This window comes from Ipomoea nil, unplaced genomic scaffold (genome assembly GCF_001879475.1).
Source record: "Ipomoea nil cultivar Tokyo-kokei standard unplaced genomic scaffold, Asagao_1.1 scaffold0803, whole genome shotgun sequence".
NCBI lineage: Eukaryota > Viridiplantae > Streptophyta > Magnoliopsida > Solanales > Convolvulaceae > Ipomoea > Ipomoea nil.
This window is the reverse complement of record NW_017617231.1, coordinates 13996-86084: the sequence shown is the minus strand read 5'-3', so window position 1 is coordinate 86084 and position 72089 is coordinate 13996. Positions and strand designations below refer to the sequence as shown.

At 33.6% G+C, this 72089-nt stretch overlaps 5 protein-coding genes and 2 non-coding genes across 9 annotated transcripts; 4 read left to right on the top strand and 3 right to left on the bottom strand.

The window, feature by feature from the left end:
• Positions 1-2016: 2016 nt before the first annotated feature.
• On the bottom strand, positions 2017-18536 carry LOC109177186 (DNA-(apurinic or apyrimidinic site) lyase, chloroplastic-like). Its single transcript, XM_019326496.1, has 14 exons — positions 18404-18536; positions 17876-18066; positions 9017-9174; positions 8719-8878; positions 8549-8628; positions 8246-8325; positions 7839-8084; positions 7441-7736; positions 6331-6441; positions 4143-4280; positions 3989-4036; positions 3578-3658; positions 2999-3158; positions 2017-2514 (listed from the first exon to the last, which is right to left on the bottom strand). The coding sequence occupies exons 1-14, from the start codon at positions 18534-18536 to the stop codon at positions 2393-2395; spliced, it is 2004 nt and encodes a 667-aa protein (XP_019182041.1). The 3' UTR covers positions 2017-2392.
• TRNAE-CUC lies at positions 12894-12966 on the top strand. Its single transcript has one exon. It is a non-coding gene; the product is annotated as a tRNA-Glu (tRNA).
• TRNAE-CUC lies at positions 16563-16635 on the top strand. The gene has a single exon. It is a non-coding gene; the product is annotated as a tRNA-Glu (tRNA).
• Positions 18537-19374: 838 nt separating the features above from the next.
• Positions 19375-28836, bottom strand: LOC109177193 (eukaryotic peptide chain release factor GTP-binding subunit ERF3A-like). Of its 2 annotated transcripts, XM_019326503.1 has the most exons (19): positions 28529-28836; positions 28085-28126; positions 27804-27878; positions 26690-26755; positions 25982-26077; positions 25408-25519; positions 24527-24572; positions 24298-24369; positions 24008-24070; positions 23744-23898; positions 23594-23658; positions 22071-22221; positions 21682-21787; positions 21438-21573; positions 20547-20611; positions 20259-20423; positions 19903-19975; positions 19750-19821; positions 19375-19617 (listed from the first exon to the last, which is right to left on the bottom strand). In XM_019326503.1, exons 1-18 carry the CDS (start codon positions 28530-28532, stop codon positions 19775-19777), a joined length of 1539 nt encoding a protein of 512 aa, XP_019182048.1. In that variant the 5' UTR covers positions 28533-28836; the 3' UTR covers positions 19375-19617; positions 19750-19774. The 2 variants fall into 2 exon arrangements, with proteins under 2 accessions (XP_019182048.1, XP_019182049.1); XM_019326504.1 differs by lacking the exon at positions 26690-26755.
• Positions 28837-38178: 9342 nt separating this feature from the next.
• On the top strand, positions 38179-38824 carry LOC109177194 (putative lipid-transfer protein DIR1). The gene has a single exon (XM_019326505.1). The coding sequence runs from the start codon at positions 38260-38262 to the stop codon at positions 38605-38607; it is 348 nt and encodes a 115-aa protein (XP_019182050.1). The 5' UTR covers positions 38179-38259; the 3' UTR covers positions 38608-38824.
• Positions 38825-42559: 3735 nt separating this feature from the next.
• LOC109177185 (mediator of RNA polymerase II transcription subunit 32) lies at positions 42560-43238 on the top strand. Its single transcript, XM_019326495.1, has 2 exons — positions 42560-43129; positions 43212-43238. The coding sequence occupies exons 1-2, from the start codon at positions 42560-42562 to the stop codon at positions 43236-43238; spliced, it is 597 nt and encodes a 198-aa protein (XP_019182040.1).
• A 1945-nt stretch (positions 43239-45183) lies between these two features.
• On the bottom strand, positions 45184-56546 carry LOC109177192 (eukaryotic peptide chain release factor GTP-binding subunit ERF3A-like). Of its 2 annotated transcripts, none has more exons than XM_019326501.1 (20): positions 56420-56546; positions 56194-56303; positions 55738-55779; positions 55442-55519; positions 53791-53856; positions 52019-52114; positions 51589-51700; positions 50636-50681; positions 50477-50548; positions 50195-50257; positions 49936-50090; positions 49788-49852; positions 48294-48444; positions 47942-48047; positions 47691-47826; positions 47455-47519; positions 47174-47338; positions 46844-46916; positions 46670-46747; positions 45184-45483 (listed from the first exon to the last, which is right to left on the bottom strand). In XM_019326501.1, the coding sequence occupies exons 2-19, from the start codon at positions 56195-56197 to the stop codon at positions 46689-46691; spliced, it is 1554 nt and encodes a 517-aa protein (XP_019182046.1). In that variant the 5' UTR covers positions 56198-56303; positions 56420-56546; the 3' UTR covers positions 45184-45483; positions 46670-46688. The 2 variants fall into 2 exon arrangements, with proteins under 2 accessions (XP_019182046.1, XP_019182047.1); XM_019326502.1 differs by having other exon boundaries at positions 55442-55516; positions 56420-56545.
• Positions 56547-72089: the final 15543 nt, after the last annotated feature.

Below are 72089 nucleotides of genomic sequence, written 5' to 3'. Positions count from 1 at the left end.
CTTTCTCTTCCCATCTTCCATGAAAAACAAAATCCTTGGTCCAACCAAGAATTTTGTTTTTCTCAAATTTGAGGAATTCATTTTCCAATGGAAAATGAATTCCATGAACCAAACATTAGAAAACAACATTTTCCTTCACTTTAAGGAAAATGTTGGAAAACATTTTCCATGAACCAAACATCCCCTAAGGAAGGAGATCAAAAGGGGAAAACGTAGGAACAGAGGAAAAAAAATGAATTTCAAGATACGTATTTTATTAGAATTGTTCTTAACGTACCACACAATAAGCCTTTCCTATATGCTACACTTGATAAGGGAATTTTAGGAGCTACAAAAATATTACACTTTTCTTTATAATTTTTTTTTTTTTTTGAGATGGATAAATATATATTTTTCAGGAGAACATTTGTTGTTGATGGTAACAATATTTTGCTATGGGTCTAAATAAGAAATTTAGTCATTTAAACTCAAAAATCGTGAAGACAAAGAAAAACATAAAAAACAAATATGAGTAAAAGTTTGTTCATTTTGTGCATTATTAGAAACTGAGAATAATATGAGATGTTGAGTTGGCATTTAAAAAAGGAAAGAAGAATATTTATCCTTATGCCACATTGGATTGTAATTTAAACAATTGCAAAGATGGTTTCACTCTAATATTGATTTTCAGGTTATATAGCAAATGTGAGGTGGAAAAGAGAAAAAGGGAAAAGAGAAAGAAAAAGATTCTTGCATGAGAATTGTTGTTGTTGTTTTTGTTTTTTTTTTTTTTTTTTTTTTTTTTTTTTGGGTCTCCTAATGTGGACTCATCAAAAGTTTGTTGTTTTTTGTTTTTTGTTTTTTTTTTTGTTTTTTTTTGTTTTTTTGTTTTTTTGTTTTGATTTAAATAAACAAAAGTTAGTGTGTGTTAAGTGCACCAGTAGCGCTCAGTGAACGCGTGTACAATACATGCACCACTAGTTGGCGACAAACTAATTGCCCTCATTTATTGTATTTTTTTTGGCTTTTTTTTTTTCTTGTTTTTTTTTTCCTTCATCCTTCTCTCCTACTTAGCTCCTCAAAACTTGTGAAAAAAATATAGTAATGAGGTTACCTCTAATAAAGTACTGAAATAGTGGAACGATAATATTGCTGTTATGGAAATTGGAAACACCAATTTTGTCGTAGTGCAATGCCACTGAACAAGATTTGTAGAGTTACAAAACTTTTGATTGGAAGGAAGGAATTAATGAGAAAATAGAGTAAATTACACTTTTAGTTCTTGATTATATGGGGCGTGTTAATTTTGGTACGTGACTTTTAAAATTAACAATTTAGTCCTTTAACTATGTTTTTTTAGCAGATTTGGTCCTTCCGGCTAAATTATCGATGGAAATTGGCCGAAAAAACGTTTGCCATTTTAATTTGTTTAATTCGGAGGGCAAATCAGTCCTTCCATATTCTACCTTCTTCTTCTCCGTTCTTCTTCTTCGAAAATATACGCCGACGGTGGGATAGATGAATTAGACGTTAAATACTGAATTAATTTCCTCTCAGAGTGGCCCTTTGAAGTTGAAAGTGGCCTTCTGAGTTTTGACCACACCAAACTAAAATGTTTCTAACGGAAAGAAAACTGTGTTCCCCACAAACAAAGCATTTGAGCAAATCAGAAAACTCATCTAACCCACTCCAAGGTTGGCGATCAAGGTTCCAAACGGTACCCATTTCAGCAAGCCCGATTTCCCCAGACCCCGTCCATTTAATCGTGCTAAGAACGGAGAAGATGAAGGTAGAAGATGGAAGGACCGATTTGTCCTCGAATTAAACAAATTAAAATGGCAAACGTTTTTCCGGTGAATTTTTATCGACGATTTGACCGGGAAGACCAAATCTGCTAAAAAAAAAGCATAGTTAAAGGTCTAAATTGTTAGTTTTAAAAGTCACGTATCAAAATTAACACGCCTATTATAGTCATAGGACCATAAGTGTAATTTGCTCGGAAAAAATATATTGTAATTTCATAAGAAAAGAATAAAGTAGGAATAAGCTACCAAACAGGCCATTAGTGATAAGTTCTCTAGTGAGACTGGGAGAATGCAGGCGTACAATGGCAAAGTGGTTGGTTGTCTGAAAAGTTGAAAAATTAGGGTTAATATTATTAAAATATATTAATATTAACCCATAATATTGGTACATATTTGGTGGTGTGTTGAAGTAGCCAGTGCAAGATCATAGTTCTTCATGGGATGCCTGCTACAAAGTACAAACTGCATATTGTACACACACACACACACAAAAAAAAAAAAACATGGCTTCCCATTTGCTTCCTTCTAAAAGTCCAATATCATTTCTGGATTTGTACCCATCAAGACTCAGGAGAATCGGATTTGACTTGAACTTCAGGATCCCACATCTAAGGCGTTAGCACTAGTCCAATTGGACTATGATCACTGCCGGCAACATCTGGGACAATGTATGAGTCATAAACCTTGTCCGCAATGGATTCTGATACGAGGAAATAGTCGAGCCTCCATCCTGATATAAAGGAACAAATTGTAATTGTTCAAACATCATACTAAAAAGATGAAAGGCAACAGATCATAATGAGATTAACAGAATTATCAATCATTGGCTTCAAATTTATCATTTATATAATCTATTTTGCAATTTGCTAGTCATTAATCAAACATACTCTTCTTTTTCACTTCCTTCTTACGAGTAGGTCATATAAAAATAATAAAATGCACTGTTATATGAGTCCATTGATTATGTTTGAAACTGTCAATTCTTTTTTCATCACGTCAACATTTCCTGAAGTGATTAAGTAAACTTTTTGAATGACTTATAAATTGCAAACCATTGTTATGCACTTTATTTTTTGGACAGTTTCTGGTAAGACACTCCAAGACAGAAAGGGGTGGAGTTTTTTTTTTTTTTTTTTTTTTTTTTTTTTTTTTTTAATAATGAAATTAATATATAAAACAAAGTAAATGAGACTCTAGAAGGGAAGGTGTCAAACCTTTATTAGTTTTACGTCCTCCATGCCTGTATCCCCAATAAGTATATCCAACAACACCTGGATGCTGTTTCCGAAACGTGTCTACAAGTCCCCTCTTTAAGAAGTTTGTTTCAAATGATTGTCTTTCCTCATCTGTAAAACCTGCACTTCTTTTGTTTCCCTTAAGAAACAAAAGTCAGAAATGATTGTACAGAGAACATTTAAAAAAAAGTGTCCCAGAAACACAAAGACAGAATTACAGAAAACTGCAGATGGACCAAGTTAAAAACTGTCAAAAAGAACTATCAAGTTAGAAGCTTATATTGATTTTTGTTTGGGAGCACCTAATGGGCTAGGGATTGAACCTATGACTTCCTACCTAAAGTGACAAGCATATGTTGCTTGACCACAAATAATAATGAGTTTGCTAACTTCTAGACTATAATCTTTATATTTTCAGTTATTAGTCAAAAGGTCACTAAATAACATAAACCTACTTCTCAGGGAAACGAATATTTCCACCCAGAGAATGTTCTTGGTATAGTTGGACACTACAAGTTGCACTCTGAAGAGAATCAAATTATCAAAGGAATTACTTACTGCAGGATTGTAGATGTCTATCTCTTCATGAGCACAGTTCAGATCACCCGTTAGAATAACAGGTTTTGACTTTTCTAATTCCTGTAAAGCATCAGAAGCAAACCAGCGTATCATAAAGCCTCAGAAAAAGAATGCTTGAGCATAAACGCATAATTTTCCATTACTGAAATAGTAAAAGAAAATTGGCACAGAATGGAACAAGAGATCAATACTATCATCCACACTTCTGAACAAGAAAGCTAAGAGAAGGGCAAAGGGAAGAGAAACAAGTAAAAGCAACATATAGGTATAGAAAAATCTAGCTAGTACCAAATTACAATTTATACTGAAAATTCGGTTCCAATAGAAACAGCCCATAATGTTACAAAATAAATATAGTTAAAAATATTGCATAAATAAATGGACCCTTACTTTAACATAATCGCTGAGAGAAGGGTCCCACTGTGTGGTTCTATATGACTGCCAAAGAACAACATGTATTTCAAATTTTCTAGTGACAAGATAGACAAAGAAAAAAAAGAAGAAGAAGAAGAAGAGAGAGTGATATATCAATGCAATAGATTACCAATCGTCTTAGGCCATCACCAGAATTAGGAACATATGCACTCAATAGATAAAAATCATCAAATTCCACCGTAACAAGCCTCCCTTCTGAATCATGATCTATGATGCCTAGACCATATTTTACAGAAAGTGGTTTAATCTGTCAACAAAAAGCACAAAGAAAAGTGCAATAAGTTCTTGGCCAGCAAAGTTATAGAACCAACAGGCATAATTTACTTATAAATGGGTCCATCACCAAAAAAGTATCATGCCTGCATTATAACGAGTAACAAGGAGGATGTTTGAGTCTTTGAGAAATTTCATTCAAGCTCAAAAGCAAATATTTCAATAACAGTCTTTCCTACTTTGTTGCACTTGCTTATGTGAGACATGAAAGAAGATTAGATGATGACATCTCTCCTTTGGGATAGTTGCAAATTGCACACTTGTTTCTACTCAGTCATCAATTAAGAGCATATCATTAAAAATACATATGTATATCAGGATGTCGCTTGGGAGCCCTTGTCTCTTTGCTTAGTATCTTGGAATATATTTCAAGTGAGTCTGCTAATGTTGGATCTGAAGGTCCTTATACTTCTGTACCAACTACCAGCATATAGCCACCCTTTATATACTGAATGTCCAGAAATCTGACATTAACTTCAACCATTTGAAAGTAAACACTTATTTTTTGGTATGGTATTGGACACCAAAATACAAGTAGGAGCATCTGAAATGACATGAGGAAGAAGTCCTTCAAACAAGCCTCTGCTTAGAGCATAGAAAATCAAGGAAAGCTTTGCTTTAGCTTATTGAGATTTAAGAACTATATTATTTCAGTGCCATATAAAGCTCTGCAGATATAAGTTTCCTATAGAGAAGGGTCATATAATTCTACTGGAGAATGGTGCTTTACACAAAATTGTAACACACTACAATATTTGATCAAAACATAATAATAAGATAAATAAAGGAGAGTATGACCAATTAGCGGGCATAAAACGAAAATTTTAACTTTGGCCTAGAAACTTGGATCAGTATCCATTCAAGAATATCATATAATTTCCGGAAATACTATTTCACCTATTAACTATATCCAATAGATAATGATGGGTGCAATTCGGATACTGCCAAAATTCTATTTGCAAGTATCCATAAAAAGTAAGAATAGATTGGTTGAGATTTGAGAATATGGTAAATCCAGTTCCACTTCACCCAAAAAATCTCAACATGAATGGAAATGGAATTTAGATTCAAGACAGTCAAATCAAAGGGTCTGATCTGATCTACCCAACATTATACTTGTGTATTAGTAAATAGTAAAGACCTTTTCCCCTTATTGCGGTAGACACCTATGCCTTCTAGGCTTCTAGTCCTTCTGTCGACCAAAGATACACCTCAACTTGCAAGTCTTTGTTCACCTCCAACATTCAACCCCAAGTGCGAACACTTTCTAACTACTGAGTTTTTTTCTAGCAACTATTTTTCAGAATGCATTGAAGTTGGTTTTAGTTGTTTCAATCTGAACCAATGCAATCATATCAACAAATCAGACCAGTTTTGGACTTTCGGGTCATATTTTTTTAGAACAATTTTTTTTTGATGCATCAGTTTCAACAAAACCAAGCACTTAGACATTCCAATTTAGGTCCAAGTTTGAGAAGTGAATGGAAATTATTATAGTTAATGCAACACGATGCTCAAACCTAGAAGAGTACATGCCTCCTAATTAAGGTGCTCCTTATCACCCTATAGGGAGAGAGAGAGAGAGAGAGAGAGAGAGAGAGAGAGAGAGAGAGAGAGAGAGAGAGAGAGAGAGAGAGAGAGAGAGGGAGGTGGGATGGGAGGGAGGGGGGGGGGGGGGGTAAATTTTGCCATAATATATTAAAGAATGAGGAAAATCTATATCCACTCTTTGATGATGGTAATTATGTGATTACATGAGTGAACTTGTAGGTAGGCTTGTATGTACATCTAAAAATAGGACTGAAGTAGATAGAATGTACCATAGACAACTTTTGTGTAGGGAGAATCCTTGAAGTGGGGAAATAAAGTTGGGAATAAGACTTCCAGATATCAAATTTATGGTCAATTCTTAACTAAAGAATTATATAAAAGAATACGGAAGCAATTTAATTACATGCAAAGATGTAAAATCTACGTTCTGAAGAAATTAATGAGTGCAAAAGATTGGAAAAAGCAAAACTTACCCGAGAAATGATAGCAGTACCAGAATATCCAAGCTTAGAGACACTGCATGTCCAAAAGCTATTATCATATCCATCTACAAGACTCTCTTTAATTACCTGAACATCTTTTTCCTGTATTCAAGTATTTAAAGTGAAACTGCTCAGAATTTTGCAATTACTTGGAGAGAGTGAGAGACAAAGAACTTCTACCTAATTTTTTGTAAAATCCACAAGATATGATAGTGCACAACATCCCATACTTTCAAATAAAATAATGGGCAGTTGCTAAAGCCCCAATAGTTATTTGTCAATGTATTAATGTTTCAACATGAAACTCTACTCTTTAACTCCAAAAATAACAACTCAAGGTACATTGGTCCCACCCAATAAAAGCTTCAATGAACACAAACTCAGCCCACAACTCTAATAAAACTCCAACTATCCACCCCCTTGCCCATGAGTACATAGGAATAGCAATAGTACTGAATATATAGGAGATAACCAGGAGAAACCAGAAATGATACAGATACGGCGCTTGAATTTCATATTAAAACACTTTACTTAAATATGTTTCCATTACAAAGACTCTTACTCCCATCCAATTTCAAAATAAGCATCCTACACAAGACTCCAAACTTGGGAAACAAACACTATATTATATCATAGATTCATAGGTGCCCCCTGCCCCCAGGTCACAGCCCAGAAGGGGGTACTAAAGCTTCTGACAGATACTGATTTGTTACAAGGTACTACAAGAACTGAATTTCAAGTTAGCATTAAGAAGATGATAGATTAGGGACAGCAACCTTTGGTCGATAGGAGTATATTGATTATTCACAAAATAATATGTACAATGATAATCAGCTTAGAAAAATATTCTACGCTTCTAGCTCTCAAATTACAATCAAGAAAGAGGATTGGCAATTACTCCGTATAATTTTATGTTTTGAATTAAATAAGTAACAACTAACAAGAGTATCTGTATAACCGCATTGTAGCTTAGAACACATTTATTCTGGCCCAACTGCACCAAAATAGGAGTTCCCATGATAGAGCATCTTTTAGAAAAAAAAATAAAAAAGCATAGAAGTATGGCAATGTTATCTAATACTAGGGTGAAGTAGAACTAGCCTGCAATTTAGTCTCCTGCAAACACAAAACATCAAAGTCTTCTCTTTGTGCAAGTTGCTTTATGCAAAGGCTCTCCAACTTCAGCAAACCTCTCAAGCCATTTACATTCCATGACATTAACTTCAAAGCTTTATGACTACCAGTAAGAGGAGGAGGCCTCATAGTTTTGGGATTGTATGCAATCCACCCATCCTGTGGCTTCTTGTGAGCAAAAATTGTCCAAGGTTCATCATGGTTTACAGAAAGATTAACACTCTCAGAAATGACTTTCCTTTTAGCTTGTACCTTCCTCTTACCTAGATGTTTGAGACATCATATTAATTATCTGAGTCAACCAATAGGTGAATGCACAACAAAGCAAAGTACAATAGATCAACAACAGGGTAAACTAAAAGCACCTCCCACCACATTGGACTCCACCAAGAGTTCTTGATCCTTTATTTGTTGCTCATCTTTAATATCAATAGGATCTTGCTCTACTCTTTTCTTAGTTCTTTTAATTTGAGAAACTTCTGAAGCAACATTTATACTTAGGACATCTTTAGTTGAGACTCTTTTGGAGTTCCTCTTTGAAGTGTTTTCAGCAATATCTGAAAGCTTCTCTTCAGGATATACCTGATCTTCCACTGCCAGGGATCCATTACCTGGATTCCAAGCAGTTAATTAGCAGTCAATCTTATATATATTGTCTTTCTAGCAACATAGAGATGATGACGGGAAATTAAATGCACCCAAGAGCAACTGAATTTATAATTTTTTTTTAAAAGGTGCTGGTTCATGGACTATATTCATGATTGAAGGATACCATTTTTCGTGTCATTCAGGAAACTCTTGAAGGCCAAGACAAGCTCATGCTTGGAACCTCTAGCAGGAATTCCAGCACTCCTACACATTCCAAAGTTAGATGATAGTCTCAAATATGATTGCATACTGCTATAAATGGTTAGGCAGCCCCAAAAAGCCAAAACCTATTTGATTTCCCCCCAATGATGTCAAAGGTAACATTTCTAAAATATGAAACTAAAAAATTAATATAAGTAAATAAATGAATATACAGACATAGGAACTTCCAGTGGAAAGCATAGTATATTCATATAATAGCATTTACCTAAGCTTTAATCTGAGTTGTTGAACAGTCATTTTCTTTACACTTTCAATATCATCTTCAAAACCACTTTCACAACTCTCCTACATTTAAAAGAAGCATTGCGTAAGAACAGAACAAGACTTGGCAAAACCACACAGAAGCTTCAGGCTTGATCAAGAAAAACTTCTAACCTTGGCAGTGGCTTTCCCAGGCCGAGATGATCCAATGCTCGGAACTTCACTCGGTTTCGCAGCAGCGGAGGAACTCGAAAGCCGTCTATTCGAAGCCATTGCTCTCAATTTTACAGAAAACAGCCCCTTAATTTCCCGTTTCTTTGAAACAACTGCAATACTATAGCATCAAGAGCCCCAAAAAAAAAAAACAAAAAAAACTACAATTTACAACATAAAACAAAAATTAAAGGAAAAAATTGGCAAATTTGTGAGCAATTCCTGTAATGTATGCACAAATATAAGGCTAGGGTCATACTTTCTGAGACTGAGAGAATAGTAGCACCCTATCTTCAATACTTGTAGCATTTGCCTATGAGGAAGGAGCAGCAATGTTGTAGATGAACCGCCAAAAGCGAGGGAATGAGAGGCAAACGGGAAATAATATGCTTGTAAAATAAGTTTATTTCTAAATTTCTAAATGCATAATTATAATTACAAAAAAATATAGGTATTTTTTTTTTTCATTGATTTTATGATTGTTCATTTAAAATGATGAATAATTAGAAGTGCATTTTGAAATTCTTATGGTGATAGAGAGGAGAATCATGTCTTCCGTGCACTCAAAATATTTTTAAATGCACAATTATAATTACATAAAATTACAAATGATGGGGTGTAAACCCCGTGAGTCGGCTCGACCCGAAGATCGGCACAAGTGGAAGGTCGGCCTAAACTAGTCGTTAACCCATATTAATCTCTTATTTATTATCCTATTTACCTACCTCATCCTAACCCCCAAAATTATTACCCCCTTTATTTATCCAATTTATTATTCCTAATTCCTCTATTAAATCCCCTTGACCACTATAAATTAGCTACCCACATTAGAACCCATAACTCCCACATAAACACATACTTATTAACCTAATAAATCCTTGTTAATGGCCCAACGGCCATAATCTTAAACTTGTTGCTATAAAAGGAGGAAATGAGCAAGAGGTAGGGGGCATCCATTCTTACATACTAAAAGGCCACATATCACTCTTCCACACACACTCTCTCAAGAAGACTCTATCTATTCATCTATACACATGAACAGACTCATCACTCTTCCAAGGGGAGAAGACTCTGTCATCCATCATCTTAACAAGAAGGCCTCATCATACGCACTCTTTCAACAAAGAAGATCAAGAAGAATACTCCCTCTCTATATACAAAGTATAGCTCTTTCCCTACACCATATTTCCATACGACATGTACAAAATAGCTCTACAATATGTACAAAGACACCTACAAAATACATAGTGAATCTTGGCTTGGCACTGCCCAAAAAGGCCCGTGATTTTCACCGTTCGGTTTCCACGTACAAAAGCATTATGTTTGTTCTACTTATTTTTCTATATGCGCATGTGAACGGTGAACCCACCAACCACGGTTGTGTTGGACCTCCGAGGGCCCAAAAACCCAAAAACCAACAACAAATGTTTGAATATTTTGTCATTTTCATTGATTTTCAACATTTGATCATTTTTAGATGTATGGACTAAATTTGTATGCACGTCTACACTTGGAAAGTCATTCCTACAAAAACCAAGCCCTATATATAATACCAAGGATCTTGTGATCTAATGGTACCAAGTTGAACTCCACATGAGAGGTTTTGGGTTTGAGCCTCAGTGGATGTGCTATTGACTCTTTCTAGGTAAAATAGAGGGATTTTTTTTTTATAAAAAAAAAATGACTTCCCTTTTTTTTTTTGAAAAGCCATTTTCCGTTTGCAGCAGTGGAGCAACCAATCAACCGCCACCACTACAGTTAATTTTAAATATTTAAAAGAGTTAATAACCAAAATGGTCCCTCGACTATACCGTAATTACCAATTTAGTCCTCGATTACCATTCTTACCCAATTAAGTCCTCAACTATGTAATCTTTACCCAATTTAATCATCCGTTAATTTATCTGTTAGTTGATGGTTAAAATTAAGGATAAAAATGTAATTTCAGCTTTCTCTCTCATCTAATTGTGCGAAAGAGCTGAAGGTGTTAAGCTCTTGAACTCTCCTTCAACACCGTTCTTCCTCCTCCTTTTAGGTTTAGGCGAGAAGTCAGCGGCGGCGAGGGGCCAGACTTCATGGTATCCCCGGAGGTCGTTTCTGGTTGGTGAGCCGCCGGATTTTGGCAAGTGCTGCCCGCGATCGCGTTTCGGTGGGTAGGCATAGGGTGGTTGTGCTCTGGTGTGTAAGATTACCAGATCTGACTCTGGGATGCATTTGGGGTGAGGATGAAGGGAGCAAAGAAGGGAGCCAGTGGTGGTGGGAATTAGCTCGCCTTCGTCTCTCTTGTTCCGGTGATGTGCTTCACCGAATTTTTCCGTTGGTTTGCTCAGTTTTTTTTTTTTCTTTTTTTTTTTTATGTCCATTATCGCAGCGGGAGAAATCTGTGGTTTGAGGATTTGGTGGTAGGGAGACAGATCTGGTAATCCTCCGATAACAGAGAGGTGTGAGATTGGCATGCTCTGCGGGGAGAGAGGCTGCGGCGGCGGTGTTCATTGCAGAGACGGCGGAAAAAAAGGCTTGTACAGATCATGCAAGTCGTCGTTAAAGCGGCGTCTGCTTTCATTTCTCGACGCCCCAAATTCAAGCAGAGCAAGTCTTGGTCTTGCCTTAGCTGGAAGCTGTTGCGCAAAGGAGCAGCGGCGGTGGCTGCGGACGAAGAGGCACCGGCGGCTGAGCAGCCTCTAACCACCTTCCGCTCTTTCGCACAGTTGGATGAGAGATGGAGAAAGCTTATGAAATTACATTTTTGTCCCTAATTTTAACCATCAACTAACAGATAAGTTAACATATGACTAAATTAGGTAAAGATTACCAGGACTATGTGGTCTAATGGTACCCGGGTTGGACTTTCATTTGGAAGATTATGAGTTCAAGCCTCAGTGGAGGTGTAGAGCCAGTAACTTTCAAAAAAAAATTAGGTAAGAATAGTAGTCGAAGACTAAATTGGTAATTACAGCATAGTTAAGGGACCATTTGAAGGGAAATGGAATTCAAAATTCCATGGAAAACAAATTACCAGGAAAATAGATTCCATTGTTTGGTTGGTGAAAAATAAATTACTGGAATCATAAATTCCATTATTTGGTTGAATTTGAAATCGTAAGGAATTCTGAATATAAAAACTAATATGCCCTTAACAATAATATATATATATATATATATATATATATATATATATATATGTGTGTGTGTGTGTGTGTGTGTGTGTGTGTGTGTGTGTGTGTGTGTGTGTGTGTGTGTGTGTGTGTGTGTGTGTGTGTGTGTGTGTGTTCCAATGAAAAATATTTTCCATCTAACCAAAGTGTGTGTGTGTGTGTGTATGTGTGTGTTCCAATGAAAAATATTTTCCATCTAACCAAACAACATAAGACAACATTTTTCTACACTCCTAAGAAAATCTTTTCATGAAAAATATTTTCCATCCAACCAAATACCCCCTTAATATATTATATAGGGATGACAATGAGTATGGGTCTCGGGGGGGCACCAGCCCACCTTATATTTTCTTTACCAATCCCATCCCAACCCGCATCGGATGGACTTTTTCGAAATTCACCCCTGCTCCAATGGGTGCAGGTGCTCACTGCGGATACCTATCACTTATTATCTTGTTACAAAAATTTAAAATAATATTTCAATTAATATTTAAATTACTTACACATAATAAAATTAAAAAATCACTAATTATATTAAAACATAAAATAATAGAAATATTCAAATATAATAACAAAATTTTTAATTTTTTAAAAATAAATTTATTAATTTATAACTAAAAATAGTAAAAAGTTAGTAAAAGTTTTCGTAACTTTTATAATTAGTACTTATTTTAATATATTTATATGCATGATGGGTCAAGTGAGGTTTTTTAACTATATTAGCATTTTTACATTTAGTTTAATTTGATTATTTTTATCCTTCAACTTTTTTGAATAATTAAAATCAGTCAAAAATATCTAAAATGTTTCATATGAAGAGAGAGCTTCTAAAAGTGATGGTATTTAAACATTTTGGACTGAATTTTGTCAATTTAAATATTTTGATGAAAAAAAAAATTCAACACCGGCTAACTAGGATGGTAAATGAAGTCAAATCTTTTTAATATAATAGAATAGATTAGAAGTAAAAGAAAGCATTAATCCGTTGTAGTCTAGTTGGTTAGGATACTCGGCTCTCACCCGAGAGACCCGGGTTCGATTCCCGGCAACGGAAATTTTAATCTTTTGCTATGTCTAATACCTGACAGTCTGACACGATCCAGGGAGACATTTTTATTCTGCTATTTTTGTTATAGGCAATTGTAATCTATCAGGGATTCAGGGATTAATTAAACACTTAAGTAATAATACTAATAACCGTATATACACAGAAACACAGTTACACATATTATTATTTGTCTTATATTAAATATTATATTTATTCCTACCTAAATTACGTATTAAATTCTAGTAGCTTAATTGAGTATATTAAATTTATCAATTTCAATAAGTTATGACAGCGATAAAGAAGGGATTACAAATTAAAATGTATTATGCATAATAAGTTTCTCTTGGACAAAGTATAATATTACTTATGAGTTTGGTCTTCCTTGCAAATCAAGACAACAATTATCCAAACTAATTTTCATCTTCCCTTCTCAACCAATTTAAGATCACATCTCCAAGATCATAATCTACATTATCCTTATTTCCCTCAGATCTACTCACACATGATCAAAGTAGAAATAGCAATAGGTTCATGATAACCAAAAGCACAATCTATAAAAATCACAAGTATTAGATAAGATCAAGATAATCAAAGCAATAAGTAAGTTAAAAGTGCAAAGGAATGAAATAGGAATGTATCTAAATTAATATGAAATTGGAAGACTGAATCTTCAATCCTTGCTAAATGTAGTAATTGAACTTGAATCTAAGTAATGGAATTTGGAATTGAAAAGAAATTATACTATATATAGACCATAATCAAAATTGCAACATGAACCATTTATACATATTTAATTTTAGTATATTGAATGTTTTTTTTTTTTTAGATCAAGCTGGAAGGGGGACCTTGGAGGAGAGCCAAAACTAAATGTTCTCCCTAGCTCTATGGCAACACATGACACACACAAGATCACTAGTGTAGACTTCCTCACTCTCAGGTGGGCAAGACATTAACACCTCCCATGGATTCTGTTTGTTAAAAAGCACCCATCATAGCAAGGGCATCCGCTATAAGTTCATTTTTAGGTAGTATACTAAAAATGAACATTCAAAAAATAAGTTGTAATACACTAATAATAAACATGTATCAGTGATCAACCTTATAATGTGTATCATGATCCACTAGATCCGTCAAAACGAGTTTTCTCCACCGTGTCTATCTGTCCCAACCCGCCATAGGTAGGGGGCAAGTACGGTTTCTTCAAACCTAGCACCAAACTAATTCACTTTTGTGGCAGTAATGTTTTTAGACCTCTCATATTCACTTTTAGAGTGGAGTGAATCACTAAATGATTCACCCTTTTGAGCTATAATCATCTCTTATATATTCTTGTGATTCAACCTCTAATTCCTTATTATTATCACTACTTCCCAACTGTTGTGATTCATTACCCAACTCAAAAGTCTTCTTAAAACCTTCTATCATGACCTTTCCCTCTCTCATATATCTTATACAACTCTTCATAAATGTAGTAGTCTACACTAACATCATAGTTCGAATTTTCCTTATCCAAATGCTCAACAATTATCTCTACTTCTTTGTTTTTAATTAGGTATTTCGAAGTTAAGGTCAATCACATCATTATCTCTATTTAGTCTCATTTTAAGTGAAGTGCAATCCCCATATTTATACTTAAATTGATTTCTTATCATCATATCTCAATGACTTAATCATTTATCTTAAACGTAACATAGAACCATGATCACTAGCCCAATAATCAAAATATTTCACCTTTCCGGCCTCCCAAATAGTCCAGATAAGGATGTACAACCGGAACACCTCCATAATACATCTTTATAGTGTACACATACTCATCTTCCTCAATATCTAAGGAATAATAGAAAAATACTATTTAGAAGTTAAATAAATAAAAAGTATATAATAAAAAAATAATTTATAAATAAAGACAATTTAAAATATATATATATATAATTGGATAGTGGACACATAAACAGACTAGCTTAAACAAATGATATAGCAAAGTAGCATACAAATACAAATTGCACTATCAAAAACATAGATTTGCAGCCCTTAAAACATTAGCATTAAAAAAAATAAAGTTCAAACCAAACTACCTTAATTAATATATGACAAGGCTGGCTAGGCTGGTGGGTAAAGCTTGCTTTGATAGCTATAGTCAAGATTGAGCAGCTTGTGATGCTCTACATTAATTATCTTTTAAGAAAAGAAATAAAACATTTGAATGTTAATCCTACTAGAAATATCTAACGAATTGAAGAGACAAATGCTATTAAAATTATATATATAGATTAAATAAATAATGGGGAAGTCTATTGATAAGTGAAGATTCTTAATTATGATATTTATGTGCGATTGGAAACCTTGTATTATATTAAAATAAAATTTACAATAAAGATTAATATAATAATATTTATAATAAAAAGATGTAAATAAAAAATTATTATAATAAAAATAAATTAAATAAATAAATTGATAAATATAATAATTATAAACTAAAGTAATTGAAGAAAAACATTTCTAATTTTTTTTCGGATGTGGGGTTGACCAAGCCGGACCAAGATTTATATTGTTTGGTTTGTCACAGTTCGGCTCATATTTAATTATGAATTAATAAATATAATTAATCTAAACTAAACAAATTGAAGAACAAAAATTAGTTTTTTTTTTTTTTTTTTGTATTGTGTGTCGGACCAAGATTTTTATTATTTGGTTTGGCTCAATCCAATCCATATTTTAATCAGTTATTAATAAATGTAATAAATCTAAACTGGTCACAGAGATGAAACTTTGGAATAATGACCAGGGATCGAGTCTCACCAGCGGTAGTGTGGGAGCAACCTCTCAAAGTGAGGGGGGTTCCTTGTGCGCAGTGAGCACCGGTCTAGCCTCTGTGATTAATGTTCAGTTGAGTCACCATGATTTACAACTTCCCACCGCTCTGTCGGGCCGGGGTGTGGGGGGCCCTTAGGGTTGGGGTTCAGCCTTTTGGAATAATAAATCTAAACTAAAAAAAAAAAGAGTTATATTGTAATGTTTTGATTTATGGGTAGGGTCGAGTCAACATTTTAATTTTTTGGCAACATAATCAGACTCATATTTTAACTAGACTAAGACAAATAATAATCAGACAAATAACGAGTCAACCTATCCATTTGCCACCACTCAAATAGAAAAAGAAAGAGAGAACTGAACTTGAGAAAAAAATTCAAAAAATATCTTCAAAGTAAAAAGGTTAGAAGACATTTTTAGTCAAAATAAGTCATTTTTTTCATCCGATCGAAATGAGTACTTTTCGTTGACTTTATTTTTCATTGATAGCCAAACATTAAAAATCTTTAAAAATAAAAAATGTAAAAGTCCATTTTTTGGGTTTTCAAAGGAGCCCTAAAATTAGCCAAAAAATCCAAAATATTTAATGTGAAGAGTGGTGAATCTTGATAAAAGTGATGGAATTTAAATATTTTGGATTGACTTTGGGGGTATTTGAAAATTTAGAGTTACCAATAGGGATGAAAACATGAAAACAATGATGATAATTGTTTCAATATCAGCAGATTCGGATAGTTGATATATCTGTATTTACCCAATCAATAATATTACAGAAGACTATGTAACATCAATCCGTTGTAGTCTAGTTGGTTAGGATACTCGGCTCTCACCCGAGAGACCCGGGTTCGACTCCCAGCAACGGAATTTCAAATTTTTTTAGCTATTTCTTAACCTTCCGTGACGCGATTCAAGCAGACGGATAAGTGCTGTGTTCTCCCTTCAAAAGAAGGATATGGAGTTATTGACTTTATAGCTTATGAGATTTTTATTTTTCGGATTGGGCTATCGAAGTATGTATAGAGTGTGGGAAATCTTTTGTTGTTCTGGTTGCAAATTATCAGGTAGTGTGATAACGACATTCGGTTACGTACCATTTCAAATTGGTCGTCATAAATTTGAATTTCGATGGTAGGGGCTTAGATTTTTTGGGTTGAAAATGTTTGAGAAAATATAAAAATGATACTATCTTGAATATCAGCGGAGTTATCTCACATCTTATGTTTTAAGGGATAATATTCTTAAGTTCTAACTAAAATTGTGTCCATATGGTATAAGGCAAGAAAGGATACACGCTTATATCAACTAAATTCAAGACTCTAGGATGTGTCTTTGAATATGACCAATGCAGCATCGTATTGTTTCAAAATTGAAACTGTGATATGTAAGCAAACTGTTAGAATTAATCAAAATATTCATCAACTTTCCATACAAGCCACCTTGTACTCCAGCAATAGTACATATCAAAAACTATACTAAGTATTCTAAGTTCCATTGATTTTTGAAAAATATATATTAAGACTTAGTTTCCGTTGTAAAAATATATTAAGACATAGCATGATCCTCCTCTGTAAAAAGCGAGGGCTAATCTCAGTCATCTATTAGGGTTCAACAACGGTTGAGAGTTTTAGTTAAAGAAAACGTGCGTTCAATTTTATAATTAAAGAAAACTTTTAAGAATGAGGTTCGTTTTATAATTATTGTAAACTTTTAAATTTAGTAATGAGAAGATCCTAACCTTTGATTTCTCAAGAGGGAGGTTGTGGATGTGTCCACACACACACACACACACACACTATATATATATATATATATATATATATATATATATATATATATATACACACACACACATACACACCGTTAAATACAATGACATTTCAAACACAACTTTTACAATTCAATAATCTATTCAATTTTATATCTAGCATTAAAAAAATACATTGTGTGGACTAAGATCTGGGGCGCCTAGAATGGAAGATCATTCCACTTTTTTGTATAGCAACAATCTAATGATAAACTAAAGACAAAAAAAAAAAAAAAAAAAAAAAATCCTATCGAGTTAAATTGTGAGAAAATTAAATCAGAAAACGCAAATAATAATAACCTTTTTTCCAAGGATGACATAGGTATCACTCAAGACATGTTCAACAACAGAGCTGTCTGCGAACACGATAAAAGCAAAACCTCTGCCCAAACCAGTGATTCTGTCTCTAATGGTCTCAGAGCTTTTGATCTCTCCATATTTACTAAAGTAATCCCTTAGGGTTTGTTCGTTAGTGTCGTGAGACAGTCCTCCTACAAAAATCTTAATTTGCTGCTCCATCAAAGAAAACCTTCGAGAAAAATCGACGACAAGAATTAATGTAAGTTTTCTTTTTCTATCCAAACTCCACAGAAATCTATTAAAACTGACCCGTATTTAGGAAGGTTGTTAACTCTTTTTTCATAATCTAAATTTTTCGATTTTGTTAGACTATATCTTAAACTTCATGAACTCGCCCTTTCCAAGCCTATGAAGAGATAAATTGAGTCAACCTAGCTTCGAAACTTACCACCAACCTATATACTTATATACATATATAAAACAATCTCATCTTACAACATTTAATCTAAAGCTTATCAACATTTTAACCTTTTAGCCAACTCAAGGTCTCTCCTACATCCATTGCTTCAACTTCTTTTGGTTGAAACAAACCATTCCAAGGAACTCCCTTGGCAACAATAAGCGATCCTTCTTGATTCCTGATGACAAAACCAAACCCCATTCTATAGTTTTCCCGATCAAGAGTTGCATCAACATTGATTTTAAGAAAGCACTTTGGAAGTTTAGTCCACTTTATATGCTAAGATTCATGGCATTTATCCTTTGGTTTCCATATGGTTTGGCGTTCCTCCAATTGTAAAGAAAGGAGACGGCCCTATTAACAATATTACCTTGAGAGACAGAAATGTTATTCCAAAGTTTTGTTGTTTCTGGTATCCCAAATACTCCAGCAAATCATAACCAGGAAACATTGATTATCAACTTCCCTAATTTTTAAGTTTAAGGAGACCCAATCAGTTAAGACATTGGCTTGAACAGAAGAAATTATTGTGTGGACCATAATAAAAAATACATTTTTTTAATATACTAAATGTACATTATTTTTATACTGAACGTTCATTATATAATATAATGTACACTCGTTACACAAATAATGCACATCTCCTGAATATAATGTACATTATTTTTGTACTGAATGTACATTATTGTACAGTATACAAAATATAGTCCACACAATAATGATTGATTGAACTCCAACAAATTCTCGCGACAGCACATTCAATGGGAAATTATTCGGTGGACTCAAGTCCACCTTGCAAGGTGAACCCAAGTCCAAAATACACAATTTATATGCAAAATGTTCACAATTTTGTAAAAGATAAATTGTGAACATTAAGCACGTAAATTGGGTATATAATTTGTGAATATTAAGTATGTAAACTGTATATTTTGAACTCGAATTCTTCACCTTGCAAGGTGGACCTGGGTCCATGGTATAACTATTGACATTCAACACACAAACAAGTGTGTAAACTTGGATTCAACAGCACAATCGAATGTTTAAACAAAAAAGCGTACCAACTCGATCATAAATAATAAGATTATGAAAACAATAAATATCCAAAATATCAATAACAACCCTTTAAATAAGTAGAGTCAAAATCTGATGATTGGTAATTTGGTAGGCTAACATTGACAGCCTAGTAACAACAACACCCTATACTGCACCATCAGTGTAATATCCATTGCGTCATTCCGTGAAAGCTCCAGCTCGAGATCAGACGGTGCAGAATGTATATAACCTACGAGATGGAGTACAGCAAAATATTTCTATTTATACTGCGCCTTAGAACTTGCTGTGCTTTTTCTTTCGGTAATTTCAAGAGCAATCAGAAAATGTAATCCTCCAAACAAAAGTCTGTACTGCAATAAGCCATACCTGAGAGATTACAGAAAATTTTATGCGGTAGGAAGAGAAGTTACTTTACCCACAGCAACAGTTTTCCCTGCAGAATATGACAACCGTCATTATAAACAGAACATAGAAAATGTCATATGCAATAGAAAACTAAGGATAAGTTCCAAACCCTCTGTGCGGAGAGTGAATCTTCCAAGCTGGGCAAAATCAGAAAATTTCTCAATGCATATCATACTGTTTACCTAGAAAGGTAAAAGCAACAAATTAATATAAAAACAAATTCACACCTATAAGGCTTGCAGTAGTGATAAACATTTGCAATAGGAAAAAAAGAAAGCAAAAAATTTGGGGATGTCCACTAGCAAGTGCCCAAGAACTAGGAAAAAATTAACACAAACATATAGGATAAATTTGATCTATTTCATATTCAAAACATTACTGTGCAGGCAAATAAATCATTTGTCAAGCATCGTTCTATATATGGGGAGAGTAGAGAGCAGAATTCAGAAAATTTAAAATGCCAACCTGAACGCGGCACACAACAAAAGCACCATTCTTTACAAAGAGTGGTTTCTTTTTCATTGGTTTCCTTGTTTTCGGATCAATTTGCTGCATCAACTCTACAATTTCACATTCCTCAACAACTGAGTGAATGTGCAACACAGCCTTGTATCCAGCAGTAAAAATCGCCTGAAATATATGACAGTTGTTAGACTTCAACCAGATGTAAAGAGCGAATATATCTACCAAATAACCCAGTCACAAAAGGAGACAACAAGAGAGCAATATAGCTTTAAAAGCTTTAATACATACATTATCCAGCAACTCCAGGATTGACAACTGAGCAACAAACTCAGTAACAGCAGGTACTGGCTTTACTGCATTAAGAGAAAAGTATTAGATATATCCAAGACAATTGAAATTTGAAAGACATTCACACAGAATTATAGTTATAGGAATAATGATAATTCAAACACAATCCAAATATTTAAAAGATTTCATTAATTCAGCATAATAACAGTTTTGGGTTCATTAAAAAGAGACAAAATTTTCATTTTATTGAACTAAGGTAAGTTACCTAACAAAAATACTATATACTACTATCTTTGCAACAAAGGCTCTATTAACCCATAGACCATTATTACATCTTCTATGGAAATAAAAGCAATACATCTTGCAACAAACTGTAAAGAATAACTCTCTGTTCAATTTGAATATATCCCAATAGACAGCAGGTGTATTATTTCCATCTTTTCAATAGACATCTTTAAGCAACTGCAACTAGGGGAGTAAGCGTAAAAGACAATCATGATCACTGAATAAAAGTTGAAAAAAGAAAAATAATTCAAAATGGCCATCAGTTACAATTTCAAGCTTTTGCAAACCATCCTCAAGCATTTACCATGAACTTCAAATAGAGCAATTTCTATCACGGCGAGCAACGTAGCCATCTAGATTCTTGCTCAACCCCAATAAATAAAAAATAAAATAAAAAAATAGAACACAACCATGTGTAGGGGTTGAGTTGAAAATCAACTATCCTCAAAGTGTCTTTAAAGCCAGTGTTTTTACCCCCAATCCCCCAAAAATAAGCAATTTACAACTTCAAGAATGCTCCCAAGAGCACACATATAGCTTGTAAATAAAAATGTGAATCCAGGTTAAGTATAGTGAAATTGTGAAAAATAATTGAATGGTATTTACCAACACTGCACAAAACAAAACCCGATGAGATATCCTCTTCCTCAACCCCGGATAATCTGACTCGTAAGTTTTCCCCAGGTCCTGCTCGTCGAACTCTATCTTCATCTATGAATAAGGCAAGGACTTTAACAGCAGCCTGAACATGCAAAGGAAATAAGAATATTGAAATAGTACTCTTACACAAATCATAACAAATTGCAACACCAAATAATTCTTAATAAAATCAAAGGTTTGAGATAAACACCTTATTAGGCATCACCAACAAATTGTCTCCCTCACGTAAGCTACCAGATTCTACTTTACCCATAACAACTGTCCCCATATCTTTAAATTTGTCAATAATTGGCATCCTACAAAACATAGAGCCAAACTTAGTACGAAACATGATTATCAATTAAGAAAAAGGTGCCAGCTAAAACAAACACACAATACACAAAAACAATTATATCCAAATTAGATAATAACAGCATTACAGCATGCTGACAAGCATTCAAAATGGAAATATGAGAGTTGGAAAATAGATGCATGATGCATAAACATGTTTATGTACAGAGAATTCTAACTAGAAATATGAGTGTTGGAAACATAGAAGCATGGGAAGCTGGTAAGTAACCAAATGGGGCCCAGCAGTACCTGAAAGGACCTTTAGGATCACGAGAGGGGACTTCAGCCGCATCAAGAGCTTCAAATAGACAGGGGCCATTCCACCATGGACAAACACTTTTACCCATTCTTGTTTTCAAATTTGAACCCAAAAGCCCAGATATGGGAAGAAATTGAACATCTGTAAATTATAATTTTAAAAAACAAAAAAACAAACTTTAAAGTAGCAATTGCAGTGATAGATTTTGCAATTCTCATTGATGATTCTTTGCAAATCCATTGTTATGGAAATTAAAGGCTTGCTATTTACACACCAAAAGAATAGAAATGGTTTGAAAATAATGATAATCACCATTGCTAAATTGTGCTCATAGATTCTAAAATACATAACCTTTTCTTTTCAAAACATTTGAAAGAGCAAAATGGGTGACATTTGTATATTATGGAATCAATGAAAATAAAATAAAATGTCTTTGTTATTTGCTTTTAATCATGAGAACCATATATTTAAGGAGGCAAGCCTTGCAATAATACCAACAAGAATAGGACTGAGCTCAAGAGCCTGACTTCACAGTTCTTGGAAGATTCAAATTTATATGGAATTCTTGAAAAGGGTTCTAAGAAAGTAAGAAATCAAGTAAAAGTCTGTATTCTCAAAAGTGTAATAAGCCCAAAATGAAAAACTACACATACATATTTCAAACATTGTCTGGCACAATGTGGAACACTCCTTAAAAACATATTTTAAAAAAATGATACATTTATTTCACAGAAATTCATTCCAGGTGGTTAGAGATCTTTAAGTAATTTCAAGCAAATTTTTCATTAGAGTAAATTCCAGTTTTGTCCCCAAGTATAACGGGAACTCTACTTAAGTACACTGTACACAGTTCATAACCAACAATTGAAAATTAGACACCACATTTTTTGCCATTTCCGTCGAATTTGAAGTATAAGAAATTCGATATAAATGGTCCCCACACTATTCAGAATCAAACAAAGACCATCCTTCCATTGGTTTTCTGTTAAGGAACCATTTTTGTCCAATAGTTAATAGCCAATTTTTAACTTCGTTTACCAAAGTGGATATGCAGTTATAGTTGGAGTAGCAAAAAACTAACTATTTTTTTTCATTACAAAGATCATGGAATTTAATACCAAAGATATTATCTTAAAGCAAACTTGCACACAAATACCGTTAGTGCAAACTTTGACTTCAGTTTAGGAAATGTGTTTTTCACAGCTCAATACTCTATTCATTCATAGTTCTTGTTGATCCAATCATCACTCCTCACCAAATCACTGGATAAGGTCATGAAAAATTTAAAATCACATCCAACTAAACAAGAAAAATCCAAAAAGAAACTTGATTACTTGAATGCAAAAGCGTGATATAGAGAAGAACATGAATACTAAATGATTTGGAAGTGAGCAGACATAATCATTACAGAAATGAGAAATAAGGCCTAAAATATCTACTTATCTAGGCATTTCAAAATTAAAAGAGGGATAAAACCGCATTTCCTCTGCAGTTCAAGCATTTGTTTGCTTACCTTTCTTCACATTATATCCAGAAGACTTCAGAAAAGGAATCATTTTTCCCTCAATTTCATCATACCTGAAAAGATATAACTACATAAAGGCAATCTAAAAAAAAAAACAATTTCAAAATAAACACTGAAAGACATTCTACAAAGAAACACCTTTCTTTTGACCAGTTGACAGTAGGTTCGTCCATTTTATTTACAACAATGAGGAGCTTTGTAACTCCAAGAGTCTTTGCAAGTTGAACATGCTCACGTGTTTGTCCACCTCTTTCATATCCAGTTTCAAATTCACCCTTCCTTGCAGATATCACCTGGATTACAAGGCCACACACACACAAAAAGGAAAAACATCTTTCACAAAATGACCACAATCCATTCAGGCTGAATGGGATTTTCATGACTACAATGGAGAAGTCTTACCAGGACACCTATATCAGCTTGAGATGCTCCACTAATCATATTTGGAACATAGCTCTTGTGTCCCTGGAGAACATAGAATTGGAAAAAGAGGGTCCATTTAAAGCAAAGGTTGAAAGGTAAACAAGATAACTAGCAATTTATAACTGGAGCAGAGAAGATTTTCCAAATCTTCAACATTAAGCCATCCCCAACACTCCATAGAAAAGATTAGGTCTTTGTTCTGACCACTTCAAAAAGTGTGCCGCTAAATAAAATGTAAAACATGTAAACTATTGACATCTGGCGTTTACCGGAGCATCCAAAATTGTGAATCTTGTAGTTTCTGTTTCAAAATGTGCTCTTCCAACTTCAACAGTAATCCCCTGTATGTCAAATTACACAAATTTACCAAGAATTTTTTTTTTTTTTTTTTAAAAAAAGGATGATTTAGCAAACTACAGAATTTTAGTGAGTTATAATGAACAGTTGAACATGATGGGGTTTTTTTTTTTTTTAATGGTGGAATTACCAAGTGAATACCTTAACCCTCTCTTCTTCATTTGTGTCCATGATATATGCCATATACCTAATACAGTCAAAAGCAAAATATAAAAAGGAAGAATGGAATAAGCAAGGACTATGAATTTGCAAAAAGAAACTCTCAACACCAAATGGCTTCCAGTTCCAGCAACTAGTCATCAAAATGCAAGTTGACATTTCAACACAATGTGATTGCACGCCTAGTATTCAGTAAAGGCCTAAGTGGGTGCATTACTAACTAGAGAAATTTTTCATTTTTCTGGAGAACAAAAGGCTGGATAAAGGAAAACAGAGAACTTTGAAAATGGGTGCTGGAAACACATTTTCTAAATTGGAAAACAGGAAATAGAGAATTGAAATGGAGAAATGTAATCTAGAGAAAGGAATACTAAATGTGGCCTCAGTGACGCAAATCAGACACAAATAAATGAAATAATATTGGTTTCAAATGTTGAGTATTAAAAGAGACTAAAGCTGCACACTTATTATCTTGAGAATCTAAAACTGTAGAGTCTAGAATAACTGCAATAACTTTGAATCACAATACCATAATGTGGGGATATCTTTTCCATGATATTTAAATCCAAAATTATCCGAAGAAATCTGTAATAAATGAAGGGAACTTTCACCTCTATTCATCAATCCATGCATGATAGCTTTCTATCCATAACTCTTCTCACAATACAAACACTAAATAGCTATCAAGTGAACATAGCAAAAATTTGGGACCTTCTACATTGATGATACAACATTGAGGGGCCTATTAAATCAAGCAAGATTTTCCATGAAAATTTCCCTCCATTAAAGGATTGCTAAAAACCATTAATATAACAATTTAGCTAAGTATAAATGTATAATAAAAAAAGGCAAGCAAGATTTACCAGCTCTCTCTACTTTTATCCTTTGCCTCTTTTTCATACTTCTGGATTGTACGGTCATCTACTTGTCCACTAAGGAACAATATCTGTCCTCCAATAGTTGACTTCCCAGCATCTTTTGGCATCAAAAAATAATAATAATAAAAAATAAAAAAAGGTAAAGAACTAATTATAAGTGATGACAGGAAACCAAATGTTAGCTAGTAGCTTACATGCTACATTTACAAATTTATCTGCATATGTCCACAACAAATTTTGCTGCAAAGATGCTTACATAAAAAAAATGCAAGAAATATCTTGAAAACTACCACTGGAAAGAAAATCGCAAACTTACCAAGCATTAACTATCATGCATATCATAATTCATAAATACTAAAATTGCAGAATTGCTTTAAACAGGAATAGCACTTTCCTCAATTTCCAACTTGATTAATGAAATTAATCATGTACAGGATTAAAATATGCAAACAAATAAATAAACATGTGTGCGCACAAATAAATAAACATTTGTGTGCACATCCATGTGTGTACGTATATATGTATGTATATACAGCTAAAAGAATTCCTTAATCCTTACCAACATGCCCAATGAATACAACATTCAGATGTCGCTTTTTGTTGATTTCTGCCTCATCATCTACATCCTCTAAAGCTGGACTTTTCTTTTCTTTTTCTGAAAAGAACGTAAAAGTTGATGAGCACATCGAATTTCTAGTAAGGAAGACAAATAAAAATTTAATGCTTAATACATGTTGAATGTTGAAAGGATGTTGAAACAATCCACCACTAACTTTTTCACTGAGGTGACAGTAAACCCATGGAGTATGCTACAAAACCAGTGAGAAAATTAGACACAACATTTTGCATGGTAGCTCTAAAAGGAATAAAATAAGATTAGTATTTAGGGGTATCAACTTATGTTGCAGGCAGATTACTGTGCGTAAGATGCCCTTTCTGTGATAAGTGAGAGAATGTAGACTGTTAATGTAGATTTTAAAATCTTATGCTACTCAGAAAAGTGAAGTGATTTTTTTGTGAAGTCTTTGTAGCTTCATCTTGGTGCCTACGTGTAAATAAAACAGCTTATCCCAGAAAACTAAATAATTCATCCATATTTAATAATGCCATAGTTTATTATGGAAATAGCCAGATAGAACAATTGCAATCCCATGCCAAGAGTGCAATTTCCTGCCACTAAACCAGGCAAACACACCGCTCCTTAACAGAAATGAAACACTGATATCAGAATGAACAGTTAATAGAAAGAACAAAACCAATTACAGACCTTCCGAAATGCCTTTAGGCTCAGTATGCATTTGCTCTGAGTTTGCTTGTGGCTCATTCTTAACATCTATAACACAAAGAACATAAACATATTACAACATCCATCATATGGATAGCAAATATAACATAATTAAGCACATTACTTTCTTCTGTCATCTGGGTTCCTCCTCTTGAAGGAGATGGTGATGCCTATGAGCAAATGAAAATGATAGTCTCTTCATTCTTTGCCCATAAAAAGGACTACCACCTAATTCTAATTTGCAAAATTAGAGTAGTTTAGAAAATGTATTTGGAATATCATATTCAAGTTCCTATTAGAAGAAGAGTTTTACGGTATACATTCCATAAGACTAAATCAGGATGGTTGGAGAACTGCTCCTCCTCCATTAACCACAAACAATTCTGATCTGCACCTTACCATACTATCACCTCCCCCACCCCACATTTTTCTCCCACCATACAGAGGCCCAGGTGAGAAAAAGTTAAGCAAATAGTCAACCCATTGACACTTCAAAACTCAAAGAATAAACGCTTAAGTTTTCTATTCAAAAAGACAATGAGCTTTTACTAATTATTATTATTATTATAAAAAAAAAATTAAAAAAAAAAAAAAACAAAAAAACAAAAAAACAAACAAACAAACTTCATACAAATAGTAATTTTTTACCAACTTCTAAATGTTATGTACTTATTTCTCCTAGGAATTTTGCTGTAAATTGTTTGACTTGATATTATCATATTTAGTAATAAGAAATTAAAAGTACCAATCTTCATTTCTCATGTGGTCAATCCATATGTACAGTTCATCAGTTACTTATATTCTTTAAAACATTAACCTAGTTGCATGCTATGCAGCTGCATGCAAAACTATCACTTTGACAATAAGACGATTATGTGTCACTGGTTACTAATTAATTTAATTTGAAATAAAATTCAGGAAAAAAAAAATCATCAAATAGAGGAAAGAGTAATCATTTAGTCCATATAAAGTTACAAGATCGCCTATTCCAATAATCATATATACATATCTAGACAACCAAGAAAAGCATAGCCCAGAAGAATAGCAACCAAAAAGCATATTACGGAATCCTTGACCAAAAAACAATGAGAAATACCTCCTCTGTCAGTTTCATCAGGTTGTACAACTTCATCGGGTTTACCATCATCAGCATTTGCCATAGGAGTATCTTCTACTCACCATCAGCCACGGTGAAAAAGGTACAATGAAATACACACAATAAGCATTACAACCTTTGACAAATCATTTAATTCTAAATAATACTTAGTAGTATGCAAAGGTGAATCCAAAATACCAACATCTCTAAATAATATTAGTCATTTTCATATTTACTACTGGGTAAAAAATAGACTGATGATCTTAGTGATAGAGTTATACCAGACGAATCAAGCTGAAGTGCCTTGATATCCTCTTCAATATCTAAAATTGGAAACAATATATCAAACAGGTTATAAGCATTACTCCAGAAAAATATTCTAGCAGTAATTTTGGATATACCAAAATTAACAAACACCAGAATAAGTATCATCCCACTCAGACAAATATGTAATTCATAAAGTTTTCAGACATCCCTATCCATGCATATGTATATTTAAATACGCAAAAGAATAATTAACCAAAATAAAAAGCAAATTATATCGCAAAATTATTTTAACTTCCGGCCTTTCCAAATCCCAATCCAATATTTGCAGAGTTCGATCGAGAATCAGCAGAAAAACGGTAAACAAAAATGCAAAAGCAAATTGTGAAGCTAAAACAGGAAATTTCAATTAAACATGAAGATCTGATATTGATAGAGCAAGAAAAATCAAATTGGCTCACCCATAGTTAGCTAGCTATTCAAAAGAGTTCTAGGGCTTTTTTGGAGAAAGCAGGCGGTTAAAGGAGGAGCAGAGAAACGTTAGGCGGATCAAGCTATTGTTATTTTTGGAAATTGGAATCAACCCTTAAGTCAAAGCCACGAAAGCAGATGTTGAATTTGCATCAGACAACGTAGTATTCGGGTAGTGGTATTCTTAAACTGAGATTCTCTTCTTCCTCTGGCTTGCTTCCCTGCAAGAACGGACTAGCCCAAGGTTCTGAACTCGATAAGTTAGCCTTGTAGCAGGAAACTTCAGAGTGATTCTATTATGTTTATTTTTTTTTTTTTCCTTTTTTCACCCTGGCCTTTATACATTATTAGTATTTCACATAGAGGTGAGAAAAAACAAAAAACAAAAAAAAAAAACAAAACAAATCAATCAAAAAAATCGATGACTGAAAATCGAATCGTTTAAATATTTGAATTTTTGATACAGGTAAAATAAAAAGAAAAAAATTGATCATTTTAGTTTTTCAGTCGGTTATTGAATTTTCAAGAAAATACAAAAAATTGATTGAAAAATTGAAGATTAATCCAAAAAAACTAACCTCATCCTATTTACATTTTGCAAGTCTATAATCTATCACATTAATTTTAATACTTATTAGATTTCACTTCATTTGTTAATTATATAATGTTTAAATATAGTTCATTTAAACATATGATCCTCAGATGATGCGACGGTGTTCACGGACCATAATCGAGCTTATTTTGGGGCAGTCATCCTTGTCGAGTCAGGAAGTTTATTGATTGCTAATAATGGCTCAGTTAATGTTCTCAATGATCATCATTTAGCCGAAGCTCTAGGGGTTAAGGAAGCCTTACACTTGGCTAAGAGATGATGGTTGGCAACGAGTTACGATTGAGTTAGATTGCCTCAATGTGTGTCACCTTCTGAATGTTTCATCACAAGACTTTTCATACATTGGATGTGTTATAGAGGAGTGACGCATGTCAGCAAGGCACTTTGAGTCAATGTCCTTTCGTTCTATTCGTCGATCATCGAATGTGTTATCCCATTCGGTTATACAACGATGTGATTCTTGAGCAGATTAGCAACTATGTTGGGGAGTTTGTGTCATTGGATGAGAAGAACATTGAAGCAGGATGTAGGTTTTTTTATCGAGTTCGGGTGACTATTAAGGTCTCTAAACCAATCAAGAGGCATATGAAGTGATCCATCGGGATGGTACGTGGGAGTGGCTTAACTTCAAGTTTAAGAGACTGCATGCTTTTTGTTTTTTCTATGGGCTGCTTGGGCATACAGATCGTTTTTGTTTGGAGGCTCGCATAGCAAATGTTCGACCGGAGGATTATCTCTTTGGAGCTTGGCTAAGGCCAAGTTCAGGAAGGGGAGTGAATACTGTACGGGCAAAATGGTTGGTGAAGTCTGATAAGGGAATGGCATCGGCGGCGTTGCTGAGCAGACAGTGCGAGGGGGGAAAGGTGTTGTGGCAAAGAAGGCGGTGAGGGAGGTGGAGAGAGAGAGGGGGGTTCAAATGAGAACCTCTTTTAACATATGAACCTGTGTATCATTATGCATCGTTGATCTTACTTGATCTTGTGGTTTATAATAATTTTGACCTGATAATAAATATACATCATTGCATCATATCACTACATCACTACACAATTGCATCGGATACACCATTGCACCACTCCTCATATCTCGGTCATCCAATCTCACATCTCAACGATGAATAGGAGTTCACAGATTCACACTCAAGCAGTGGTTCTCACTTGAACCGGATTATATATATATATATATATATATATGGGTGCGAAGGAACTCCCAAGTAAAAATTGAGGTTAGATCTGAGTCATTTAGATCAACTGACCAAAATGAAGGTAAATGGAAAAAAAAAAAAAAAAAAAAAAAAAAACACACACACACACACACACTTCCTGGCAACTGGATGCGAATGATCTCCTCCCACCATTGTTGTTTTCTTTCTTATCTTCCTCTCTTGCTGCGAATTCAAACTTGTATCAGCATTACATTTTGGAAAGGAAGATGCTAGATGTATTTTCAATGAGTATAAATTTTGTTTGATTTAAACACTTCACGAACACTTGATTGTTTGCTTGAAACTTACTTGACGATCAAACACTTCGCTACAAACAAATTTGGCTTGACTGCAACGAAGTTGGTATTTGAAATACTTGCACTTGATTACTCAAGCTTGGAATACTCAAGATTACTTGAGATGCTTGAATTTGAGCACTTGAACTTGAAATACTTGAACTTAAAGAACTTTGAAATACTTGAAAAACTTTGCTACGAATAAATTTGGTTTGAACACAACGAACTCAAAACGTGAAATGCTTGGTTTTTGAACACTCGAGCTTGAAATACTTGAGATTTGATACTTGAAATACTTGAATTGAAGTATTTAGCCTCGAAATACTTGAATACTTGAACTTCAAACTCAAACACTTGAATTTGAGACTTGAATGCTTCAAAGCTTGAACACTTCAATAACTTCTTCTCTGTCCTCACCTTTACTTAAAATTGAGGTCTCTATTTATATCATGAAAAACATCATGCACACCACACCTTTGAATTTTGAATTCAAATATTTTCAAACTTTCCAATTCAAAAACATTTGAATTTTCTAACTTAACAATTCAAATTTATCTAAAATATTTAAAAAATATTTAGTTAATGTTATAAACATATTTAGTGGACAATATTTGTAATATATGTAACGGATGTATTTATACCTCATTATGTATATTATTTATACCCTTTGTATATATATGTGTGTGTGTGTGTGTGTGTGTGTACCCTTGGATCATGGCGAATATATGAATAAAATGAATGCCTATATATATTTTCCTTACTTTGTACTTTACTTCTCTCTTTGCAAATTTCATTCGTAATCAATCAGGTTTGAGTTAATGGACTAATTACAACAATTAAGTCATTTTTTAATATAAAATTAATTGTGAATCATGAGCCAAACATATAACATTTTGGCCTAGAAATATATAGGGCTGTGCAAACCCGACCCGACCCGACCCGACGCACCCGTCTGATCCGAAATCCGAAATCAACGCATCCGACCCGACCGCCATCCGAAATTCCATATCCGATCCGCAGCCCTATACGATGTCGGATAAAGGAGTTCGGATAGGGTTTGGTTTTTTCCCATCCGACCCGTCCGATTACCCGAAGATTGCTAGGGTTAGGTTTTATGTGTATGCTAGACGACGTCGTATGAGGTTAGTATATATGTATGTTGAACGCTCTTGTGAGCCAGATGCGCAGCTCTCTAGTCTCTTCTCTTCTCTGAGACTCTCAGCTCTCTTCTCTCGTTCTCTGTTCTCTGACTTCTCTCTACTCCTCTCAAATCTCATCCTCTGAGTCTCTCACAGTCTCACCTCTCACTAGTCTCTACTCTCTGAGAGTCTGACTGTCTGAGACTCTGAGTCTCTACTCTCTACTTTCTCTATCTGAGACTCTGTGGAGTCTTCGATTGTCTAATTGTCCGATTGTCCGGTGGTGGACTGGTGGAAGCCCTTCTCGAGTTGGTGGTGGACTGTGGACTGGTGATTAGAGGCCCTTGTTCTCCAGGGAATATTAAGGGGAACATTAAGGGGAAACCAAGTAAAGCACAAACCCTAGTTTTTGTTTTTGTGATCTGTTGATTATTTTCTCTCTGCATGTTCAGATGTTCGTATATTTGTGTTAGTCTGTTAGATTATGCTATGTTTTGTTCTATTTTATGATCTATTATGGTGGAAGCACAAACCCTAGTTTTTGTTTTTGTGATCTGTTGATTCTTTTCTCTCTGCATGTTCAGATGTTCGTATATTTGTGTTAGTCTGTTAGATTATGCTATGTTTTGTTCTATTTTGTGATCTATTATGGTGGAAGCACAAATCCTAGTTTTTGTTTTTGTGATCTGTTGATTCTTTTCTCTCTGCATGTTCAGATGTCGTATATTTGTGTTAGATTATGCTATGTTCTGTTCTATTTTGTGATCTATTATGGTGGAAGCACAAACCCTAGTTTTGATTTGTGTGGACTGTGATATTGTAATATGTTGAGAAGTTCCAGATTGCATGTCACTTGTCTAGTTGTCTCTAATTTGTGATATTTTTGATAGTTTGATAAGGGTTTATGTGATTGTGATTTCTGTGGACTATGATAAATTGGTAATGTGATATTGTGATCTGTTGAGAAGTTCCAGATTGCATGTCACAGACTCACAGTGTCACTTGTGTATAATTTGTGATACTTTGATAGTTTGATTGTGTGGACTGAGATAATGTTTTATTGTTGATACTTGAGAAGTTCCAGATTGCATTTATTGAATTATTGGTGGAAGCCATTAAATATTTAAATGATAATATTTGCATAAAAGTTAAAGGCTTGAATGTGAAATTATCAAGTTTCAAACTTGAAATTTCCATTTATTGGTGGAAGCCATTAACTGAAATCCAGATAATGATGAATTGGATACAATTCCTGAATCTGGATTTCTTTCATTCTTTGAGTATGTTTATGGATGTATTACCCTTAATTGAATGTAAATATGTAAATATGAAAATGTGAAATCTTGATACATGATGACACAAAAAGTGTCTGAATCTTGATTTCTTTGTATGTTTATGTGATTGTTGGCTTGTTGCCTTTGCTGGGTTCTTGAAGTACTTGTATTTGTTGGACCTTTAATTGATGTCCATCATTTTAGATGGAGAGCATCAATCTTCCTGACTCTGGACCTCAACCCTCAACTCAAGAGGGACATGGAGGACAAGCCCAAGGCACTGAGAATCCTACTCAGCAGCCTCAGGTTGCTCCTGCTGTTCCTGCAAAAAAGAGGAGGGTGGTTGAGTCTAGATCTCCAGTCTGGGATCACTTTGAAAAGATCAAAAACTCTGAAAATATAGTGGTTAAAGGCAAGTGCATTTACTGCCTGAAAGTGTTTTTCTGTGAGTCTAAGAAACATGGCACATCATCTTTGAAAAATCATATGCTGGCATGCCTTAAAAATCCTGTTTCAAAGGATACTAGGCAGTCCCTTCTCACATTCAATACTATTTCAACTTCTGCAACAGAGTCTCCTGTGGGGGTTTTGGGGACATGGGTCTTTAATCAAGAGGCCATTAGGAGGGCATTGTGTGAGATGATCATCATAGATGAACTCCCTTTTAGGTTTGTTGAGGGTCAGGGGTTCAAGAAGTTTATTCTTGTAGCTTGTCCTAGGTTTCAGATTCCTTCTAGGTGGACTATTTCTAGGGATATCTACCAAATTTTCCTAGATGAGAGGTTGAGTCTTAAGAAGTTGTTTAGGGTGGGCACCCAAAGGGTTAGTTTAACCACTGATACATGGACTTCTGTCCAAAGGATTAATTATATGTGCATTACTGCACATTTTATTGATGACCAGTGGAGGCTGCAGAAAAAAATAATTTCCTTTGTCCCTGTTTCTTCTCATAGGGGGGAGTATATTGCCAAAGCCTTAGAGAGTTGTTTGTTGGAGTGGGGGATTAAAAATGTGTTCACTGTGACAGTGGACAATGCTTCTTCTAATGATACAGCTATGGAATTTTTTAAAAGCAAGCTATTGTCTTGGGGTTCTTCTTCTGTTAGGGTGCAGTATATGCACATGAGGTGTATAGCCCATATCTTAAACTTAGTGTTTCAAGATGGCTTGATGTTTGCAGATGAGTCAGTTAAAAGGGTGAGGGATGCAGTGAGATGGGTTAGGAACTCACCTGCTAGGTTGAATAAGTTCAAAGAGCTTGCTGAACTCATTGGGGTGGAAGCCAAATCAGCTTTGCAGCTTGATGTCCCTACAAGGTGGAACAGCACCTACATTATGCTCAACACTGCAATTCAATATCAAAGTGTCTTTGACTCATATCATCAAAATGATCCTTCTTTTTCTGCTGACTTGGGTTCTGCACCTTCTTTCCTTGATTGGGAGACTGTTGAAAGCTTAATGATGCTTTTGAAAACTTTTTATGAAATGACAGTGAGAATATCTGGTTCTCTTTATGTCACTTCTAACACATTCTTCTCTGAGATCTCTGATCTAAGTTGCATGCTGGAAGATATGACTAAAGCTGAGAATACTGAAAAGGTAAAACACTTGTGTTTATTTGTGTAATTGTGTATAACTTGCCAAGTTGTATGTGTTTTTAAATGTTTATGCTTTCTGAGTTTCTGTATTTATTAGGCAATGGGGACAAAAATGAAAGACAAGTTTGATAAGTACTGGGGAGATCCAGAAAAAATGAACCATCTCATTTTCTTTGCCAATATTCTGGACCCCAGAGATAAGGAGGAGTACATGCCTCACCAGTTTGTCCAGTTGTATGGAGATGTCAAAGGCAAAGAATGTTTTGCCAAGGTCCAAACTGCAATGGTTGCATTGTATAATAACTATGCAGCTACATACTCTGACAGTTCATCCTCTGACCAACCTGTCCAGTCTCAGCCTACTACTTGTACAGTTGGTAGGCCTGTCTCAAGGATGAAGAGTGAACTTAAAAAAAAAGATTGGAGAGTGGTGGTGGAAGCAGTAAGCAGACAGAGCTACAAATATACTTGAGTGAAAATCTGGTTGAGGATGATGAATCTGTGAGTTTTGATGTTCTAAAGTGGTGGAAGAGTCATAGTGAGAGATTTCCTATTCTCTCCAAAATGGCTAGAGATGTGCTTGCAGTTCCTATTTTCACAGTTGCATCTGAGAGTGCATTTGGTACAAGTGGAAGGGTGCTTGATGCATTTAGGAGTTCCTTGACTCCTAAAATTGTGGAAGCCCTACTGTGTACCCAAGATTGGTTGAGGTTACATAATCAGCCAATCATACTTGAGGAAAATTTAGATGAGGTTGAAAGATTGGAGAAAGGTAAATATATATTTCTTAAATCATTTCTTTTTTAGTTTTGTAACTTGTAAGTCTAGAACTAACTACTTATACTTAACTGTTTTGCAGAGTTACCCACTGGAGTTGGAACTACTCTACCATCAATGCTGTCATCCATTCCTGTAATATTTTCAGTAATTATTATTTGTTTAACTAATTATTTATCTTTATATGTTATAGTGTTGTACTGTTGTTTGCTGTTGGCCTTCACAAGATGAAACTCTAAGAGTCTTAACAGTCTAAGTGGCTTGGCAACTTTCTATAATTATATTATAGAAATGTTGCCCCACTTAGAGTTGAGCAGTATTCACTATTCAGTACTGATGTCCCATACTCCCATTACATCCATTCTGGATCTCTGGTATTCCTCTCATCCTCTGAATTGATCTCTGTTCAGTTTTAATGCATTATTATTTATTATTACTTATTTTTTTGGCAATGATGATGCTTCCACCACTGTCTGAACAAATGGTATAGTGTTGCTATGTTGCTCATGTGCTATTATAACACATTTGAGCAATTTGCCACTATCCTTACTTGAAATGGAAAATTGCAATCTGAGCCTATAAGGCTATTAGCCTAATGCCCCTACAACATAATATTGTTACTTAGTTAGCTGTTTACTATATATGTTGTCTAATAATCTAATATTGTGTTGAGTTTTCATATTAACTGCAGGAAGAAGTGTAGAAATGGTGATTGATGTCAGCAGATTTGCTGAAAAGGCCTAGACTGGAATGATTGCTGAAGTTTAAGTGATTAACTTCGAATTTTTGATGTTTTGAAAGTTAAACACTTAAACTTAGATTAATTTTATATTTTTGGTTTACTTTTTGCAATTTTGTTTGTAAACTTAAATTATTTAGCTATGCAAACTGTCCATTAAAAAGTTGTTGCATGTTTTATTTTGTTAACTTATTAGTTATTACTTATTTTGTTAATAGAAACTTGGTAAATTAAATATTATCATATTATGTTTTTTTAGTTTTAAATTTTCAATTATTAATGAACTTTTCCAAATCCGAATTAGGTCCGACATCCGATCCGTATAATCTGAAATCCGACATAGCATATCCGATAGGGTTTTAGTTTTTAAAAAAAAAACGGATAGGACTTCAAAATTGCAATCCGCAATCCGATCAGATGAACGGAAAAATCATCCGATCCGATCCGATTCGTCCGATGCATAGGCCTAGAAATATATAATTCATTCCGCGAACCAAACGTACTGTAATTGTAATTGAATTGGTGCAGTAGGAGGAACCAAAGTTTCAATTGCTATATATAATTAGATAGCATGCATTTAGATAGAGAAATTAAAACAATATCGTATTTATAAACTGTTAATCGATGCAAATCCGTGACAGATGATGCTAATTCTGTTTAATTACAAACCTTAATCACGAGATGCCACCAACCTGCTACTACGTACTATACATATAGAGTTTCACGCAAGTGGCCATGTCGGTCCAATAATATAATGTGATTTTATGATAAATTTATACACACTGTCTTTGATCCCTAACATTAACTATGTTATCCGTGTTAGTCCGTGATGTTTTGGAATTTCCATAAAATGGAAATAAATAATCTTAATACCTTGTGTTACAACTCACTTCAATCCAGTTTCCCAGATAAGATATATGTCTATATGGATAAATTAATAAATAATCTAAATACCTTGTGTTACAACTCACTTCAATCCAGTTTCCCAGATAAGATATATGTCTATATGGATAAATTATACCATGGACCAAGATTTACAATACAAAATCACATTTAAATTATGTATCTATTTGTAGTTAACACATTATGTATTCGTAAATAAATTGCAGCTAAAACGCATAATGTGTTAACTACAAACATATAATTACATTTAACATATTATCTGCATGTAGTTATCATATTATATGCCTTCAATTTATTTATGATAAAAACTTGTGTAAGACCGTCTCATAAGTCCTTGTCCGAGAGATGAGTTGGGTTAAGATAAAAATGTAATACTTATAGTGAAAAATATAATACTAATCAGGAATATATACATACATACATATATATATATATATATATATATATATATATATATATATATATATATATAATGTTTAGGAAAATTACATTGTAATACATTTAAGGAAAAATGTAATACTTTTACATTTTAGTTTAAAAGTATTACTTATTCTATCCTATTTTATCTATCCTACATACTATTCACGGGTCAAACCAACTCTTTGTTCTTTGTTTATTTTCTTTATTATTTTTTACTTATTTTTAAATTTATTTTTTTTTTGTTTAATAGTACTTTTAGTGTAGTTTCTAAATATATAAATTTTGTATATTAATATTAAACATAATATTATGAAAATTTAAATTAAAAATAACTTCAGTCAACTCTTGTTAACCGAACCAGACACATAACATAAGACGGATGGAGTACATTTTTCCTCTAAATATTTCACTTTTCTTTATACTGTAATTAACAAACACTTTATTTTTAATTATTATTACTTGTAGTATAAGTATTACATTTTCATATTCACCCGATCAATTTCACGCGATCTCATAGGAGAATCACTCTTTATTAACAGTCAGATAATTTATTAACTGAAGACGCATAATATGTACCCATCATTTTTTAATCATATAACCCATGATGCAAGTGGACTCGGGTGCATGGCTATATAAACCCCTCTAATCCCTGATCAAAAGAGCTATCTATAATCTATATCTAAGCTACAAAGGAAAAAGAGAGAGAGAGAGAGAGAGAGAGAGTTTCTTCCAGCTAGCTAGCTAAGAGATCAGATAATATGGAAACTTGCAGAAAAACAGGTGCCATTTTGGCGTTGTCGTTGTTGATGGTGGCGGTGGCGGCAGCCGGCGGCGGCGGTGGGAGGTTGGCAAACGACGAAGACAACTCCATTTGCGGATTGAGCGTGGAGGAGCTGATGACTTGCAAGGAGGCAGTAACGGCGGGCGGTCATAATAATCCGCCGTCGACTCTTTGCTGCACAGCTCTTTCCAAAGCAAAACTGCCGTGCTTATGCAACTTTAAGAACAATGACGTCCTCATCAAAACCTTCAAAATCAACCCCGCCCTCGCGGTGGCGCTCCCCGCCAAGTGCGGCCTTCCTCCGCCACCTTGTGCGGCGGCTTAGCTTAATTCACTCAACGTAACTCCGACGGATCCATCTATTATTAATTATGTTTTTCATGTAATTGTGTTTCCGATCTTATATTGTTGGTGTAGTGCAAATGTTTTTATCAGTGGTTTTCCTTTACATTATTGTATGTTTAATTTTCGTTCCCTAAGTGTACTTGCTAATTAAGTTGTTGTATCAATGCAATATTTTATGTGGATTATATTATTGTGGACTAATTAAACTACTGATAACTGTAATATAGTAAGTAGCATTTAAAAAAGCTACTAATGACTGTAACATACATTTTATTCCAAATAATTATATTCCTCAAAGAATTTGGTGAGAAAATTAAATTCAAAATAATATTCTAAGAATTTATCCAACCATCATAATTTACAAGAAAATGGACAAAATCAAGACATATGTCACACACATTTTTTTTTTTTTTAAAAATCAATTTGCTTCCTCCAAAAATGTTAGGATCATTAAAGTGTCAATTTCTTATGATAAATGGTTAATACGAAATACTTGAGCATATGGCAAACTGAGAAAGGAAGAACACATATGCATAATACTGAAGAAGATGTTGGTAGGGATTTCTGGAGAGGTTTAGCAATATGTAAGAAAAAAATTTGGGAATTTTTCATTTACAAAACATGTTGTCTAACACCACTATTTATAGGGAACTTGGAATTGATGATTAGCATTATATTAATCATGGTATTAATATGATATTAAAATTCATATTGTAACCCCTACCTAATAATTCACCTGACTCATTTTATCTGTCTTATTTATTATTTATTGGTCAAACCAACTATTTATTTTTTTGCTTGTTTTCATTAGTATTTACTTATAATTTTTAAATTTGATTTTTTGTGTTTAATAGTAATTTTAAGGGTTAATTCCACCAAAGGTCATTTGTCTTTGGTGGCAATTTCAAATTTAGTCCCAAACTATCATTTTTGTCATTTAACATCCCAGACTATTACTTTTTAGACACTACTTTTAGTCCTTCTCATAATTTTTTCTATTTTTAGTTAGAGCATTTTAGTCTCTTCATATTATTCTTTTGTTATTTTTTCGGTTTCAACCGGTTTAATTGGTTTAGAACTTTAGGTGATCTCTGATTTTTAGTAACCACATTTTAAACCGGTTTTTAGTAAAGTTCTAAACCAATTAAACCGGTTGAAATCGAAAAAATAACAAAAGAAAAATATGAAGAGACTAAAATGTCCTTACTAAAAATAGAAAAAAATCATAAGAAGGACTAAAAGTGTCCAAAAAGTAATAGTCTGGGATGTTAAATGGTAAAAATGATAGTCTGAGACGAAATTTAAAATTACCACCAAAGACAAGGGACCTCTAGTGGAATTAACTCTAATTTTAATGTAGTTTCAGAATATATAAATTTTAGATACTAATTATAAACTTAATATTATGAAAAATTAAATTGTAAATAACTTCAGTCAATCATTGATAACCAACCGACACATAAAATGGGATGATGTGACTATAATTAAGTTTGAACCCTAAATTAAATTCTACAACCAAATTAATAAAAAATTCATAAATTATGTGTATTGTACTGAAAAAATTTGGGATAAAGGTCAGCCCTTGAATTATTCATTTTTAAGCTCAATAACTAGAAAATTTCCAATTAGACACGAATTTAGAAGAAAAATAAATTAGCTCAATTTCACTTGTTATTATTGGTAATAAAATTCAGGTTAAAGGTGATTATTGGAATACCACATCAATATGCTTTATTGACTTGGATGCCTGCCTAGTATAATAATAATAATAATAATAATAATAATAATAATAATAATAATAATTATTATTATTATTATTATTATTATTAACTAGTATTTTCACCCATGCGATGCACGGAATGGAATTATTGTAATATATTAAGAATATTTAAATCGATATATAATTATTTAAGAGTTAATTTCACCAGAGGTCGCTTATCTTTCCTGACAATTTCAAATTTAATCCTAGACTATAGTTATTAATTATTAAGATTTATTCTATGTTATAATTCTTAAGTTAATATTCTTACTATTATTATTAACACTTAGCTTAATTACTTTTAGATATTATTATTACCACTTATATTGTTATTATTAGTTTCTTTTCAAGTTCTGTTAGTATATAATGGCTGTGAGGCACAATATAATAATATAAGATTGGTAGAGTCGATTTGAGACTAAAAAATAAGAACCCGGTTATTTGTTTTTGCTTCTAGGTTGTATAGAGGCAGGAATATGTTAAATGAATTTTTCAAAACGACGTCGTTATTTATATCGCAAAAATCCCCAATTCGCAAAGCAAAATCTCATAACCTATTCGCGAGGAGGACAGAGGCACAGAGCTACCGCACGACGAAGACCGACAGGTCAGAACTCACACCCTCCAATTTCATGCCAATGGAGAAGTTAGATTAATTCTATAAATGTTGTTAAGTAGAGCTTAAATTGGTTAAATACATACATTTTAAGCGGATTAAGAGAAGATGGTTCCAGAATTCAGCAATAAGAGTAGTGCTTTCTTGTAATTTTTTTGTTCTTCTTTACACTATGCTATATATTTTTCTGTTTATATGCATTTTTTAGTCATCTTTAGGGTTTAATTCAGTTTTTTATGCTTCTATTCTTGTATAAATCTGGGTTTGTGAAAATTTTCCAACATTTTGTAGTCATCTCTGGGATTAGGATTTAAGTCCTTTAGACTAGGAAGGATTTTCAGGTTCACTTGTTCTATTATTTGAAAATGGAATTAGGATATGCTAAAAATCCAGTTTGTATGAAAAGTGGAGCGTATTTAGTGTTTGCTATTCTGCCACCATTGAAAGTTGGGAGCTAATTATTACGACAGTCTATTGGAGATTTTATACTTATTTATGCTTAATTGCTCGGAAATATAAACTTCTTGTTAGATTGTTAATTTGTTAGAAAATATGATGCTAGGCGTTAGAAAACAATTTCGTTGTTCTTCATGACTATTGAGTGTATTTTGATTTTTTTTTTTTTTTTTTTTTTTAACTACAGAAGTATCAACATATCATATAAATGAGCCAAATATTTGAACTTTGATGAATTGAGAGAACTTAAAAGCCGGAACTTTAAATCCAGGCCACTTACTAAAAGAGTAAAATGTGATGAGAGAATAATTAAATCTAAAATCATGTGGACAGATGTTATGAAGCTAAAACTGAAGCTAACAGCACATATTTTCTGTTCTTTCTTGTTCCCTTTCATTGTTGCTCTTTATTGTAATGTCAAATCATATTACAGCAAGGATTTAATCTTATATGCACCTATTCAATTACAATTAGTTTAAACTAGTTGCATGAAATTACTTGATTTATACCATTCATATGCATTCCTGCAATGTCGAACTAATTAAGTCCATAAATTAGTTCGATAACATTCTTGTGTCATTTCACTAAGTACTGCGCAAGCTCTCATATCCATTATCTAAAGTTAGATAAATGTTTCTGTTTCAGACTTTAGATCTTTTTACCAATGTTTTAAGGTTGCAAACACGATTTTTACAAGTGATGCCGAGTAGTATTGCTAGTACAGTATATTACATTTGACAAATGCACACAACATTGAAAATATAATGTGGTAAATAAGGTCCCAATCTCCTAGAACAAGAAACAAAGAGGGGGAAAAGGAGAAGAAATAATAATCTGTAATAAATGTAATATAGCTTTGGCCATTTTTAGATTTTTTTTAAAAAAGAAATAATTAATTTATTTTTATTTACTTGACCATGGGCAATTGTATTTTGATAAATTTGAACTTCTTTGATTAGACTTTCTCCGGTATGTGCTACATCCAGGCACTCCTATATATTTCTGCTTAAATCTTGATATATTAATTCCGTTCACTATATAGACAATTCTAACCCTCCAAATCCTTTTGATATGTCCAAAAGGATCAGTTGTTTTACAATGATGCCATATACTCTCTTTGCGAATCTGTTATTACATGTAACTTGGCCATATCTAAATGATGCATTTTACTATCTCCATTTGATTTCTTTCAAAGAAGTTGATTGGTGGTTTATATTCCTTGTCGTTCAGGAGAATCTTTTGATGGACAATCTTGTAGACTCTCTAAACAGTGCGTACCTAGAATTTGTTGCAGCAGCAGCCAATGTACTTGAAGCAAAGGAAAGCTCTGGGGCTCAAAAACCTGCGGTGACTGATGCTGCTTTAGAAAACTTTAAGCAACATTGGGAGTTGTTCAGAGTTGCTTGTGATCAAGCAGAGGAGTTTGTGGAGTCTGTAAAGCAAAGAATTGGGTCCGAGTGTTTGGTAGATGAGGCCACTGGCTCCATTTCTGGTAAGCCCGGGCAGCCTGCTACAAGTGGGCTACAGCCCATCAGTGCAGTTCGGCTGGAGCAGATGAGTAAAGCTGTCAGGTGGTTAGTGATTGAACTGCAACATGGTTCTGGGACCGGTGGTGCATCGTCACACCCCCACCCTTCCGCTCCCTTCGACGCTCGATTTTCTGAAGATGCGGTTCAATAGGTATGGGTACTGGCTAGTAATTCTGGGTAGAGCTTTCAACTATTGCTCGTTTTTACCATATTACTTTTTGCAGGGAATTGCTGAAAGGATGCAGTTGTAAAGCACACCATGATGCCTCAAGGTCACATTACATTGTTGAACATCCCGGGTATACTTATATTGTAAGATACTGAGATAGCGTGTTTTTAAATTGTTGCATACATTGTTCGGATATATATATATTTCTTATAACCGCTATGGCTCCTATGAAGGGGACTGAGAGAGGGAAATGAAAGGAGAAAGGAATTAGATAGGTATTTGTGTGAGGTAGAACAAACCCCTTCCCCTTAGTGGAGATAATATGTTGTATTTCTTCTTTGTTGCCTTGCAATCTTGTATCACACCGGCTTTCCTTCGGGTCATCCCAAAGTGCTCATAAGTTGTAAGCAAGTGATCATTATTTTTACATGTGGTTTTCTTGAATCGTGCAAAACACATAGGGCATGCTTGAATGCTAGTTCTCAATTAGAGATGTCAATGGTTATTAGAGCGGACCATGGTCCATACAGTTGTGTGGACCATAATCGAATACGGTGTCGTTTCTTTTAATTAAAAGAAACGGCTGTCATTACCGTCAATAATAATGTATCACGTTACAGATATGTATATTGTCAAATGAAACCTATAGTAGAATTAAAATGATATTTTAATGTTGCTATAATGAACCTATTGTATGTCTAAAATGAAATTGAATAATAGAGTTTATACAAATGTATATTGTCAAATGTTGCTATAATGGATCTATTGTTGTGGTTGGCTTTGTGCGAATAAAAGTGCATGATTTCCCTAAAAATTACTCGGTAAGTTAAATACAATAAGAAAAAATAATTAAAAGTTTTAAAAATACTGCGTAATTTAACTAATAAATAGTAAATATGAAAACATGAGGAGATATTTGATAAATAGCAGTTAGCTGATACCTGATTTAGTTAGTGAATTTGACTAGTTAATAGTTTTGGCTAATAGTAAAAAATTGTTTGGTAAATTAGTTGTTAGCTGATTACATGTAAGATGATTTTCTCAAAAAATTGATCGAATAAACTGCTTTGAGCAACTTTTTAAATTGGAATAAGGGTCAAATAGGTCATTGAATTGCACATCAAAGTACAATTAGATCATCGAACTAAAAAACAATGCAGTTGGGTCCCTAAACAATACAAAATTATACAATTAGGTCCAAAATGACATGTTTACATGAAATGGTGGTTATCAATTTTAAACAAAATAATTAATTAAAAAAAAAAAAACTAGAACTGCCGAAGACGAATCGTCTCTAGCAGTCTTCGTCTCTATGGTCGAAGACGAAGAGCTTCATTTCCAGCCATGGAGACGAAACTTTCGTCTCCATCGCCAGGAGACGAAGGTTCGTCTCCCTGACCATGGAGACAAAGAGACTTTCATCTCCATGGCCAGGGAGACGAACCTTCGTCTCAGTCTTCGTCTCTATGGCCGAAGACGAAAGAGACGAAGGTTCGTCTTCCTGACCATGGAGACGAAGAGACCTTCATCTCCATGGCCAGGGAGACGAACCTTGGTTTCCTGGCGATGGAGATGAAGCTACTCGTCTCCATGGAGACTGACGGAGACGAATTGTCTCCCCAAATTTTTTTTTATTTTAATTTTTAAAAAAAATTAATTAATTATGTTATTTAAAATTATATTTATAAATGGCAACCACCATGTCAGCACAATTCCAAGTCAATAGGTCATTTTAGACCTAATTACATAATTTTGTGTTGTTCAGAGACCCAATTACATTTTTTTTAGTTCAATGGCTTAATTGCACTTTGGTATGCAGTTCGATAGTCTATTTGACCCTTATTCCTTTTAAATTTTAACATTTTGAAACAATAAGATGTTACAAAAAACTAATTAATCAAACAATCATATTTATTGTTTAACCAAGTCAAACAACTAATAATGATCAAATAAGTCAAAATTGACTGATAAACTAACTATGTTACCAAACAAAGCCGAAATAGGATTGTTGTGACCAATTCACATTGTTGTGAGACAATTGAATCTTCATCCAAAAATATTTATAAAGGAAAATGTAGCACAAGGCACTAGAGCAAACCAACTCGAATTTAGAGTAGAAATAATAAGAATTTAAAAAAAAAAAATCCAAAATTGAAACTTGAATAAAAACCCTTCCAACAATGAAGGGTCTAAATGACATACATTAAGTACAATACTGATTGCCTAATATCCACAGATACCCCAGACTCCGTTGACACCATCAGTATCAGTATATCTCATTCCTCATTCCGTCAAAAACTCCAGCTCAAACTGGTACAGAGTATAACCTATGAGATCAGAAAACAAAAGATTAGTTCACAACTTGCTGTTCTTTTGTTTTGATATTTACACGAGATAACATCCTATAACATTGAAGATTTGAAGCTTAACTCCAATAACACGAGATAACTCTCAAGCAGGTAGTGTCATTCCATTTGCAATGCGCACAGGCACAACAGATAAATTCTTTGGAATCATTAATTGGAGTTCCAAGAACCATGTGAGATTTTACACTACCATAACAGTAAGAAAGCAATTCAACCACAATTCGCAAAACCCAAACCTGCATTTTAGAATTGCTTTGTTTTTCTTTTGTTAAGTACAAGAGCAACTGATAAATGTATTCCTATAACATTGAAGCTCAACTCCATGGATTTAATAAGAGATGGCTCAAGCAGATAGGCTATTTCATTTGCTATTAGCACAGATAAAATCTTTGGAATCACTAACTAGACTCCCAAGAAGAACTATGTGCATATAATAAACACAACACCAATGGCAAATTACATATTCAAACAAAAACCCAAAACCAGGAATGCATGCGATATCAATTATACTACAATAATTCCTTTAACAACAACAATACCTTAAAAGAAGTTGAATATTTTTTAATACTCGTGCAACATGATGACATTAACATGCTTCAATTATGTCACAAATTCCAAAATAAACTTGTATTCCATATTTCCATGCACTAGAATAATATAATGACTAATACACAACCACGAAAGCATCAAGTATAGAATGGATCTCATATAAAATATATCTGGATCAATATCACTTGGAATTTTAGGACATTGCACAAAAGATAGCAAAATTCTAATTTTGGGGCAATGCCCTACTTCTAGTAAATTCATATTTGTGTAATTATTTTCCTCCCCCTCAATTATATTATGGAGTATTATATTAAAATATATTTACTTGTGTCATTTCTAAGAAATGATTCTCCCCTATTACAATTCTTTAACTAAAGAGGAAAAAAGAAGTAAAAACATTTTTTGAGCATTCAAGACAGTAGGTAAACTGTTTTCTCAATGGGCCAAATTTCTTTTAGAAATAATCCCACAAGTTTTGTATCTTCAAGATGATAAATCATTCTGGAAAACACTAAGCAAATTGAATCTGGAAATGGAGAACTTCAAATGCTCTATTACACAATAGGCTAAAAAAAGTTTGCCCTGGAATAAGCCATACCTTAGAGATTACAAAAATTCTATGCATTGTCACCTACAGTAGGAAGACTAGTCACTTTGCCCACAGCAACAGTTTTCCCTGCAGAATATCACAACGATCATGATACATGTTCCAAAGAGGATAAACAGTAAGAAAATTTTATAGGCAACAGAAAACTAAGGATAAGTTACAAACCCTCTGTGCGAAGAGTGAATCTTCCAAGCTGGGCAAAATCAGAAAATTTCTCAATGCATATCAGACTGTTTACCTAGAAAGGTAAAAGCAACAAATTAATATAAAAACAAATTCAAACCTATAAGGCTTGCAATAGTGATAAACATTTACAATAGGAAAAAAAGAAAGCACAAAATTTGGGGATGTCCATTAGCAAGTGCCCAAGAACTAGGAAAAAATTAACACAAACATATAGGATAAATTTGATCTATTTCATATTCAAAAGAGACAAGCATAGTTCTATATATGGGGAGAGTAGAGAGCAGAATTCAGAAAATTTAAAAAGCCAACCTGAACGCGGCACACAACAAAAGCACCATTCTTTACAAAGAGTGGTTTCTTTTTCATCGGTTTCCTTGTTTTAGGATCAATTTGCTGCATCAACTCTACAATTTCACATTCCTCAACAACTGAGTGAATGTGCAACACAGCCTTGTATCCAGCAGTAAAAATTGCCTGAAATATATATCAGTAGTTAAATTCCACACAGATGTACAGAGCAAATATATCTCAAACAACCCAATCACAAAATGAACAATACGAGACTAATATAGTTAAAGATCAATTCATACATTATCCAGCAACTCCAGGATTGACAATTGAGCAACAAACTCAGTAACAGCAGGTACCGGCTTAGCTGCATTAAGAAAAATGTAATAGTCATATAAAAGATGTCTTCAAAGCCAGTGTTTTTACCCCCAATCCCACAAAAAGAAGTAAGCCTATTGATTTACCAATTCAAGAATATCTTGAAAATAAAAAAGTAAATGTAGGTCAAGAATAGTGAAAATAATTTTTTTGTATTTACCAACACTGCACAAAACAAAACCCGACAAGATATCCTCTTCCTCAACCCCGGATAATCTGACTCGCAAGTTTTCCCCAGGCCCTGCACGTCGAACCTTGTCTTCATCTATGAATACGGCAAGAACTTTAACAGGAGCCTGAACATGCAAAGGAAATTAGAATTCTTGAAATAGAACTATTACACAAGTCTCTGTAAATTGCAAAACAAAATTGATCCTTAATTAATAAAATCAATGATTTAGGAAAGGTCACCTTATTAGGCATCACCAACAAATTGTCTCCCTCACGTATGCTACCAGATTCTACTTTACCCATAACAACTGTTCCCATGTCTTTAAATTTATCAATAATTGGCATTCTACAAACATAAAGCCAAAGTTAGTACAAAACCTGATAACCAAATTTGTTTTTTTTTTTTTAAAAAAGATCCAGGTTATATAAGTAACTGCGTGCTAGCAAGTATTCTAACTGGAAATATGAGAGTTAGATAAACAGATATCTAATACAAAATAATATTTAGATACAGAGCACTCTAACTGGGAATGTGAGTCTTGGAATCATAGCATGCTGAGTTGGTATGTAGCCAAATGGGTTCCAGCTGTACCTGAAAGGACCTTTAGGATCACGATGTGGGACTTCAACCGCATCAAGAGCTTCAAATAGACAGGGGCCATTCCACCATGGACAAACACTTCTATCCAATCTTGTTTTCAAATTTGAACCCAAAAGCCCAGATATGGGAAGAAATTGAACATCTGTATGTCAAAATAAATAAAAAATAAAAATAAAAATCCTTTGAAGTAGCAACTACAGTGATAGATTTTGCGTTGATGATTCTATGCAAATCTATTGTTATGGAATTCAAAGGAATGTTACATACACACCCAAAAGAATAAAAAGAAACACGAAGAAAATGACCCCATTGTAATCCACAGAAGTGAATAGTACAACTGAGAGAGGCATGTTCTTTTTTATATTTTTTAATGTATATTTTAAGAACACTTCATTTTCAAACATTTGAAAGAGCAAAATGTTTGACATTTTATTTATAGAAACAGTGACCAACAAAAACCATATATTTAAGGAGGCAAGCCTTGCAACAATACCAAGAGGAACAGAACTGAGCTCAAGAAATCAGGTCATATTCTGCAGACTTGAAAGTTAACTAAGCCCAACATGATAATTTACACAAACACAATGTGGAACACTCCTTGAAAACATATGAAGAAAATGATACATTTATTCCATATGAAACCATTCCTGGTGGTTAGAGATCATCAAGTAATTTCAAGCAAATTGTTTATTAGAGTAAATTCCAATTTTGTCCCAAGTATAGTGGCAATTCCACTTCAATACCCAGAGAATTCAATGAGACGAAATGATAGCACAGCTACTGAAAATTAGACACATTTTTTACATTTGTCCAATTTGCCCAGAAATATAAAAAGAATTGATAGAAATGGTCCCCACACTATTCAGAATCTTACAAAGACTATCCTTCCATTAGGTTTTCTGTAAAGGAACCATTGCTGTCCAAATAGTTGAGGGATAGTTGCTAGCCAATTTTTCACTCAGGCTACCAAAGTGGAAGTGCCACTGTAGTTGGAGTAACAAAAACTAAAAGTGGAAGTGCCACTGTAGTTGGAGTAACAAAAACTAACTATTGTTCATTATAAAAGGTCATGGAACTTTATACTGAATATTATTTTAAAGCGAACTTGCACAAAAATACCACTAGTGCAAAAACTGACTTCAGTTTGGGAAATGTGCAGTTCACAACTCAATACTGTATTCATTCATTGTTATTGTAGATCAAAGCATCACTACCTACCGAAACATTGGATAAGGTCCCAAAAAATTTAAAATCACATCTAGCTAAACAAGGAAAATCCAAAATGTGGATATGAAATGAATAAAGAACAGACATTTTACTACAAAAACAAAGACAAATGAAAAAGGTTGATATGGCAAAGAACATGCATACAAAAGGATTTGGAAGTGAGCAGAAATAATCATTAGACAAATGAGATGAGATTAAGGACTAAAAGCTCTACTCATTCCAAAAGATTAAAAGAGGGAGAAAATCCCATTTGCTTACCTTTCTTCACATTATATCCAGAAGACTTCAGAAAAGGTATCATTTTCCCCTCAATTTCATCATACCTGAAAGGAAATAGCTACATAAAGGCAATGGGAAGAAAAAAAAAATCAAAATAAACACTGAAAAACACTCTACAAAGAAACACCTTTCTTTTGACCAGTTGACAGTAGGTTCGTCCATTTTATTTACAACAATGAGGAGCTTTGTAACTCCAAGAGTCTTTGCAAGTTGAACATGCTCACGTGTTTGTCCACCTCTTTCATATCCAGTTTCAAACTCACCCTTCCTTGCAGATATCACCTGGATTGTACCAAGAGAGAGAGAGAGAAAGAGGTAATTGCAAAATGGACACAATCCATTGAAGCTAATTGCAAGTTTCATGACATACAATGAAGAAGTATTACCAGTACACCTATATCAGCTTGAGATGCTCCACTAATCATATTTGGAACATAACTCTTGTGTCCCTGTAGAACAGAGAATTGGAAAAGTAAATCCATGTAACGAACGTGTTGAAAGGTAAACAGGAAATAACTAGCAAAGTACAACCATAATAGAGCAGATTTAGAAATCTTCAATAATAAGCAATCCCCAACACTCCCATAGAAAAAATTAGGTCTGTTTTGGTCGCTTCAAATAGTGTGCACTTTAAGAAAATCTGAACACAAATCATGTGTGCAATTTACCGGAGCATCCAAAATTGTGAATCTTGTAGTTTCTGTTTCAAAATGTGCCCTTCCAACTTCAACAGTAATACCCTACACAGAAAATTACTCAAAATTACAAAAAAAAAAAAAAATTAAAAAATTAAAAAATTAAAAAATGTAGAATTATCAAGTGAATACCTTAACCCTCTCTTCTTCATTTGTGTCCATGATATATGCCATGTACCTGACACAGTCCAACAAAAACAAAATAAAAAGGAACAGTGGTATAAGCAAGCAATATTACTCTTGGAAAAAAGAAACTAACAACCTTCCTAATTAACAATTCGCCTTTTTAAAAAATAAAGTCGGACATAAAATTGCAAATAATCTAAAATGTTAAGCATTTAACCTCAACTAAAATAGACAAAACCTCGGAAGCATTGAACATTTAATGACTTCAGCCAACTAGTCATAAAAACTCAATCTGACATTTCATTGCATTGTGATTACAACATGCCAACATGCACTTAGTATTCAGTAAATCATACTTGAACTATACAACTATACAGTATTTCAGAATCCAGAGATACAAAACAGAATAAATTTAGACCTAGTTGATCAAGGATTTCCACCTACTTCAATTTCTCATTTATAAGTTATTGTTGAAAATCAGCCAAACAAATAATAATAGGTTTCAAACCTCGAGTTTCAAAAGAAACTAAAGCTGCAAACTAATCATCTTAACTCTTAAGAATCTTAAAATTAGGAGTCTAGAACAGCTGCAATAACTTCTGAATTACAGTACGGTCAGTACCATAATGTGAGAGTATCTTCTCCATGATATTTCAATCCAACATTATAAGATGAAATCTGTAATTCATGAAGAGTAGAGGACTTCCACCTCTTTTCATCACGTCATTATAGCTTTCTATCCACAACTCTTTTCATATAACAGACAGTTAAATAGCTATCAAGTGAAATAAGCAAAAATTTCAGACCTACTGCATAGATGATACAAAAATGAGAGGCCACAAAAATCTGGAGGAAGTCAAGTGAGATTTCCAATAGAAACTTCACTACATTAAAGGATTGCCAAAAAACCATTAAAATAACAATTTAGTCAAGTATAACAAGAAGCAAGCAAGATTTACCAGCTCTCTCTACTTTTATCCTTTGCTTCTTTCTCATATTTCTGGATTGTACGGTCATCTACTTGTCCACTAAGGAATAGAATCTGACCACCAATAGTTGACTTCCCAGCATCTGTAGGCATCACCCAAAAAAAAAGGTAAAGAATTAATTACAAGTGATGACGAGATACCAATGTTAGCTTGTAGCTTACATGCTACACCTACAAATTTATCTTAATATGTCCCCAGTAAATTTTTCTGCAATGATGCTTGTATAAAAATAAAAATACAAGAAATATCTTGAAAGTTACCACCATAATCCATAAAGATAAAAGTTTCAAATCACTTTAGATAGGAGTAGCATTTTCCTTCAATTTTCAACTTGATAAACATAATTGATCATCTAGAGGATTACAATGCACACACACACACACATATAATAATTCCTTACCAACATGCCCAATAAAGACAACATTGATATGTCGCTTTTTGTTGAGTTCCACCTCATCATTAATATCATCTAGAGCTGGACTTTTCTTCTCTTTTTCTGTAAAGAATGTGAAAATTGATAAGCACATCAAATTTCTAGCCAGGAATACAAGTAAAGATTTAATGTTTGAACAATTGATTCATGTGGAAAGGACATTGGTATGAATAATATGATCCACACTAATTTTTGCATTGAGGTGATTGTAAACCTATGGAGTATGTTACAAAACCAGTAAGAAAAAAGGACTTGGCGTTTTGTGTGGTAGCTTAAGAAATAATGAAATAAGATAAGTATTTAAGGGTATCAATTTCAGTTGCTAGCTAATTACTGAACTTATGATGCCCTTTCAATGGTAAGCAAGGAAATGTAGAGTTGTAGACTGTCAATAAGGACTTTAAAACCCTATGGAATAAGTATATTCCACCATTTGGTTCATTTTTAAAACCAAGGAATAGAATTCCATGGAATTAGCTATTCTTGCTCATTAGGAATAGCTAAATTTATTTAATACCAATATATATATATATAGAGAGAGAGAGAGAGAGGAAGGATCGTATGAAAACATATCACCCATGTAAAAAGTGTCGATTAATCTCATCCATCCATCTCGTTGATCCTCGAAATTAACGAAAAAGTGCGGTGGCATTTTCGTAATTACATCAATGCATTTGAAAAAACTTGATAATGCATCCGCGAATAATTGACAATGCACTCAAGATCTATAATAGTGTACCCACATATGTCACTATTAGTTATCTGCAAATGCACTATCAAGCATTTCCCAATGCATTGTCATAATTACAAAAATGCCACAACATTTTTTTCATGTTTTCCAACCTTTAATCAACCCAAATGGATGGACTAGATTAATCCACACTTTTAACATGGGCCATTTTTCTCACTTAAACACCCTATATATATATATATATATATATATATACTAAAAAGTGAGGATTGATCACGTCGCCCATCAAGGTTCATCAATGGTTGAAGGTTTCACTAAAAAATACAAGTCAATTTTATAATTATTGCAAACTTTCAAGTTTGCAATATTTATAAAACTAACCCCACCCCCTTTCTATTTATTTTCCAGCAACCCACAACCGTGAATCTACTCAAATAGATGGATCAAATTGGTCCTTACTTTTTACCTAGGGATTTTTTCTCACCTAAACACCCCCATCCCTCTATCTATCTATCTATATACAAACAATTGATTTAAATATATACATAGGCTACTACACACACACACAAAAGAATATATACATATATACAAACATAATACACACACATATGTATGTAAGTATTAATCAATTAATATATTTATTATTTAAATATATCATACACTATATATATACATATATATATATATATATATATATATATATATATATATATATATGAAAAAGATTATATTAGAACTTGTTCGCATGAGAAAAGAAGAACCAAACTCAGCCATCCATCTAATCAAATCTAACGGTTCTAGTGTAAGGAGGGAAAAAAATCACAGTGGCACTTTGGTAATTTTCTTCAACTTTAAAATTGCACTTTCCAAGACTATACAGTATACAGTGCAGTTTGGAACAATACACAGTACATTTTGGCCAGTTTAAAAATGCATTACACTTAGAGTTCACCTTTTAGAGTGAGAGATTGAGAAAACAATTATAATCCCATGAAAAACAGATATCCAAATGAACAGTGAGCAGAAAGGAAAAAAAAAAATTACAGACCTTCTGTAATGCTTTTAGGCTCAATATGCATTGGCTCTGAGTTTGCTTGTGGCTCATGCTTAACATCTATAACACAAAGAAAGTAAACATATTACAACATTCTTCATATGGATATTAATAAGAGCACTACTTTTTCCATAATCATTGAAGCTACAAATTATTGCCTTTAGTTGGAAACAAAATTACAAAGAAGGGTTTTAAAGAGGATGACTGTAAATGGGTTGACTTGATATGATCATATTATGTAATAAGAGATTATAAAAGTATCAGCGTTCAATTCTTATGCAGTCAATTCGTATTTACAGTTTATCAGTTCATTGTATTTTTTAGAGCAAATTACACTTTTGGTCCTATGACTATAGGGAGCGTGTTAATTTTGGTCCGTGACTTTTAAAACTAACAATTTAGTCCTTTAACTATGCTTTTTTTAGCAGATTTGGTCCTTACGGCCAAATCACCGGTGAATTTTCGCCGGAAAAACGTAACCCATTTTAAATTAAATATAAGTGGGGGCAAAATGGTCACTTTAACTTTTTAAAAAAGGCAAAATTCCATCTCTGCGAATACTTTCTCCGATCACCACAGCCGCCTCTGCGAAGGCGTCATCTCCGGCGAGTACCTTCGTCTTCGCCTTTGCGATAAAACCCAAGATGCAATTGCCGAAGTAATTTCTGATTACAGGTGGGTGGAAACATGCCTGGTAATGGGCCGGCCTAGAAAAGTAGTTGTCTCCGTCCTCGTCCTCGTTATTATCTGTGTTTGTCTCGATTCACAATTGTACAAAGCAATTCCAAACGTATGAAGCAATCATGGTAAATGACGATACATGTGTAAGATTGGGTCGTCACCGGAAGATGGAATTTTGCCCCTTTTTAAAAAGTTAATATAAAGTTATTATTACTTGCCGCCATTGTCGTCCTCTAGAAGCTCACGCAGTTCACATGTTGCGAAATTTGCAGAGCAGGAGGTTTGGCTGTAAGCTACTGACCAAAATAAGTGGAGTCAAAATGGTTTCTTTTGGAATCAGAATGTGTATGTGGGCTTTCGGAATCGGAATCGGCTGCCCCTGAGACAAACTCCTGCTAGCATAACCCAAAAGAAAAAAAAAAAACTCCGGCTAGCAGGTGAAGGAAGGAGATGAAAGGGACCTGGAATGACCAATTTGCCCCTATTATTAAATAATTAAAAATGCTTTACGTTTTTCCGGCAACTTTTCACCGGTGATTTGGCCGGGAGGACCAAATCTGTTAAAAAAAGAATAGTTAAAGGACTAAATTGTTAGTTTTAAAAGTCACGGACCGAAATTAACATCCCCCCTATAGTCATAGGACCAAAAGTGTAATTTGCTCTATTTTTTAACACTAAACTAGTTTCACAATAACAGCAGCATGCAGAAACTATCACTTTGACAAAGAACAGATGACTATTTGTCACTGTTTACTAATTAATTTAATGTGAACTAAAATTCAAGAAAACCAAAGCAATCATCAAATAGAGGAAAAAGTAGTCATTAAGTTCATATAAAGTCACACGCTCACAACTAATCCAATAATCATAGAAACATATAGACTATCAAGAAATGCATAGCCCTGAAGAATAGTAACCAGAAAGTATATTAGGGAATCATTGACCAAGAAACTGTCAGCACTACCTCCTGTGTCAGTTTCATCAGACTTTACAACTTCGTCAAGTTTCCCATCATCAGCATTAGCCATAGGAGTATCTTCTGCTTCAAATCAGCCATGTGGGGTAAAAGATACAACAAAATACACACATTCAGAATTACAATCTCAGATAACTATCCAATTCTAAATAAATACTTAGTTTAGTAGTATGCACAGTTGAGTCCAAACCTACCAAAATCTGTAAATAATATTAGTAGTTTTCATATTTACTAGTTACTACAAGGTATAAAATAGACTCATGATATTAGTGATGGAGCTATACCAGATGAATCAAGCTGAAGGGCCTTGATATCTTCTTCAATATCTAAAATTGAAAACAATATATCAAACAGGTTGTACGCATTACTCCATGTAAATATTCTAGCAGTAACTTTGGGAATGCTAAAATTAACAATTAACAAACACCAATAGCAATAACATCACAGTCAGAAAAATATGCACACATTTATATACGCACAAGAGTATTAATTTTCAGATATACCTATCAATACATATATACATGTACCCGTCTAACAATACATTTATGTTCAAAAGAATGATTAACCATATATATTGGCAAATTATTTCCACCTCCACCCTTTCCAATTCAATACTCGCAGAGATCACCATAAAAATTCGGCACAAAATCCAAAACACAAAACGAATTGAGAAGGTAAAGCAGGAAATATTAATTAGCCATGAAGATCTGGTAGAATAAGAAAAAATCACATTGACATACCCATAGCTTAGAAAGGTTAGGCGGATCAAGCAAGTTTCTTTGAATTTCTCCCTAACCAAGCACCAACCCTAGGCTCGTAGAGTTGTTGCTTCTTCAATCTTTTGTCCCTTCTGTAGGGAGGAAACGAAGTCCTTTAGTCTATCTCTTAAGTTAAAGCCACGAAACCAGAGGTTGAATTTGCATCAGACAAGTTCAAACCCTAGAGTTCAGTATCCCGGGCTCTTACTCTTAAGCTGAGGTTATCCTCTTCCCCTAGATTGGTGCCCCCCTGCAAGAATGCCTGCCTCTTGCCCAGATTCTGGACTTGATAAGTTAGCTTGAAACAAGGATACGGGAATTAGGGTTTGAGATTTCCTTTTATATTTTAGGATTTAGGATTTTTTTTTTAAATGGTATTATGAGTTCTGCAAGACATAAACTCCTCTATTTTATCTATTTTCTTTCAAAAAAAAAAAACCCTCCTCTATTTTCCATCAAATCATTCCATTGCTGTTTAATTCGCGAAAAATATTTTATTTTTTAAAATAAAATTAAAATTTCATAGAACTACTAAAAAAGTAAGAATATTAATTTTGTTGTTTGGTTGGGTTAGAATGTTGAGTATAAAGACTAAAAAGTTCCTGCACAATGATAATAATAATAGAAAATAAGAAAGGCAAAATTGTCAAACCATATGTTACTTTCTTTACAACTCCCATGAAAAATAAAATATCACTTTTCCCTTGAAAATTTTTTTCATCAAAACTAAAGAAAACATTTTCTCTGTGGAACAAAATTTTCATGAACCAAACGGAAGAAAATTCAATTTTCCTCAAAATTAAAGAAAACTTTTTCCTTAGAAAACCTTTTTCATCCAACTAAATATGCTCTCAAGATCCTAACCACTATAGTCGAGGACAATTTTGGGTATTAACTTTTTATTTTTTTTTTAAATTTTATTTTAAATCAAAATAAATTTGAATAAATTAAAAAATGTCTCAAAAATTTTCACAAATAACATAAAGTTATTAACTCCTTCTATATATTCATTAGACATTTTATTCTGTGTCATCCATGCGTTATCCATATTAAACACAGTACCCATTAGAACATATAAATTGTCATTTACAATATAAACTACTTTTTCCTTACAATATAAACTAGTTTAAATAGTTAAATCTAAAATGCAAAAACTATCACATACTTTGAATGAAGATTTTAAGAAATATATATTCTGAAAAATTAGAATTAATATATTACAGAACTAAATATTGTTTTAAAATTACAACTTACTCTATGAGAGATGCCTCACTGAATTATTGTTGGGATATTCTAAGAGAGTTAAAAAGTGTTGTTCAATCTAAAAAAATCAAGATTAGCAAATCATGGATTACAAATTGTTATTTATATATATATATATATATATATATATATATATATATATATATATATAAACTCCCTCATCTACCAAATTGTATGAATAATTCATAATAAATTTTTGAATAAATTCAAAAATATATAATACAAAACAAAACAAAGCAAAAATAAATAAATTGTTAGAGAGAAAAGATATCTTATTTTGATTAATGAGACTAATAGTCCACCCAATGATACCAAAATTAGAGTTTATACATTGATGCTTGGGTGGAGATTAGTTATTAGGGTTTCTATTTACTTGACCATAAATGTTTTCTTGATACTTGTGTCATTTTCTCGTGTGCTTGGATTTTTTGGAAGACTTCTATTGAGATTCTATAGAGATGAAGTCTATGTATTATGATGGAGTAGTGAGATTAGAAGCAGAGAAAATTTTATTTTAGTGTAGTGAAATATGAAGTTGATGGTTCTATAAAGTTAGAAGCACTAATAAGGATTTGTAGACATTATTCATTTCTTAAGAAACTATTTGTTAACCAAGGAAGGTGCCAAATGATGAAAACATTCCAGCAAAACATTTTCACTTTTATTGGCATGTTATTCTAAAATTGATTCTTAATATAAAACATTTAGGGACGTTTATTACAAAACATCATTGATTCTATATCTTAATTTATTGACAAAAAAAATATTTTTCGTCAGCAAATAGTATAATTTTTTTTTATTGTCTCTACCAATATATATAGTGATGTTATTTAATATAACATCGCTAATTGTTATATTTAGCGACGTTTTCTAGAGCGTCGACAAAATTGCCACTTGGAAGGTGTCACTCGCAATCATGCCCTCATCACAAATTTCATTGAAGATCATCTGAATTTCTTCAACTTGACTTAACACAGTTTTTGAGTTCACCATTTTATAATCAATGAATTGACCAACGACAAACTTCTCTGCCTCAGTGTCTTCACTCTTATAGTTGTGGTCTAAGGACTCTCACACCTCCTTAGTTGCCTTCAATTTATAAAAAACATCATACACTGAATCATTCAAACCATTTTATTAAGAAATTAATTTTGGCAAAGGAAGTGAAAATGCTTCCAAGCCTCAACCACACTAACGGTAATTTGCACATCAATCTCGGTCCACTTCACATAAGAAGCCTTCTTGGTCAAGAACCTTGCAAGGTCGATGGTGGTGAGGTAGAATAACATTTTCTATTGCCACATCTCGAAGTTCAACTCATTAAATTTCGATGCCTTTTAGCTAAACCACTTGGTACCGTCACAAACACCTGAATCATAGGGATAGAACCTTGCGTGCCACCAATCACTGGATTACCTGTTAATGAACCAACATTCACCGAAGCACCAGACTATGAGTTTGCATGTGCGTACGTGAAACATACTTTCCTTAAACCGATTTAAGTTTGTAGGATTTTTTTCTAAAAAAAAAAAAAATTGAAATAAATATTACTCAAAACGGTTAAATCAAGGCATGTGAAACATTCTTTCCTTAAATCGATTTGTGTATTCCCGAGCATGCTAAGAGTGTTAAAACATCGATTTTCAAAGATGCAATGGATTACAATAATAAATTTGAGCACTCAAATATAATGCTTTTAGCGAGCGTGAACAAAGAGAACACAAAAAACTTAGAGAAGGTTAGTAGAGTGTTTTATGGGAGTTGATAATAGTACTTGAGCGAGAAAGGTGAAAGATTTTTTGTAGTGTAATGTAAAACATTATACCCAACTACATTTATATATAGGAGAGTTGTATTTTTATTTTATTTTTTTGAAACAAGAGTCAAAAGTAATTACTAATTAGCACTAATGATATTCAAAAATTGAATTTCATAAACCTCAATTTAATCTAAAATAGCCTATAAGGTTACAACTGTTACAAAATAAATTTTCAGCTTAAAAATTGGGGTTATAAATTATAACTCCTGAAATTAATGAGATTTTAATCACCCTCAATTAATTTTAGAAGATCACAAAACGAAAGAGATTACACACCAGTAGAGACTACTATTCTAAAAAATCGCACATTCAAAAGATAAGTTTTAACTGGAAGATCCTCGATCAAGCAATAGATCCTTAGTCAATTGGTAGATGAGTAGATCTTGAGGCAACTTGATAGAATCTAGCCTACTAGAAAATCTTGATTCCACAAGTGGTTCCTAATATGCCTAGTAGATATTGATCCCACTAGCGAATTTTGGTCAACTACTGTTCTAGCATATCCTACAAAAGGGTAACACTTGTGTGAGACCGTCTCACTGGTCTCAATCCGTGATACTGGTCGGATCTTTGATTTAAGGGTCAAATCTTTAATTGATGAGTAGGATCTTTGACCACATTAATCATATTAAAGATCCCACCCGTCTCACGGATTGAAACCTGTGAGACGATCTCACACAAGTTTTTGCCCCTACAAAATAATTATCTGAGATCGAGTCTCACCAGCGACAATGTGAGAACAACCTCTCAAAGTGAGGGGCTCATTGTGCGCAGGAAGCAAATGTCTAACATATGTATTCAGCTTAGTTACCATGATTTACATCCTTCCAGATGCTCTGTCGGGGCGGAGCGTGGGGGCCATTAGAGTTGGGGATTCAACCTCTTGGGCATGGTTGCAGTAAGCGCTGGGCGCTAGTCGGGCGCCCGGGCAGCGCCTAGGCGGAATCTAGGCGGCGCTAGGCGGTCGCGAAAAAAACAGTAGCAAATTTGCAATTTGACAATTTTAATGTGGTTGTTTTCAACATTCAATCAAATAACACATCCAAATAAATGACATAATGACAATTCATAAGTCATAACATCAAAAGAATATTAAAAAAATAAAAAATCAAATGAAATACCCAAATACTTCAATCATCCAAAGATTGAAAGTATCAAACTAGTCTACGAGTGTATATATGTCATATTATATGTATTTGTCATATAAATGGAAAAAATTAGCAAGGTTGAGTTGGTCGGGTTAACTCGACAGAAATTGACGAGTTAACTCGGCGTAATCGGACGAGTTAGGCGCTAGGCGGCTGAATTAGACGCTAGGTGGGCGCCTAGGCGGCCGGTCTCCTAGGCGGGAGCCTAGGGCGGAAATCGCCACGGCCTATGGGCGCCCAGCGCCTAGGCGCCGATTACTCGGTGCCTAGGCGGGATTTTTACAACCCTGCTCTTGGGAACAACAATCAAAAGACTAAATTTGTAAACACTGATTATGAGAGACTAAAGCTTAATTTGAAGATTAAAAACGATAAGTTTCCTATTTATTTTTTGACTAAATTTGTAAACACTGATTATGAGAGACTAAAGCTTAATTTGAAGATTAAAAACGATAAGTTTCCTATTTATTTTTTTGATATTTGAATATGAATAAATGCTCATAAAGATTTATATGACAACATGAGGCCAATTCATGATACATCAAATGTCTTTTAACTACTTATGTCATGGTTAATGGCTTAATGCAATTACTATTTTTAATCAATGGACCACCTCATGTCCTCATGCCTTAATGGATAACAGCAAAACATAGGTGGAAGCAATAGTGGGTTATGATTTATCCATCACTATAAGAAAATGATGTATCAAATACGGCGGGACAATTTGAATATTTTGTGATTTAATTTCTTTCTTCTTTTCTACTATACATTTTTCTCTTTAGGAAAAATTTGTCACATTAATTCTTAACTTACGCCACTACAAAATAAACGTGGAAATAACGACGAAAATTTCTTTCGCTAAAAAGGGGAAAATACGTCGTTAAAGTGATTAGCGATGACATCGATCCGTCGCTAAAGCTGTGCGACACAATTTAATTCTGTCGGTATATTTAACGACGGATATTTTCGTCGCTAAACCAAAATATTCGTCACTATTTTCTTCCCGCGACGATGTGATGATGAAATTTGCAAGGGAATAACGACGAAAAATTCTGTCGCTAAACCCAAAAAAAAAAATAAAAAATCATCGGACGATCTGATGATGAAATTTGTTAATCTGTCGCTATATCACTATATAGCGATATAGTGACAGATTCTAAAATCCGTCACTAATATGAAAAAAATTCAATTTATCAATTCCGCTTGTAAATTTAGAGATGGATTTGTGAATCCGTCGCTAAATATTTTTGTAAAAATCCCGCTTTATAAACTTAGCGACGGATTTTAGAATCCATCGCTAAAATGTAAAAACAAAAACAACTCGCTTGAATATTTAGCCACATAATCATAAAATCTGTTGCTAATCTGTAGCAATTAAAATCAGGGAGTCAGTCCTCGAAAAATCCAGCTCAATCCGTTGCAAATTCGTCACTGTTTATTGCGCCAAAATTTACCGCTAAAATTAGCTATGTATTTAATGACGAAAATATTCCGTCACAAATCCCTCTCTAAATGTTGATTAAAAAAAAACAATTTAAAAGCCGTCGTTAATTTAGAATGTTTTTGTGCTTAAAATGTGTGATTTTTTGTGCTTAAGGTGCGTCAGTTCTTCAATTGAGAACTTAAGGTGCGTCAATTCTTCAATTGAGAACTTAAGGTGCGTTTTTTGTTGAAACTTAAGTGCGTCGGTCTAAAGCTTTAGGTGCGTCTTTCCATAGCTTAAGGTGATCCATTTTTACACTTAGGGGGTGTTTGGTTCAGATTATATAAGATAACCAAGGTTATATTTGCTTGGTAATATAAGATTCTCATGTTTGGTTCAGGTTATGTAACTTTCTCAAGGAATGTCAGATAACATCCGCATTAAGTTTTTAGCTATTGGAAGGAAATGTGAGATACCCTCCAATTTTTTAGGTAATCTCATATTCCCTTGTCTTATTACTAATGTTGGGCTTTGGACGTTTTAATCAATTTATCTTATTACCGTTATCTTATTTACATATCTTAGTTTTAAATCAAACACAGGAATCTAACATTCTCAGTAATCTAACATTCACAGCAATCTAACATTCCCTAAGGTAATCTAACATTCCGTGAACCAAACGCCCCTTAAGGTGTGTGATTCTGTGCTTAAGGTGCGTCAATTATAAACTTAAGATGCAAAAATTCTGCGCTTAAGGCGTGCCATTTTTATACTTAAGGTACACCATTTTAACACTTATGGTGTGTATTTGTAATACTTAAGGTGCGCCATTTTTAGCTTTTTTTTATCCCTTCCAGACACACGTTTTTTTTTTTTTTTTTTTTTAAAATGTGAAACATTATATAACAAAGATATATTAGACATTTCAAAAGGTGTCATGAGAAAGTTTAAACGAACCAAACATGTTAATCAATTTTCCAGGTAATTTAATTGTCATGTTTCCAAACATGTTACTTAATTTTTCATCAAATATATTCCGAGGAAACACTTTTCCAGGAATTTAATTGATGTGAAAGTACTAAACGGCCTCTTAAAGAACAAATATGATTAATTTTGAACTTGAGAACTTAGACATTTTTTTTGAATGCAGCTGACTCTGTTACCATTCTTACTGGGGATCGAACCCATAACCTCCTATTTGAGAAACTCATTTCATATCACTAGACCACATGTCATTGGCAGAAACAAAAACAAAAAAAAAAAAAAAAAAAAACGTAATAGTCTCACCATTAAAATTGGAATTAAACCTAAATACAATGAATTCTTTCTACTGACAATGCGGCATTGCATGCAGAAAATAATAAGTCAATTTTATATTAAAAAAGGAGAAAATTATCGATTTGGTCCCTCAACTATGAAGATTTCACCAATTTGGTTCTCGACTATCAAAATTACTCAATTTAGTCTTCGACTATGACATTTTTACCTGATTTGGTCCTAAGTGTTATTTGCAGGTCAAACCTAAAAGGCAATTTGGAGATTTTAAAAAAGTATCTTCCTTCTTATTCCCTAAATCTAAGTCGTTTGTTTTATATAGATAAGTTATTTGTTTTCGATAGCAGTCGCAGCTTCAATATGCAACCAAAGTGTAGTGAATCATCTTCATCTAGCTATAAGAATCAAATGATGTTCAAAAATGGAGATGCTTATAGCTGGATGAAAATGATGTTGGCACAAGGCAGCAAATTTTTGAACATCATTCGATTATTATAGTTGGATGAAGATGATTCACGGCACTTTGGTTGCATATTGAAGCTCCGACTGCTATCGAAAACAAATAACATATCTATATAAAATAAACGATTTAGATTTAGGGAAGAAGAACGAAGATACTTTTTTTAAATCTCAAAATTGCCCTTTAGGTTTGACCTGCAAATAACACTTAGGACCAAATCAGGTAAAAATGTCATAGTCGAGGACCAAATTGAGTAATTTTGATAGTCGAGGACCAAATTGGTGAAATTCTCATAGTCGAGGGACCAAATCGGTAATTTTCTCATTAAAAAACAAATAAGATTTTAAAAGTAATTCTGTTATAAATATATATACTTAGTGGACATTATTATGTAACGGACATATTTATGTCCTCATTATGTTTACCGTTACGATTATCTTATATATATTCCCATGTACAATGTAAGTGATGATGATGAATGAAATCATTCCCCTTTTTCACTTTTGTCTATCTCTTTCTTCCTGCAAAGTTCATCGGTTAGAGCTAATGGCCAACGGGCATCTCACTTTACAACACGTTATCAGCAGCTCAAACTCCGGTGAACGGTAATTTTATGTGTTTTCTATGCACATAATATTTGTTGATATATTTCTCAGATTATATGTTCTAGGTCATCGTCTAGTATGATTATATGATAATTTTTTTATCCCAATCTGCATAGTTATAATCATACAAATCATACAGTAATATTCAAGATATTGTGTGTGTATATGTTTTTTATTTATACTGCTTTCGGAATATCAGATCAAAACCGAAATATTCAAGATATTTTTTATTTTGCATATCAATCAGATTGATTTCATAAATTCGTAGGTTTCGCTCATAAATTTTTTTTGATTGCATATTGTGTATATGTCTTATACTACCTGCTATCAAAAAAATATCTGCAATCTCAAACCAAAATCAATCAAATCCAAACCTATATTTGTGATCTGCGGAAACCTACCATGATTTGCGATCCGTCGGACGGCGACGGCGATCCTGGACGAGCGGCGACGGTGACACCAGTTCAAACGCCGACAAGGGTGACCTTTGGCATTTGAGAGCTTCGTCTTCTAAAATGGAAGTGCGACCGAAGTCCTAGCTATGGCGACTCCGATTTGCCGGATTGGACTAGGCATGTGCGTCCGGCGGCAATGGCGTCTGTAACTTGTGCACCGGGCAGCGATGGAAACGGCGGCTTGTGCGTCGGATATCGATGGAAGTTGTGTTGAATGCTGCCGCTCTGTGCGTGACCATTCTTTCACTCCAACGGCGGATCGATCAGAGCCGATTGAGGTCGCCGGTTTCATCGGTCCAAACTGTTCTCGCTGCGCCATGGTTTTTGGATGCCGCAGTAGTTTTCTTAATCTCTTTGGGCCAAAAGTACTAGGCAGAAGGGTTTTCTTTCTTTATGTTGCTTCCATGCTTTATAATCTCTTTGGGCCAACACAAATATGGGCAACATCAATTAAACCATCTCTATTTAAGCCCATTTTGATAAATAACCCTTCTCAATATTTATTCACATCCGGCTTTCAATGTTGATAAATCCTCTGGTACAGAGGCCCAGAAGGCCAAATCTATCATAAAAAGATAATTGTTGTTTTCTGACCAAATACTCATGAATTTTATTATCTATGGTCATATATGCATGAATTCTTGCAAATGAAATCAGGCAATGAAATAAAATTGTCTGAGGCATTGTCATTATATTAGCATAATATATAGTTTTATTATTATGCGAATGGCAAATTTTTAAGAGGTGGATCCTCGGTTTTAGTCAGCCTTAATAAGTATATATAGATTTTTTTTGAAAAATCTCGATTTTGGCTGATATCACCAAGTGTGAATTTGCTGAGCTTGGTTTTAACGGGAGCAATTACTCATAAGTCCACGAGTAATGAGGCCTTGAAAGCTAAAAGCCCTAATTTTTTTTCCCTCTTTCTCGTCATTCCTGAAAATGACTCCTATGCCTTAGAGAAATCCCCGAAGGATGATTTTAACTAGCAAATATTCCTAGCCCTTACTTAGACACAATTTGATTGACTTAACTTGAGATTTCAAGATTTTAAAGTCAGTGACTGATTATAATTTGGCTTTACACAAAATTGTGTCCCAATTTAACTTTGCACCAGTGCCCGAAGCACATAATGTTGCTCTGTCATGCAACGCCAAGAGGGGCCGAGGAAGAGGTAAGGCCAAGGTGACAACAACAATAACTCTCGAAACCAAAATAAACAGTGAAGTGATCCATCTCGACAACCACATTCATATGATCATCATTCTGGCCCAGCAGCAAATATGCTTCAATTGTTGGTGAAAAAGGCACTGATTACGTGCGTGCCACACCCCGAAGCATTTTGTTGAAACCTAAATGAACATCACAATGTTGAATCCAACCAAGTTGCCTTGCCTGAAGCAAACGCTCTTGTTGATTGATGACCTACTTTTTCATTCAACATCTTTTCAGTGAGCAATTATTGATAAGGTTTCCTTTGTGGGTTCCAGTAGAGCTTCACTTTTACTCCATCAATTTTTTTATAAATTGAAATGCCTTCATCTGATCAAATATCCTACTTTGATCAAATATCCTTCATCTGATGAGTAGACATATGTTACTCGTTCTTTATGATCTAAAAAGATGGATATGATCTTGTAACTTATGGATAATGCCTATTTTATGGATTATCCTATGAACTTCGTCCATTTTTCGACGATTATTATGACATTAAGCATTAAGGCGGAGTATCAAGTACCTTATGCTCATACCCAAATGGTTTAGCTAATTAATAAAGTTATGGGTTATTACTAAACCATTATTTTTCAACATTTCAATGTGCCGGATACTTGGTGGGGAAATGCTATATTTATGCTAAAATTTTCGGCACACTGCATATCCTTATTCCCCCTTACATCTAATACGTGGTTTTCAAACAAACATTTTCCAAATCTGCGTTTCTATTCTTATGAATGCAGTCCAATCTATTACATAACCACCATAGCGTATCCATCTAAACCTCCATCTATTGTCTCCAATATTTAAAGCCCCTGAGAGAGACGCGATTGATACGCTGACTGCATGAAGATCGGTTCACGGCATTAGGGGGAGATATGATCAAAATTGAAATGGAATGCCGAGAAATTTCATGAAATGATCTTCAAAAATTAAATCCACGTACCAATTAGACTGAACTGGAAGTTCAGAAAGAAATCAAACATATCTGCCAAATAATCTTTTTCATAAAAAGAGTGACTAGGTCCCATACATATTCCCCAAAATTGGACCATATATATCTATCAATACTCCTTGACGCCAGAAGCGCGGGAGATTCATTGGGATAGAAAAATAAAGAATCAACTAGATCTAGTAAAGAATTTATGTCACTCTTGAAAATCTTAGAGCTCTTGAAATAATTAAAAAGTTATATCTTTAAGACGATCGTCCAGACGACGAGAAAAAGCCCAGTAAAATTATTGGTGCACCAAATATTCATAATACTGGGTTGCGGAACAACCAGATATAAATATCCTTGGGAAATGGCTATAATCTGGTTAACTTCGAAAACTACTTTTATATATATGGGAGAGATTCTTAAAAATATTGTAAGTTGTCGACAACACAGTTGCCTTCAAATTGCTCATATTATATGACAATCTGGATCCAGAACTAGGTGCCAGAAGCGCCTAGGTTGATTAATATATAAAGAGAGCAATTAAAGGCATATACAGCTCAACTCGCTAATATATTCCTTTTGTACACCATTGAAGTATTAACCCTGCAGGTTACAAATGGTGTTTGTATGAAGGAAAACAAGAATGATAAGGTGGTGAGATATAAAGCGAGTCTGTAGCCTAAGGGTTCACGCAGAAACCCAGAATCAAGTATACTCTCCCATGATAAATATTATTAAAAGTTCCGCTACATGATTGGCAGAATAATTCTAGATATGCAGCTTATTAAAGTCATGACCTAGAAACTATGGGTCATTAGACACCAATGTTTATCTGAAAATCCTTGATGGATTTATAATTCTCAAAAATGAAAGAGAGTAAATATCACAACACGTTTGTTGTTGAAGTACAATTGCTTTACTCAAACTTAAAATAGTGAAGCAATTGATTGAGTAATTTCCTCCTGAAATAAGGAAATTATAGAAATGAATATGTACCATTAGGTACTTATTAAGGGGCTTATTGTAAAATAAAGGAGATGGAAAATCAAGTATCATCTCGACCTGTAGATCGAGCATTTCCTTAAAAGGAATTTCACATACTATTTAGTCTATGTCCAAATAATCTCCCGCAGTAGATAAGGACCATTTTAACCTAAAAGGATGATTCAGGACCAGAGGTCCGATACTTCAAAACGTCATTTTGAATACCTTTTCTTTGAGACATAAAATTCCCAAATTCACATCTTATTTTTGTAATTTGTAAAGAGTGATTTGGTGATTCTCCAAGAAAGAAAAGGAAATGATGTTAAATAATATCCTTAAGGTATAAAATACATCTTTCGAGAAGTCATTTGAATATTGGCATTATGTTAAACGCCATGACTTGGATTGATATATTATAAATCAATCTAAGCTTTAAGCATCTTAAAGCCTAAGGGATAATACTTGTTCTTATAGATGTATTTTGTATATTATCATCTCGTTATTACTTTCTCACTTTGTCATAGCGACTGTTAAGTTATGAGATGAAATAAGGAATAGCAAATCAAGGTACAAATATTCATATTGATGCTTTTGACATGAAGTCATCATACTTCGGACAAATAAAAACGTATATAGTTTTTTTATGATATAAAATACCTTGATCCACATGAACTCCAGAAGAGTGATAAAATATTTGTCCAGAAGATTTGCTCCAATGACAAGTTAGCAAATCTATACCTACAAAATATCTATGAGAAATTCCTGATGGATTTATATTTTCCGAATGAGGATTTATTTAGTATTATTAAGTGCCATTATTTACTCTTTAAAGAGTTGCGAATGGGGTTATTATCCTCATGTAGAAGGAATAATATGTACCATTATGTGCTCAATAAAGAGTTGATAATGGACTTATTTATTATCTCAGTCAATATTGATGGTGTAAACATCAATGAAATATATAAAGAGCTTGATGATGTCAGTTCATGTTCAAAGACTGAGATCGATTTTTGAAATAAAAAGCTTGTGAAAGCTATAAGTATTATCTCGACTTGAAGATCGAGTTTTTCCGTGAAAAATTTTTATACACCAGTCAGCCTACATCTAAAAATGTTTTTCACATGTCTATATGCATAAGTGTCATGTTTTTATCAAACTAAAGGTTGCCTAATAATCTCTTGAAGCAGATAAGGAACCATTTGGACTCAAAGTCCCTTACTTCATTATCGTTGGAGCACCATTTTAGAACCAGAAGTTCCATAATCGCAACATGCATGATATTTGCGATGAAGTTGCTAGCAAAATCTAGTGCTCCTCCTACAATGAAGTACTTGAATAATGATTAACATATCCTCCGGTATCTTCGAGATACAAAGACATGACATTTATGTAAGAAACCATGATACGATTTTAATAGGCTACTTGGGTACTGGCTGTTTTGTTTGATCCCCGCAATGCCAAGTCCAAACTGGTTATACAATGAATTTCCCTAAATGTTCAAAATGAGGACAATAACACTTGTGTTGCACAAATGTTATATGAGCTCTAGAAGAGCCATAAGATTATTGTACACTACTCTAGAGACAATCCAGAAGATTTGTCCAATCCATCTCTTCAAATTTTGAAATATATGTAGAACTTGAAGATTGTTATCTTCAGGGGAGACGGGAAGTACATTTACTCGAATCAATTCGGAAGATTGGACGTAAAATCCTGAAGATTAAGTCATAAAAGACTAACAGTTGCGCACTATTTGCAACACAACGGGAAGTACATTTACTTGAATCAATCCATAAGATTGAACGTAAAATCCTGAAGATTAAGTCATAAAAGACTAACAATTGCGCACTATTTGCAACGCATAAATACATAAATATCATGTACTCTTTTCCTCACTAGTTTTCTCCCATTGGGTTTTCTAGTGTGGTTTTTAACGAGGCATGAGTATGATATAGTAATGACAATGAGGAAAAGTTGCAAAATAATTGCTTAAATGGACAAACCCCAAAATCCTGAAGATTATGCGGTTTGCGCCCTGAAGGCTTATGGTTGTACGTACTCTTTTTCCCTTAACTAAGTTTTTCCCACAGGGTTTTCTTAAGTTAAGGTTTTTAATGAGGCGACCAAATAAAATATATGTTTTTACATATATCATGTACTCTTTTCTTCAACTAGGTTTTTCCCACGTGGTTTTCCTAGTGAAGTTTTTAATGAGGCATGAATATATTTTCTATTGTACTCTTTTCTTGTCTAGGTTTTTCCCACCGGGTTTTCCTAACAAGTTTTTAACGAGGCAAGGTCGTGGCCAAATAATGTCCAAAGGGGAGTGTTATAAATATATATACTTAGTGGACATTATTATGTAACGGACATATTTATGTCCTCATTATGTTTACCGTTACGATTATCTTATATATATTTCCATGTACAATGTAAGTGATGATGATGAATGAAATCATTCCCCTTTTTCACTTTTGTCTATCTCTTTCTTCCTGCAAAGTTCATCGGTTAGAGCTAATGGCCAACGAGCATCTCACTTTACAACAAATTCCAATTACTCAATACATACCAGGATTGAATAACTTATCTTCCTGTTATTGTCTCTATAATTATAATAACAAGCATTCCACTTTAATTACCATTATAAAAACCATCAATTATATACCTTCTCCTTTGGATTTATGCATGTATTTAACACTCTTTGTCCTTCTAAGTCAAATCTCAATTATTATCCATTCATTCAGTTCTTTAACTCCAGAATATTTTCTATTTGGCTAGTATATGCACTCCAATTATTCTCTCAGGAACATTGGACCAACTTTCTCGATCATATTAGGTAAAAGATAAAAATATTTTTTTTATCAAAATTAAATAAGAGTAAATTTTACTAAAAGTCCTCCGAGTTTGAAGCATTATCAACTTTGGTCAACTTACAAGTCTACCACAATAAGTCATCTAACTTCTGTAAAGCTACCAATAATAGTCCTATGAGTTCGAGATAATGAGATGCTACCAGCTTTGATCTTCAACTTACAAGCCTACCACAATAATGCATCTAACTTCTCTAAAGCTACCACAAATAATCCTCTGTTTTTTTATTTTTTGTAAATGAGTCCTAAAAATTGTACTATAATTAGAAACACACTTATTGGATCTAAATGTACATATTTTGTATTTTGGATTATATAGGTATTAGTTTGATTCTATTTTTTTCTTAAGTTAAATTGTGTCATTTAAAAACAAATGTTAGAATTTACCAATTTATTTTCACAGTTATGAAACTCCCCAATTGTAAACTTTAAACATTAACTAATACGGAGTAATTTTGAATACTTTTTTTAGGCACTGTACTTGGTAAAAAAAAGTATGGTAAATATAATAGCTTAACTTTATTAAATTTTCATACTTATGAAAAATTTTTAAAAAAAATGTGTAAAAATTTTCTATAATTGTTGATATGAAGGAATATATATTTACGTTTTCTAAGAATCTGTGATTTTGTTAACAGAAAAACAATTACTTTCCCCTAGTGCAGACCATCCATTTCACACCACAACTCTCTCAATTTCCTTGCAAATTTTGATTTTAAAGTTATCATTATATTGAGTGCAAAGAAAAGTGAGTATTACTACTTTGCTCTAATTTCATTGTACTTAAAAAAAAAAAAAAATCAATGAAGGACTATTAGTAGTAGCTTTAGAGAAGTTGGAGGACTAATATTGTGGAAGACTTGTAAGTTGATGACCAAAGTAGAATTGGTAGTGCCTCAAACTCAGAGGATCTATAGTGGAATTTGGACCATTAGTAGTAGCTTTAGAGAAGTTAGAGGACTTATTGTGGTAAGCTTGTAAGTTGAGGACCAAAGCTAATAATGCCTCAAACTCGGATGACCTTTAGTGGAATTTAATTTACTCTTAAAATAATAGTACTTATTCTACTTTAGATTAGATGCTTATAAGGCATGTTATATTGTGAACTACGGTCCATCTTGTAAGGTGGACCACTGAAATAAGGTACATTTTTTAAAAAAATTAGGTGATCCCAACTTCGTTAGATTAATCGTCCTAAGCGCATAGGACCTCGCCCCTAGAGCTACTACGGAGGTAAATTGCGAGTAGCATAATCAACCCACTGGTCATATTATAGTTTTCATGTGCGCACAAGGGATCCGATCTAAACCTTTTAGCATCATTGGACCTTTTTTTCTAATAATGTACCTTCAAATAATGAGCTATCAGTACACAAATAATGTACCTTCAGTATATTAAAAATGTACCTTATGTCAGTGGTC

Coding starts and splice junctions, on each gene's coding strand:
- LOC109177194 (XM_019326505.1), top strand. CDS start 38,260: ATGGAAACTTGCAGAAAAACAGGTGCCATTTTGGCGTTGTCGTTGTTG.
- LOC109177193 (XM_019326503.1), bottom strand. Junction 21,788..22,070: donor GATCCTAAAGGTCCTTTCAG/GTACTGCTGGGC, acceptor TATGTTTTGTAG/GATGCCAATTATTGACAAAT. Junction 20,612..21,437: donor TTTTGTTTTGTGCAGTGTTG/GTAAATACCATT, acceptor CTCTTAATGCAG/TAAAGCCAGTACCTGCTGTT.
- LOC109177185 (XM_019326495.1), top strand. CDS start 42,560: ATGCCATATACTCTCTTTGCGAATCTGTTATTACATGTAACTTGGCCA. Junction 43,130..43,211: donor CTCGATTTTCTGAAGATGCG/GTTCAATAGGTA, acceptor TACTTTTTGCAG/GGAATTGCTGAAAGGATGCA.
- LOC109177192 (XM_019326501.1), bottom strand. Junction 55,520..55,737: donor CCTTCAGCTTGATTCATCTG/GTATAGCTCCAT, acceptor GCTGATTTGAAG/CAGAAGATACTCCTATGGCT. Junction 49,853..49,935: donor GTCAACTGGTCAAAAGAAAG/GTGTTTCTTTGT, acceptor ATTTCCTTTCAG/GTATGATGAAATTGAGGGGA.
- LOC109177186 (XM_019326496.1), bottom strand. CDS start 18,536: ATGGGGTTTGGTTTTGTCATCAGGAATCAAGAAGGATCGCTTATTGTT. Junction 8,879..9,016: donor TATTCTCTCAGTCTCAGAAA/GTATGACCCTAG, acceptor TTGATGCTATAG/TATTGCAGTTGTTTCAAAGA. Junction 8,629..8,718: donor CTGGGAAAGCCACTGCCAAG/GTTAGAAGTTTT, acceptor TTTTAAATGTAG/GAGAGTTGTGAAAGTGGTTT.